Raw genomic sequence first — 69017 nt, 5'->3', positions numbered from 1 at the left:
CGTCTAAGAATCAAGAGATTACAAGAAAACTTCAGCGATTGTTAAAATGTATCTCCACCTCGACTGCTGCAAAAGGTTTGACGACACTAACTGGAGCGATTCTAATGCTCAAAAAAAGAAGCTTAATACATTGTTTAAAGACTTCCATGATTTTCAACCTAATATATTTATGTTTTATGGACTTAATTCAAATACTTCAGACTCTTGGGATTTTACAGTGAGCATTTTTGTGTTTTGATAATTAAAATGTTAGGGCTCTGTGGCTAGAAGACGTGTTCAGCAGACTTTGAAGGATATTACTTATATATGATTTGGCTTTAATAGTCTCACCTTTTTGAGTAATATTTTACTCACAAGTAGTTCAAATGGCTTCTAGGAACATTATTCAATATGATAACATCAGGAGAGGTAGCAAATCTGCCCTTTAGGTTAATGCAAGACAAGCCATAGTTACTGAAAGTATATTAGTGCTTTATGTTTTTTAAAAAATATATTGGTTCTGATTTATAAATCCACCTCTGAACCTCTGAAGCACATATGAAAGTGTTATGCACCTTGGTATTTCTGTTGCAGAGATTCAAAGGGATTACTGAAATGTTTCTCTACCGTTAATTTTCCCAGATTTAGATTTATGTTAGAGGATGTGCGAACTGGAAGCATAATCAAACCCTTAAAACATGTTACCTTTCCATTCTCCTTTTTTTTTTTTCCCCTGCATTTTTTCAATCAGAATTTTGGAATGTGCTTTTCGAATGGTTATTAACCTCTGAAAGAACCTCCAGTTTGAAGCTGATTTTGTTGATGGTTGTTACGGAGGTTTTCAAGGAAAGGATGTTAATTTACAGCTAATCTAAGAACATATTGCAATGCCGAGTAATGCTCAGCTTGGTTTTTCAGTGTAGGATTTGTTAGGAGTCTGAAGACAAAGGGCAGTGCCATAGCATGAGCAGAGGCACTAGGAGCACTGCAGTCCAGCCCTACCCTAACTTCATCAGAAAACGATGGCTTTTAGCAAACACCAAAGCCAAGTGACTTCTCTGGGCCACCCCATGTGCAGGACCTTCTCTGGACGACCACTCTGCACAAAATCCAGGAGAGGGAGCAGTGCCATCCTGTGCCATTTGCTTTGCCCAGTCTCAGCCCTGAGAAGCAAGCACTGCTTTCCTTCCAGGGCCTCCAAACACCCTAGTTCAGTTCTAAGTACTTCTTTGTCTCTTTAACCCATTCCACCTGACAAACATGCCTATGTCCTGGCTCATTCCCCTCAGCTCCACCTCTGCCTCGCAAACCAAACCTCTGGCAGGTGGCTGTGATTCAGCTTTGCCTGTGCTCTACCACACCAGAGCAGCAGCACTGACAGAGTCTTCCCCCATCCCAGACTGTCAAAATGCTCTTTTAAGTCTTCTAGGTTAGGTTGTAAAGAGCCTGGAGAGTGAGACTTTGGTGTTTTCAGAAATCTGTTCTGACCTGCAGATGGGCTGTCATTCAGTGCTGTTGCAGTGGTGCTGCTCATCTCCACACAAGGATAAAGGCAGGAATGTGTGGCTAAATAGAGGCTATTTTCCAACAGAATGGGATGCACATTGGAAGATATTATGCAAGGATGTAAGATGAGACAGAAGCCCGGGAATGTTCATAAACCATGGACCTGTCCCAAGCAACCTGATGTTGGGATAGACATGAGAACTCCCAGATGCTAACTCAGAGTCCACAGAAACAAGAGGGCACTCTGGGCTCATTTTGCCATCTCAGACCTTTCGGTCATTGAGGGGGAAGCTGATGGAACTCCAGTGATTCACACCAAAATGGGGTAAGTGATGCCTACTGCTAGATGCCTGGGCAGCTGGAGCACAATGTTTCTCCCTGCTGCAGAGGCAAGGGTACCATGGAGTCACAGCGAGCCTCTGCACAGCCTGGTTTGGGATTATCACCTATTTACACTCTCCTGGGATTGCCCGGATTGGGGATCTTTTGACTCCATCCCTCCACCCTCATTCTTCATGACTGCACTCTCACCATGGCTTCAGATAGACATTTTGTGGATCTGTCTGCCCTGCAGGTTATTAATTCATTAGGGGAGGCCAGGAGGCATTAATGACTGTTGGTGCTGAAGACCTGGCACCTCCACTGTAGATGTTTGGGGCAACCAAAAAACCCGCCTGGACGCCTTCCTGTGTAACCTCACCTAGGTGTTCCTGCTCTGGCAGGGGGATTGGACTAGATGATCTTTCGAGGTCCCTTCCAATTCCTAACATTCTGTGATTCTGTGATTCTGTGATTCTGTGAACTTCTTTGGATTAGCTCTTCTCTGGTGCCATGGACTGAAGACCCATTAGCAGCTGGAGGATGCTGGGGGGTTCCTGCAACACGTCATCTTCCCATCCCCTTTCATCTGCGAGGACATCAGGCTGCACCTCCTGTGACCCCTGTGCAACACAAAGTGCAGTGACAGGGGCGATCAGGATCCTTGCACCCAGAATGCACTTCTGACCCAAAAATTATGTTCAATATTGACAGACACATTAGTTGCCTAGTATGACCTGTGCCAAGGCTGAAAGTGTTGTCTGTGCTGGAGCCTGTATTTTAAAAGATCTATTAATAAGTGGAAAGATCAGTCCTCAGGTAAACAGTTTTAATGCTTGAATATTAGAGGTGGTTCTAAATCAGGTTTTCTCATGCTGTGGGAAATTCTAACATTTTAGAAAATCTTCTTTCCATGAAGAATTAACGTTGTCATTTTAAAATGCTGGTTTGTAACTTCATTTGTTTAGTTTTTTTCTTTTTTTTTCTAGTAGTCTTAGAGGTCACCAGCAATAGCTGACAGCAAGCACAGCCTGCAGTATACACACACCTATCGCTGGCAACACACCATGACTGACAACAGAGATAGCGATTCCTATTTTATGTTTTAAAATCATTAAGGTCATCAGAAACTTCATGGCACATGAAATATTTCACACTTTTGGCAGTACAAAGATTCTCTGCCGTGTTATAATGAAAGAATTTTCCATCAATTTAGTATTCATTCAGTACTATGTAGCAAATGTATTTAAGAGTTTGAAAATTGAAATGAAAATAGATTTCAATGATTTTTCATGATATAATGTGATAATGGGACAATAATATAAAATGAAAATGCATAAATTAACATGAGAAAATACATTTCAGAACAATTTTCTAAAACATTTCAAAATATATTGGTGTAGGAATTTCTGTAAGCAACTATCTATATTTCTGTCAAAACCCCAAACATTTCCATCAAGCCAGCTTTTTTTCCAACAAGAATCTCTTCTAAAAATGTCTTTCCTACTCTAGTAATTATTCTCACTGTGAAAAATCTAGGCCTTATATAAATACTTATATTTAATTAAATTAATTAATCTAATTATGAATTAGCTTGACCTTCCGGTGCTGAATCCTGTTATGCCTTTGTCTAATAAATTAAAGAACCTTCCCTCCTCCAAAAGTATCTCTCCTAACTGTTTATAGAGGGTGACCAAGCCACCTCCTAATTTTCTCTCTAACAAGCTGAATAGATTGAGCTTCTTAATTCTCACTGTAGGGCAGGTTTCCCAGCTCATAGGTTCTTCTTGAAGCTCTTGTCTGAACAGTTTCCAGTTCTTCAGTGTTATTTTCGGAAGTGCAGACACCAAAAGTGGACACAGTATGAATCTGCTATGGTCTCGGGATGCCAAGATCATCCTCATCTGCTAGGTAATATTTTTCTTGCCAATATATCAAAAAATTGCTTAACTCCGATAGAGCAGATTACACCAAAAATCCACGTTTATTTTTTATTATCTGTCACATCTCCTCCGTCCTCCTCAGAGCCACTGCTTCCTATGACAGCATCCCCCATCCTGTGACCTTCATTTTCTCTTCTGAGATATATGATCTTGCATTTGGCTATATTAAAATCACATATTGTTCAAATGAGCAGAGCCTGCCAAGTGATCCAGATTGCTCGGTGTAACTGACCTGCTCCCATCATTATTTATTACTCAAGTAGAAATCATTATCAGCATTGATTTTGTATTTTCTTCAGAGCCGCTACAAAGATATTACGCTGTGTGGACTGAGAGCCGATCTCTGGGAAACCCGCCTTCAAAGCTTCACCGCCGGCGGATGATTCCCTGCCGAATTTTTCAGAACCACTAATTAGTCAGCTTTTAATTCATTTAACGTGTGTAATTCTGATTTCACCCCAAGCTAATTTTTTTACCAGGAAGGTCAGGGGATGCCAAGCAAAGTGCTAACCCGACATTTAGATGCGCCGTGACAGAAGCTGCTTCCACGCCGCTTTATTTCTCCCTCTCCGGGAAAACAAGTTGTACTCAAAATAATGTTCTCCTTTTGGGGACCCGTGCCCCGGGATTATTGGGATTGTGGATTTGGGCACCTTCACCCCGCCGTGCGAAGCGGCACCGCAGCCGCCGGGAGCTGCTCCGGCTCCGCCGGGACTTCCCGGGGGTGCCCCCCCCGCGGGAAGGGGATGGCCCGGGGGCTGCCCGGCTCTGCGGGGGCTCCTGCCGGCGGCACCCCGCTACGGGAGAACCGGGGGTCCCCGTGCCAGGGACACGTCCGAGGCCGGAGCTGCCGCCTGTAATTAGCGGCATTAGCGGAAGGAAAGTTGCCTGCTCTGATCTCCCGTCCCGAGACACAAGGTCCCCGGGCGTCTCCGTCCCTTCCCTTTCCTCACTGCTCTATTGCACGCCAGGGCGGCCGCCCCTTTCTCCCCTCCCCGCCAGCCGGGGGAGGCTCCCGCTTGTCTTTACCAGCAAATGATTAATTGTTGCTCGGCGCTGGCCGCTAATGCTGCTAATCCGGGCGGCTGCGTGTTCGGCCGCTCGCCCGGTGCCAGGCCCGGCGGGCGGAGGGGGCGCAGGGCCGGGCGGGGGCCGGGCTGCGCCCCCGGCTGTAATTACTCCCCAGACAAATCTCTGCAAACAGAGGAGAGGGGAAATCTCTGCCCATATTGCAAGGGGCTGCGGCCCCCACCCGCGGGATAATTTTGAGACTCAAATCCCAGCAAAGACCTGCTACAAATTGCTGCAAATTAAGCTGATTTTGCCCCGAATGAGGGATTTTCTGCTGCAGATCAGCCCTTCCCGGAGCTGATGAGGTGGGGATTAGAGAAGGGACTGAAATCAAAGGGACAGGATGGTGCGGGAGGGGGGAGCCCTCGAGGGGAGCCCAGCAGTGAAAGTCCTGGAGCATTAACACTTATTGATTTCTACTTTGCTGACATTTTATTCTATTACCAAGTTTCCGATTAGCCTAAACTAGGATCCATGACAGCCAAGGCAGGGTGCGGAGCCCCGAGGGGCAACGGCTCATTGGGTTTGCGCCCGCCCAGCCCCGCAAGCATCGGCTCTGAGCAAATGCCACCTCCCAGGGGCTGCCCGGCCCTGGAAGGGCTGCGAGGCGAGCTGGGCTTGCGGCCCTGGGAGGGCTGCGAGCTCCTCTTGCTCACCACAGATGCTGGTCATTTTGGGAGGAGGAAGGGAGCTCTGTCCAAATTCTATATCCTTATAAAACCCAAAATCTTTAACACGACATGTGATGGGGAGAGGAAGTTCACCTCCTTTTCAACATCAGTCTGTCTGTCCATCTCTCCATCCCTTCCTCTCTCCCTCCCCCCTCCCTCTGGATCCTCATTTCCATCTGTTTAAACAGCAACAGAAATGTATGTTGCAGGTATTTCAAATTGCACCATTAAAGATTTTATGTTGTGGATGTTAAAATTAAAAAGATATATGTGCAAATAGTCACTATGAATTTAATCAACTTGATTTAATACTAATAGGAAACAGCAAATGGAATTTATGACTCAAAAAGAAGTGAATTTTTTAAAATAAATACAAGTACTTTGTGCAAAACAGAAAAAAAATCCCAATCTGAAGAGTTTATTAGAGTCTAATCCCCCAACAACAACCGAAACCGAGGCTGCCCACCCAATAATCCTGGCTGCCATTAAAATATTAAAGATAAATCTAATCGTCTCTTTATCCAAAATAAGCGACTTTTATGTGGAGAGAAAATGTCTAACCCTTTGGGAAGAGAATTACTCCTAATGCATCAAATGGAATTCAGTCAGGATGACAAAACTAGGTTTAAAAGCAAATGAGATGGTAATAGAGATAAAGGCCAGTATAACAAATTAAAAACACTCATTTACACGAATTAAAATCCCTCCTAAAAGGGTTCTGAGTAAGGAGGCCACTGGACGGTCTTGGTCCTTCTTGGTATGTAAGGGCTTATGCAGCTTCTCTTTACCCAGGGGAAGACAGGTTGTGGTGCTGAGTAGCTGTGGGGAAGAAGTTTTGCTCCTGACCCCAACTTCTCGACCTGATTTTTACCCGTGTCTTACCATGGCCCTTTACTGCATCTCCAAACCCATGTGCATCTGAGATTATACCAGCCCATGTCCTCCAAACAGTTGCCCTGGCCCCATCATTCCCACACCAGCTGATGTGCCTGGGATGTCTCTGTTCCACCCACAATCTCCAGTTGGGATGCTGGATTCCCCCATGCTCCAAGACTTGTAACATGTTGTATCAGCTCCCAGTGTCACCCTGAGCTCATCCTGGGCATAGGAAGGTGCCCAGCTTGGGACCTGAGCGATGTCTATCTATGGGAGCACTCTGTTGAGGAGGAGGCTCTCCAAGGAGCTCACCCAGCTGGCCTCCCTGGACAAAATCACCTCTGGGGCCTGGAAACCCAGCTTGCTGCATGCTGGAAGGAGGAGTTGCACCCAGCGTGGTTATGTTGAGCACAGAAACCCTGAGCAGAGGTCTGGGAGCTGCGAGTTCCCTCCCGTTTCCTGCCACCTGAGCAGCTCAAAAGGAGTGGAGCAAGTCAGAGAGGAGCCCTGTCCCCACTGCTGGGGCACACTACCTTCCCAAGCCCCTTGCCTGGACAGAACCGATGTCCTGGCAACAGTGTCCCTGCCCATGGCTTCACATCCCGCACATGGGAAGGCAGCTCCTAGACACGACCCTCTGGACCCCCATGGTGGGGACATGGGTGTGGGCAAGGGCAGCACCCCAGCTGCTGGTAGGTGTTGCCGTGGGGGCTTCCACAGCACCCTGTGTCCTCGCACGTGCTCCCTGTAGGTGAGGAAGGTTGCAGCTGGTCCTACCACCTTGTTAGATCATTTTGACATTGTCTGTGTGCCTCGGTTTTGGAAACCCCAATCTCTTTGTGAGTGCATTGGAGGAAAAATCTCACTGGGGTACTTCTTCCCAGTGCTACAGCCACAAGTTAAATTCGACATGGCATGGTCCCAGGTAAGGTGCCATTTGCAATGCATGTACAGCCAAGCACATTTGCCAAAGCTGGGACTCAGAATCGACTTCATGAAAGACATCTGTTAAATCCATAAGAACAAGCCTTTACATGCTCAGACTTCTCCTTCTGATATGAAGTGCAGACTTGTTTCCAAAGTGAGAAAGTGAGACAGTGAAATTTGAACTGTCCCCACTAGCAATATGTGACATGAATAGGAGCAGTTCTCTACAGTGCTGGAGCTTCAGGCTGTTTAGATTCCCTGGCACCATTTTATCTTCACTTTGTGATTTTAAGATTGATGCAATTTTATAGGCAAGATAATTTTTTCTTTAGTTAATGCTTAGGGTCTGGAAAACAAGGTTGCTTCCTCTGGGAAAAAATGCCACTCCTCTTCCCAAATGTGATTGTTAGACTTTACCCTTGGTAGGAGGCTTCTGTCTTCTGAATGGTAGTGAAATAAGTGATGTTCTTGGCATCTTGGCTCCTTATTCATCTAAACATTGCAATTACAGCTCATAAGGGTCTCGCCAGGCTCTCTAGTCCTTCTCCCAGCTGTAAGTGGGGTCCACTATACACAAGACAATCATCTGAGCTGTTTGTGTAAACTGGCCTTAAACCTACCCAAAGAAGTTTCTCCAAGATCATCATTATGTCCTAATGCCTGTCCTATAGCCCTCACTGTTAAGAGAGTTTATCTTACTGTCTTGCTACAGACTAAGCCACCTCCAATAATTGTCCACTATATCCGCTATCCTCAGTAGGTGTAGTGGACAATTTTGGAAGCTCACCACTGCTACATTTTTTGATGTATTTGAAGACTAATGGTATCTCACTTCAGTCATCTTTTTTCTAGGAAAAAAAAAAAAAATCTATGGTTTCTGGACATCTCATTATTCTCCGGTCCCTCACCAATTAGTCCAGATCTGTGATGAAGTTCAGTACCCAGAGCAGGTAGTGCAGGGTGCAACCCAGGCCGTGGACTGGCTAGAAAGTTGCTTTAGGTACTTGCCTTTGTCTTGTCTACTGTCCCCAGTATGGACACTCACCTATGGGCAGAAGCTGGGTCTAGTAATATTTTCCTATATATTTATTTTCCCTAAACACTCCATGCCATGGAATAAAAATAGCTCTCCGTGGATTTCTCCCCAAGCCATCTCCTCCACTTTTCTTTGAACAATGCAGACTATTTTGTCACCTGATAATGGATAGGACATCAAATTGATTCCCAAGTTTCCTCTTTCTCACAAGCCAAAAAAAGGGAAGACTTAATACAGTTGAAGAACGATACATCAGAGAAAATTCTTTGACATAGTGTATAAATTACCTGTGGTACGTATATGCCAAAACATTATTTAGAACTGAGCAGGACATCCTCACCCAAAAGTTAGTATCAGAATGGAATGGCTAATGAGGTGGCCAACAGTCACAGTGTATCAAGCAAATCTTTATATACATTCATGGAAGCTTTGTTTAGTATGTCTGCATCAAGCATCATTACTTCCCTATGCAACATTTCAGCTGACTTTAAAATTATCTCAGCTGAACAGATTTTAGTCCACTTGCTTGCACCCTGGTATAGGCCATGTTTGGTCACTTTGTTACTTTCTAATGAATCAACATCAGAAGAAGCACTCAAAGCTGGTTGAACAAAAATAAGCTTGGTTGCTCCAGGACAGTTAAAAGAATGTCTACACTATGGGTCTAGTTCTGAATGAAAAACACTTTTAATAAGATTATTTCAAAAGAATATAGAAACATTTATTAATTGCATATTATTCTCTTCTGTTTCAGGGGATGGGAAAGAGTGGCAAGAAACCTCTGGTGTTGCCCCATCCAGCACTGCCCACTCTCAGAGAGAGGAGGTGGGATCAGATGTGATGGGGCACTGACATGTAGTACCCACTCCAGATTGGCCCAAGTTTTAAGATTTTTCCCTTTGATTTACAGGTCACTGGGAGCAGCTGATATATTCAGCTAACAGAAAGCCTTGGTGTCCAGCCCTTACCCCTCTGCAGCCCCACGCAGAAAAGATATCATCTAACTCCTTGTCCTGAGCAGGGCAGAACTGCCCAGTGGCTCAAGCTGAAAGATGCCAGAGGAAACATGTCAGGAGTTGCTCTGTCCTCCCCACAGGAAAACCGCAGGATGGAGGAATGGCCTCTGCTGCAGTGTGGTTGAATCCTAGCTGCTGGATGCTCCATGTGGCACGGAGACAGTCGACCATGCGAGAGAAACAACAGGAAAAATATGGATATGTCTGTGTCAGGAGGGAAGATGAGGTATAGCGGAAAAAAAGCAAAATGCCAGAAGAAGTGCTATGCAAAGTGAAACCCTAGCTCTGTTAAGTGTCAGTGTCCAAGGCCCCACTGACTGCAGCAGGATGAGGATTTTCCCCAGGCGTTAAGAGGTGCAGCGTGAAACTACCAGGATAATTCAGAGCAGGCAGAAATGGAGAGGTCTGCTCTGGACTGCAGTAACCCAGTGAGCAGCTGCCAGCTGAGAGCATTTAGCAATGGGCATGACGGGTGCCATAATCTCCTCATCATCATGTACTTGGTATCTTCAGTGATTATTTAGAAATCAGTATACTGACATGTAAAGAAAAAGATGTGCTCGGCAGGGCACTGGAATAGACACCAGAAGCTTCTTATATGTGAAAGCTTTTTTTTTTTTTTTTTTTCAGAAAGAACATATCTAACAGACAACGTGAACTCCATGGAGCCTGAGATTTTAGGACCTGAAGGGAGCATTGCAACCTTCTAGCCTGAACTTCAACATAAAATAGGCTACAAAACTTCATAAAATAATTTCTGCATCAAGCCAATAGGTTCTGGGTGAGTTATAGATCATCTCTTAAGAAGATTTTCAGCCCTGGTTTGAAGACTTTATGTCACAGAGAGAACCTACAACATCTGTGCGTAGGTAGCTCTAGTCACTCTTTGTGTCTCAGCAGTTTTTATTAGTACAGCAAGTGTTTGTTTTGTCATATTAGCATTATCATGTCCTATATCCCTCTACAGTACAACATATGGTGGAAGGATAATGTGAAAATGTCCAGTGCCTGAGACTTCAGTAGGTCACCAGTGCTCTCCAAAGTTAAAAAACACAGCTAAAACGAATGCATACTGGGGAAGGATTTTTATTCAAAGTATTTTTCCTCATACAGGATTTGAAGGGAGATAGGCAGGAGCTGCATGGCCACTTCCACTGGGAAAACATGCAGAGGAGACCAAGACAAGTGAGGCTTTGCTGGAAGGACCCAAAAGCCATTGTGGAGGAAATGGAAGAGCATCAGGGAGATCAGATATGTGACCTATTGGCATGAATCCACTGAAGTTTGTCTACGCAAAGGGCAAGGCAGCTTTGAACTGAGTGCTGAAAGAAATCACACAAAACACACTTACATGATAGAAATTGAGAAGAAGTGACACTTCATTGCAAACTGAGGGGGTGATGACAAACATTGCTCCTACTGGAATTCAGGATGTCCATGGACACAGAAGGAGGATGGGAGAAAGTCGAGACTGGATGAAGAACCAAGTCAGCCCAAACTGTGTAACCTGGATGAAGGACAAATTTGCAAACAGAAATGGGAGAAGTGGAAAAGTTCAGCATCAAGGAAAATGCAGCAGAATGATGGAAGAAGGCAAAGTATGGGCTGGATCAGGAAAACGTGAGAGGGTCTGAGGTTGCTGAGGTTCCTCTCTCCAGAAGAGCATCTGAGCCATCTAGCTGAGGAAAGCTCAAGTAAAGCCAGAATTTATTCTGGTCAAGACAGGTTGAAAATGTTGCCAGAAGTTAGTCACAGAGGTATTGAAATATAAGGAGGTATTGAAATACAAGCAAGTGTTGAAATATAAGCTCAGTTTCCTAATAACAAAAGCTTGCAGGGAGGCAAAGAGGAATGAGAAGGCATACTAAAAAGAAAACAGCCAAGCACTGAGTTTTGCAATTCAGTGACTAGAGGCTCAAAAAGAACTTGGCAGAAGGGGACAGAGCAGTCCTCACAACTTTGGAGGCATGGTCAGGAGAATGGAGAGCCCTCCAGCATCTCCAGGAGAAACAGAGGTGAATATATGCAGGGTACCATTGGGCGATGTTCCACTGCAAAGCCAGCAAGACACTCCAGTGGGCAGGTGACAAAGTATTCGAAGCAAAGCAACGAAAACACAAAGAAACTCCAGGATGTATCAGCAAGATCCTGTGTCTATACCTCTGCAGCCTGGCAGTACTCAGAGCATTAGCTTTTATGAAGTACAGTGCTTGCTTCAAATCACCAGTCAAGGAGGCACAAAATGATAGAGGTGACACATGCTGTAGAACAGACCTCAGACTGATAAGCTCTAATGGACTTGCCAAATTGGACTCTGTGGCAGTACTGCTTGAGTTAGAAAATGTTATCATACTCAGATAACCCACACCCCTGTACCTGTCCTTGCATAGGGATGCAGAGCTCGGTCTGAAGTATAAAGGGGAGGAAGGGTGGTGCACAGAGATGAGAACATGAGCTCAAGTTGAGAAGCAGCCCTTGTGCATCTCTACACCCTGTGTGAGCCCTGGGCAGTTCTTTAGGCAAAGCCACAATGTGCACCTCCTCACACGGATGCTGGTACCAAACAGAGGCAGTTGGCAACATTTCAGAGGGCTTCAGACCTGGTGGTCTTGGTTCTGAAACAGGCTGCAGCTTGGGGCCGTGTAACCCAGATAATGCAGAGTTGAATCAGAGATGTGTGGGAAGGAACTGTTTCTGGATAAATTTGAATCAGTTCCTGGACAACTGGAGAAATAAATGAATAATCAGAATAAAGTTCTGAATAATTTATTTGTAACCTGATAGCTTGAATTTTTACCCTAACAGACCCAGTCATGCTGAGCCCGGGTTTGTGTAATGCTGGGAAGGAAATGGCGTACCACACCTGGGGAGCCCCGGCAGAGTGGGACTGAGGGCAAACCATGCATTAACTAACACAGACAAGACATAACCAAGGTTTAAGGTGGTAGGATGGCTTGTGGTGACCCTATCAGAGCCTGTGGCGCAGTCTCCCCAACTTCTAGGAGTGAATCTGGTTGCTCAAGGTCGGCTCACCAATACAGGCTGCTGTTAGGAAAGACCTAGAGGGAGATCCAGCAGGGGCTCCCCCTCCTTTGCTTGGCAGCCACTTTTAAGCTGAGGCTCATTCCTGGCTCCTGCCTGAGCTATGGGGCAGCCAGGCTTGTACCTGCCCACGCAGCCCCCTCGTCTGGACCCTCACCTGGGGACTTGACTTCCCAGCTTGAACTGGGATCTGTCTCATCCCCACTGACTTGTCTGATGATCTGGACTGGAGGCTGAGCCTGGCTGCTGCCCACAAACTGCTCTGCTTGCCTTGCTCAGGTGCGGGGGGATGGGGCCCTGGCTGGTGGCATCCTGCCCCAATGGCTGTGTTATCACACTTGGCTCCCAGCTCCCTGTACCTTAGGGAACAGCTGGTCCCTGCAGCACCCGTGCAGTCTTCATTGGCCTCTTGTGAACCATGTCCATCACTGTGGAGACATGAGCTGCTTTACAATTACAGCTGGGAATATTTGAAACACCAAGTTGGTACATGACTCCCTTGCAGCTCTCACAGGAGACGGCCTCAGCAATACTGCCATTGGGGCGGAGGTGTCCTCAGTTTGCTCAGGAAAGGCATGATATCCACCATGTGCAGCAGCTTCAATCTTTTGGCAGGCTAAGACTGGGTCTGCCAGAACACGTATGCAGAACATGGCCTGTGGGCAGTCTATAAAACCTGTGGCCATCCTGGACAGATCTCCCTGATTTCAGAGGCAGTTCCCAGCTCTTGCTGTGCCATCACACACCGGGCATCAGAGAACCTCCTCCAGATACCCAGAGTGCCTCCCCTTCACAGGAAGGCAGGAGCGGTTTGACCTGATAGACTACCCCAGAGGCCTGCAAAGCTGAGGAGAAAGAGGGAATGCTTCCCATCAAAGCTGGGGTGGAAGATGGGATTTTTTGCTGATCTGGAGCTGCAGTCCCAGCCCCAGCTTGGTGTCCCACTGATTAACTGGCCCCCATGAGCAGACTTTAGGACCCATGCTGTGGTGGAGCTGTTGCCTCAGGTCAAGTGAAACAGGGGATGACTTAGGCTTTCTCTTAGTTGAACGTCTTTGGTTGGCACAGAGCTGGCAGGGATGAGGTGTATAGTATCTTGCCCATGGGAGATGAAAGGCTTTCTCTGTTTCTGAAGAACCATGTGGCTCAGAAACTGTGCTCATGGGCAGGAGTGTCTAGAGAGTCTGAGCAACTTTAACCACCTCTGATGACGTGAAGCCATATGTTTTTTCCAAAATATAATGCTTCCAGCTCTACACTTTCAAGGCACACTGCTTGGATTTAGTCAAGGCTTCCTCCATGCACGCATATTTCCCTGCTGACCTGTATTTATCCCAGAATGAGCAAGAAAGCCGGTGAGGCCACTGTTTACCTACGTGGCTGTTTTGCGCATCTCTCCTCTGGGACCAGTGCCCTGTGCCGTGAACGGCCAGGCTGGAGCCAGGAAGCACGGATGCTTCCATCCTTCCCTACCCTCACGTCCCCCGGCACGGCAGGAGGCGAAGCGGCGCCCGGGCCTGCCCCGCCGGGGCGGCCCCTCTCGGTGCGGGGGCGGGCGGCGGCCCCAGCCCGCCGGCGGGCACCGGCCCCAGCCCACCGAGCAGCGGCCCCGCCACCGGCGGTGCCGGCTTTTTGGCATCCCTAATCGCGGCTGGCCCCTGTGATTGGCTGCGCGGCTCTGACCCCGCTCGGGCTCCCGGCTGGGCGGATAAAAGGGGCCTGAGCCGGGGGCTCCCAGGCATTCCCGGAGCGGGCACCAGGGACCGCCGGCCGCAGCATGACGGGCAAAGCGGGCGCGGCGCTGGCCCCCAGCCTGCCCGGTAAGCCCAAGTCCGACGGCGCGGCCGCCGCCCCCGCCGCCCCGCCGCCGCCGCCTCCGCCGCCCCCCGCCGCGGGGGCCAAGCCCAGCTCCGGGCCCACCCCTCCCCGCTGCACCGGCTTCGGCATCCAGGAGATCCTGGGCTTGAACAAGGAGCCGCCGTCGCACCCTCGGGCCGCCCTGGACTCGCTGCCCGCTGGGCACCTGCTGGCGGCCCGCTCCGTGCTCAGCCCCGCCGGGGTGGGCGGTGTGGGCATGGGGCTGCTGGGCGCCGGCGGCATCCCCGGCTTCTACACCCAGCCCACCTTCCTGGAGGTGCTCTCCGACCCCCAGAGCGTCCACCTGCAGCCCCTGGCCCGGGCCTCCGGGCAGTTGGACAGCAGCCAGACGGCCAGCTCAGGTAAGCACGTCCCCGGTCCCCGGGGACCCCGCCGCACCCCGCCAGCGCCGCCGCCCGCTCCCGGCAGCCGCCGGCACCCGGTACCCCAGCGGGAGGCCCCATGCCCGGCGGTGGGAAAGCGATTTCGTTTCGGTCCCGAGGAGAAAGAGTAGGGAGGGCGGGACCGTATTCCGCCCCCGTCCGGGGCTCGCGGCCGCGGTGTGATGGCGCGGTCGTGGGCGCCCGGTTCGGGGATGCCCGGAGGCCCGGTAAAACGGCCACCCTGCGGGCCGGGAGGCCGCAACTCGTTGCCGGTGAATTAGGGGCCGCTCGGCATCCCTTTCCTAGACGGCAACAGCCGCCCGCAACCCTGCTCGCAGGCCCCGCTCCCAGCCCGCCGTGGGTCCCCTCGGAGCAGCAGGCAGCAGCGCCCGGCCCCGGGCGCAACACCCAGCCTCCTCCCGGGAGCGGCCGGAGCCGCCCGAAGCGGTGGCCGACCCGGGTGGTGAATGCCGTCCCCGTCCGCAGCACGACTCGACCGGCAGCGCGGCGCCGGGGCCGGGAGGGTGGCGGGGAGCTGCGGGCAGGAACCGGGCCGGAGCGCGGGGCCAGCCCCGGCCGCAGCGGGGCACAGCGGCGCCCATCGAAATGCGGGTCCCGGTTCCGTCCCCCGGCTGCTCCCTCAGGGCAAAGGCAGCTCCGCTCTGGCCTTAACACCCCCCGGCAGGGATACTTCCGGGGAGCGGGGGCCGCGGACAGGCACCAGGTCTTCCCAGGATTTTTTTTTTTTTTCTGGCAGCTTCGTATACCTCAATTTTTCCCTCCCACTCTGGTGTTTCTGCGGCGAAGTCCAGGATTCCTGGCCTGGGGCAGGCGGCCGTGGGTGCCCGGCCGCGGCGAGGGGGCTGCAGCTTCCCCATTTTCCTACGATTTTGTTGAGCTTGCTGGGCTCTGCATTTTAGCAGCGGTACGACAGCAAACCCAGCAAACGATTCCGGGGGAGAGAGGGGAGAACGAGAGCCCTGTCTCGGCCCGGAGCCTTCTTTGGCGGGGGTCGATCGCCCCGAGCCGCCCGGACCGGGACCGGCACCGACGCCGGAACCGGGAGCAGCGCTGGGACCCGGGCTGGGGCCGCGCCGGGCTGGAAGGAGCGGCCAGCGGCGGGCCCCGTCCGCGGCGCGATCGCAACGAAAGCTTCGGCCGGAGCCGCCGGAGGGAACGGAGCCGCCGGTTCCGGCCCTGTCTGGGGGTGCCCGGCGGGGAGGGAGCCCCAGCCCACGGCCGCTGCCTGTCTCTCCGCAGATTCCGAGGATGTCTCCTCTAGCGACCGGAAAATGTCCAAATCCTCCCTAAACCAGAGCAAGAAACGAAAGAAGCGGCGGCACAGGTAAGCGAGCGGCTGCCACCCCACCGGCTCCCGCCGCCCCCCTCCTCAGGGCGCCGGGCACCGGCAGCGCCGAGCTCCGCCGCCCCGGCAGGCCCGATCCGCTCTCGCCCCGATCCGCCACGGAGCGAAATACCCTTCCCGGCTGCGGCCGCAGGAGAGCCCCGGCGCCTCTGCGGCTTCTCCCCCGGGCCCTTTTCTTTTTTCTTTCTCCCTGTCCAAAATAAATCGGAATTGGGGATGTGCCTTTAGGGAGCTGAGGGATCAGCCACAGGTGTCATTTTATTTAAATTTTCTGGCTGCGGTTCCGGGTATCTGGAACTGCAAATCCGAGCAGCCCGTGGGCATTTGGGCGAGATGCGGATCTCTGGTATTCGGGGAAAAAAAAAAAATCATCAATCTCTCTGAAATAATCAAACCCGTCCCTTGCACCGCATACGGCAATCTTAATATTGGTTGTCAGCAAGGGGGATTTTCTATCGATGATTTAAATATTTTATTACTTATAAATAAATGTTTTGACAATGGATTAAATAGTTGGGAATCAGAAACAGCCCGCAGAGAAGGTGAAGAAGGCTGGAGAATTGGTTAAGGAAACGAAGATCCACTTTGGGAGATCCGGAGGGGAATTGGTATCCCTTCGGGAATGGTCAGGGTAATAGACTTTGCCTGACTTCTCCCACAGTTAAAATGGAGTTGGATTGTCTGTGCCTTATAAACAGGAACGAAAAATCCCGTGCTGGGTTCTGGCATTGCTGTGTCCGAAGAGTCAGGACAAAGGAAGGCCAGACACCATCCACCGAGGGTGATTTAGGAATAATTAAATCAGTCCTGCCACGGTGCAGGAATGGTGGATTAGAAGATGCCCCAGTGAAAGCTTAGCAGGATGCGGGGTGGAAGGAGACCGACTATCCCAGGAGACGTCCCGCTATGTGTGCAACAGGAAGCTTGGTCTGGAGGGCTTATCCCAAACCCGGGGTCTCTCACCAGGCAAATGCTCCCAGTTTGGGTGCTTTGGAGTAAATGCAGGTTCGTTTTCTTTGTGGACCGGACAGGGCTGGGTGAAAACACAGCAGGGGTTGGTGTACAGATCACGGTCTGGATGGGAGAGAAGAAACGAAATTCAGATTTGTTTTATTTTCGGTTCTAGACAGAAACAGACCTGCAATATCTAGCTGTAGTTGTGTATTCTGTAATAAGTGGTTAAGACCTCTATTTGTACCACGAAAAGGCTGGGAGATGACAGGCCAGTAGCCTGTAAATATCTGTGGCATGGAAATACCAAAAGAGATAGTGGATTGTGTATTGCGAAAGGGACAGGGGCTACCCAGGGATGAGAGCTAAAAGGGGAAAACTTCAGCTGGATGTCAAGCAAAACCCTCCCGCCAGTGAGCCTTGCAGGGCTACTGTGCTCTTGTCAGACGAGGAATGCTTGAAATCTAAACTGCATCAAAATTGGAATAATTTTTCCTGTTGTTCCAGAGAGAGAAAACACACGAGTTAATGTACCTCTGCTGTCCCTAGAGTTCACAGTTTTGTCGGGGCTGAAGAAAAACTGTTTGAAGAGAATGGATTTAGGAGTTAATTTAAAGAAGGATCTGGTTGCAGGCAGGTCTCTTACATTTGCATGCAGCTTTTGTTAGTAATGTTATCGATCTGGTGGAATCCTTTCAATTCTGAATAGCAGAGGATATTTCTGAGATTTTCCGTTTATGCTCTCTGGAATTGCAAGGTGTTTCTGAAATTCGGATGTGTTTTAGAAAGAGACTTGAAGACTTCCCCCCGCCCCCGCCTTTTTTCTCTTTCAGTCCCCCTTCTAGGAGCTACATGCTTCTTAGTTTGACAATGTGTTTATGTGCTTACTATGAACAAAGGCTGCAATTCGTTCTTGTTGTTTTTGGTGATGGTGTTTTGTTTGTTTGTTTTGCTATTGGAGTGTTGTTAGTTTTTACCAAAAATTGCGTTTTGTGTACCAGGGTGGTTGGAGGGTGGGAGTTCTAACCCTCGGGGGAGTGGAAGTGATCCAAGAGCTCTCATCCAACCCCCGGAGAAGGGCTTTCATCTGTCTCGGCTTTCCAGCTGCTGATTTTTCAATCTGATTGTCCCGAGCTGAGAACTGGCTGTGCAGAGGTGGGTTGGGCTGCTGCCCGTCCAGGGCGGTCCAGGAGGATTTCCAGAGAATAATGGGGTAACGCAAACTGGCAGAGAGCAGCTAATGGGATATGGGCGTAGAAGCAACCGGGGTGAAGGCAGAGGAAGGGAGATGGCACCGGCTCTCATAGGGAAGGACTGATGAAAAGCAGGGAGGACCAGAGTGGATAAAACCTTTGGAGGATTCAGCCGAGGACTAGGGCTCCGGGGGAGGATTATTTGCTTGTGGAGATTGAAAGGGCTAAGAACCAGCAGCTAGGGAGGGGCTCAGCACCTCTCCAGTCGGGGTGCTGAGGGGATGCCGCTTTATCTCAGTGTGGCTATCGAAGGGTTAAGAAACCTCTGGATGCAAGAGGAGGAGTGGGATGGTTTTCAGCCAGGCCAGGGGTGGGTGCCTTGTCCTGGTCGCTGCTGGTTGCTGGTGCTCGCTGCTGGGGAGGGACGTCTCCAGAGGGAAGTCCCTGAAAGGGAAGGTGATTTGTAACTGTTTAAAGCTCTGTCTTCTGGCATTTTCTGGTTCTCCTTTCACCCTGGCACCTGACCTTTTGTGCACAGAAGGATAGGAGATGAGGAAAACACTATTTGTTAGCAGGTAACCCAGGTTTCTGTAGCTTCTGTGTCCATTTCTCTGACTCTTCGTCATCTTTGCTGCTTCTTCATGTGTTTTTTGATCAAAGAGTTTTACTCCCCTCAGGACAATCTTCACATCCTACCAACTGGAAGAGCTGGAAAAGGCCTTCAATGAGGCCCACTATCCTGATGTATATGCTAGAGAGATGTTGGCCATGAAAACAGAGTTGCCAGAAGACAGGATACAGGTAATCATATCTCTTGAACCCCCTTATCCTGCCCCTCTCAGCCATGTTCGTCCCTCCTTGAAGCAAAGGTAGCAGCATGGGAAGGCTGAGATTGCCCTGAATAAACCTCCCCAGGCCCCTGCTCTCGATGGGTAGGCAGCCAGATCAGCTGTTCTTAGCAGATTTGTATTTGGTGTTTGTGTGTCGACACGCTCTGTGTTGTACTGGTGATTTGCGGTGGAGGGGGAAGGGTGGTGTGTAACAGAGGGAATCCTAAATCATTGAAAGGGAACTGGTGTGCAAGGAAAGACCACAGTGTTTCGAGTTCTTGGTGCTATAGGCAAGAAGAGAGGCTCCCAGAGAGCAGGTCCAGGTGGGCAGGGAAAGGGGTCATTTCTGCTCCTCCGGGTGCAGGAGGGTGCACAGGGCTGTTGCAGGCAGCTCGTACCGCTGTGGGTAGGACCGCAGTGTGGGGATGATGGGTGAGTTGCAGGGAGGTGTTGGCACTGTGTCTGAACATTCACTGCATTTGCCCTTTCATCTGAAGCTTCCCTGAAAGTCTCTGGGGATAATTTTTTATTAATGATTTTTAATGTTTGGGGTTTAATGGCATGCCATTCCTGCCATGCCACTGTGAGGAGGAAGAACAAGGCTACATGGAGCATCACCGCTGTATAGTGGATCCTCCGGTGGTAAGGAGCAGCCTGAGCCACAGGTGTGCACGGCAGCCAGTGTGCAAGCAATCGCTACAGCCCAAAAAGCCTCAGGAGACTTACAACTGCTGTGTGCAGGGTGGGAGGCAAAATGTGCTTGGACAGACCAACCACGAAGTTCACAAGGGTGGACTCCAGCAGCTTCTGCTGCCTCCCTCCGCCTCATGCCCTGCTCCCAGGTTGCTGCACAAGGCATGGGGCTGTAATGGCCAAGCCTTGAACACATTTTTGCCAGGGCAGGTGACATTTCTTGGCTGTCTGGGCATTAAACTGGCCTGGTCCCCCGCACAGTGGCAGCGGTGGCCTCTGTGGCTGGTGCATAGCAGTTTCTACCAGAAGCACTGGTCTGAGTGCCATGTGGTGTTGGGAGGGTCCTGATGTCCTTGGTTCCTCTTTCGGCTGCTTCTCCTCATGCACATCCAACACCTGTCAACTTGTTCCTTCAGCGTGTACACTTTCTTGGCCAAAGAGATGGCCCAGTAGGCTGCTCCCTTGTGGGTTTGGAAGGTAGCTCACAGGGCGCTCAGCAAGATAACGCTGATGCTGGAAGGTGCTGAGGCATGACCCCGTGCAGGAACAGGGAGATCCTCCCAAACAAAAGTGCAGCTCTTTTTCCCTCAGTCTTGAGCCCCCCTCACTGCCCCCATTCTTGTGCTCAATCAAGAGTGACATTTTTATAAAAGCAAGTTGTGCTTCTTATCCTGTTGTGCTGGCAGGACTCCTGCTGACCTAACAGCTTGTAGATAACCTGTTTGCTGTCAGGATTTCAGAAATAATGGCCCATCATCTGAAATCCTACCTGACGCATTAGTATCTTGCTCTGAGCAACAGGCCCTGGTGCTTTGCCTATAGAGAGCGCGAGCTGGATGGAGGGTCACTTCTCCACATGTGACCCTGTAGGATATCAAGTCAAGAGGGGAGAGACCTGTCAGGAGTTTAGTGTTGCCTGCATCTACCATCTGATGCTGGGCTGGAAAGAAGGTCCTTTTAATTTTCATAAGGAGTCTTTTCAAGAAAGTGGTTCATCTGGTAGCATAGTGCAAAGGCACCATTTCTGCTGCAGCCAGAGCTGAGGACCCTCACTGTGGCTGATGCAGAGGGAGTTGTTATAGCAGACATTGCAGAGCTGAGCACTGCTTGTACTGCTTCAGCATCTGCAGCATCCTTCTAGTCCTCAGACTTGGTGTTTTATCTGATTTGTAAGTGCAATAGTGGGTTATTCATTTCAGCTCTCACTGTCTTGCTGCTGGCATGTCATTCTGCAGCTGGCTAATGAACAACTGCCAACTCCTTCCCGTACTGCAGAGTTTTTAAACCTAAGAGTGCTCCTTACTGTGATCCCTCTGCCCCAGAGATCTGGTCAGACTTGGACAGCAGAAGCACCACGTGGTGTGGCTGTTCTAAAGTGTTGCGAATGGCACACATATTCCAGGAGAAAGTGCTTGTGCGTGACACTTTTGCTCATCATGAAAGGGGAAATCATGAGAAACAGTAGAATTTCTGTGGCATGTGTTATATGAGAGCACGAGCACCATGCCAGGGTGAGCATCAGGGTCACGTAGGAGTCCTGAGCACCACTGATGAGGGACAAGTGTTAGTTCCCACTGATCTTTTCAGAGGGTCAGCACCCAACTGTCCCTTATCACATAATCTCTGATGTTTCCTTGTCCATGTTTTTTTTTTTTTTTTTTGTGCCACAAGCCATGACAAGATGATTCCCAGCCTTGGTCGCGCTTCTTGATATTTAACCTCATGTTCCTTTTCAACTTTAGCACCTTTTGTATGACCCTAATTCTTTCCCCCTTGTTATGATGTTCACACTCTTTAAATAAATCTAAGCTGTTCACCTGTTTTCTTCTCCTGGCTGTCACTTTTGGTTTTCATCACTGCTTAAGCAAGCTGTGAAGATCGTTTCTTAAATAATTCTTCATAAATGACACACTAGTCTCTTAATGTTGTAGTCGTTCTTCTGTGAAGCCCATCCTACCTGTCAGTCTGTCTGGAGATAAGGGACCACGTGGCTGCGGCTGTACGCCACGTGTGTTCTCACCAGTTTGGCTGGACTTTGAGTCCTTGTTGAAACAGCCTTTGATTAGCACTGGTCTAACAGCTTCCATATTTATTTCTTCCTATTTATCTAATTCAGTCACTTCAAGCTATGTTTAGACTGATTTTTTTTTTTAAATCCTTCAGTGTTCTGTGTTCCAAATAGCATTTTATTAACTTCAGCTAACAAGCATAATAACGGCCCTACCAGCTCAGACACAGGCGAGACGTGGAGGTTAGAGTGTGAGAGCAGGGCAGGTATCTGGTCATACTTACAGTCTCCCAGAATTTTGAACACATGTAGGTATCTCAACATCCCACAGCAGGGAGTTCCACAGCAGAACTGCAAAAGTGAAGTAAATCTTGCTTTGAATCTATTAGCATCATTTAGTGCCCCTTGGAAGAGACAGCTTACAGTGAATTTTTATTCCCTTCTTCATAATATTTATAATTTCATGTCATCTTTTTTTTTCTTTTTTTTTTTCACTTGCATGAGCTTCTAACTGCTTGAGGGAGATTATATTTTTGCATTTTCATTGCAGCTTGCAGTTCCTCCCATCTTTCAACATTGTTCTCTCCCTCTTGTAGGTCATTAATGAAAGTGTTTTCTAAGATTGTTGCGAATATCACATGCTGTGGGCTTTCACAGCATTTCATGTGGGTTCCCACTGGATCCACACCTAAGAGTGATATCTAGTCCTTATTTTCATTCATGGAATTATTTCTCAGGAGGTAGTAGTCAAAGAGAAAATAAATCACCTATGAAATTCAATATGAAAGTGAGATTCAGAGACTGCAATTGAGAGAATGATATATAGGAGCTGCTTGCATGTAAAACCTTCAGCAGAAACTACAAATAGCTATCAGAGGCCAAGGAAGGTATTGGTTTGAGAGAACACTGAATTCAGGAAAAATATTCAAATCCTCCATTTAAAGAGAAGATGAACGTGTATTTTTTTTCAAGGCAGCACTGTTTCACATTGCGTGTATCTTCCTCCTGTATTGAGCTGGCTGCTCCTAGAAGGAACATGAACATCCTCACATTAGGAAACATGGGAAAAGAATTTAATTTTCCCAGTGAGACACTTTGCACAATTCAGACCAGATGTCACCATGGCCATTTTGCCAGATGCTTGAAAAAGACTACATTGATCAAAGTATTTGAAAGAATATTCAGAAGAGTTGAAGTGCTGGTATTAAAATAAACCCAGACCATTCTGTAAAATCCAGATGTGGTAAGTAGACTCCTGCAGGGAAGTATATCCCTAATGGACAACCTGTAGTATTCAAAAGCTCGTAAATATTCTGACATGTGACTTAAATCAGTGTCTTTCTCATAGCAGTTACTCTTAAGTGTAATATATAGATTTTTAGGTAAGTTATCCTCATTGAATTTACTAATATGTGACAGTTCCAAACTTTAAACACCAGTATCTACAATATTAAAATTCAGTAACTGTTTGATTTGAGATTATTGAAGTGACTGTGTATTTGTCATTACAGTGTGTCTCTTATTGGTCAAACAAATTGAGTAATCAATTCAGTATTTCCAAAAAGTAAGATCCTGACTGCCATTGCAGGGACACTACATTCACCTTTTAAGGGAACTCATCAATTAAAAAAATATAATTAAAGTGCTAAAAATGGTCAGTCCTTGTTCTTAAACTATTGTATGGCAATTATGTGGATGAAGTATTTTGGGACAAATAAAATTGCTCACGTAAGTGAAAGGAACCCCGAAGAAATGCTAGTGCCATGTGTGAAGGGGAAGTGATTGTGTATCCAGCAAGCTTTGTTAGGCAGCTAAGAGGTCAGTTTTGGCTAAAACCAAACCAACTAAAACTCTAATTGAAATGTATTATTTTAGGTGTTATTAATTAAGACATTTCAGTATCACTGTGTGTAGCCCTTGAGGATTTGAATGGGGATGGAGGCGTCAGGAGGGGTGGTCACCTGGAGGGAAGCATTCATACCAAGAGTATTTTTCAGAACAAAAGACTTACCTTGCTTCAGTTTTGCAAAAGCGTTCTGTATTTAGAGGTGAATGTAATTTGGAAAAGCCTGAGACACCTGTATTGCACAGAGCAGGAGCTCAGGAGTGAACCCATCAGGTCCCCTCAAGAAACATGATAAAAGTGTGAAGGAAAAAATGGTTTTATACAGCTTTAGCAGCTCTGACTTCTCCCTCTTCTGCCAGCTATTCTTGCTTCCTGCAGAGCATTGAATTGTACGTGTGACCAGTGTAAGCGTGAAACGGAGGTGGTTGCCCCATGTGGTCACTGACCATTCCCAAATCTGTGCCTGGAATGGCCACCAAGAGATTTCTTAGTGCTGCAGAAAGCGGTGGTGTTATCGGCTTTCCTAAGCTTGTGCTTATCACTGTGACTCTCAATAAGTGAAGCCCTGACTATTCTTGCTAAAACTTTGGGTGACTCTTCCACTTAGAAGAGAGAAAGGCCAGCACAAGGCACCGTGCCATGGGTTTCTACCTCTATCTCTATATGGCACAGTCATGGAGATCAGGGAAATTACCAGAGCAATTAGGGTGGTTGGAGACAGATTACCGAGGTGATGGAGACGCTGAAAGTGTTGTTGCTGTGTGAGCCAACCATTCCAATATATTATTTCTTTTTTTAAGAACTCTGCAATCCCTGCAAGAAGTTAATCATGAAATAGAGCTGAGCAGCTAGTGCTGGCTGCCTTTGCCAATAATTCCTGAGCACTGGGGAAAGCCATGACACTGTGATACCAGATAAGTGTCATTAACTTCCTCTATGCTTTTAGAAATGTAGGAAGTGTACAAGTGAGAGTAATAAAACTAATTAAACTTACTGGCTTGGTAAGAATATTGTTATGAGTGTTTCTTGTGGTGTATGGTCCATCTCTGCCTCCCTGTCTTTAATTGATATGTGAGGAGTTCATCCACTTTGCTACCTCTTCAATAGCATGCTTATTTAGTTGATCTAAATTCACATTCATTTCCATTTTTTAATTAAGATTTGTATAATTTGGCCCTCTCCATAATGGAGTGTTTTCATTACCCTTTACTATGGCTCGTTTTCAGTCCATGTGCTAGAACTTTGTTTACAAGTTAATTACCACAGCTGCAAACAGAGTGTCTGGGTGATGGGTGAGCACAGCGGCCCAGGTGACCCTTCCCAAAGGGATCGATATCTGAAAAGCCTTACACTGCATGCCTTTGGCCAGGGGAAGAAAATGAGGTGGGAGACAGGAAGCAAAAAGGAGGCCCAGGAACATCTCTTCAGCTTACTGTGAGGTGGAGACCCTCCTGCTTGTCGCTAGACCATGCAGGTTACCTGCCCAGTTTGTGGGATTTACCTTGCTACGGCCAGGGCTGCAGGTGCAGATAAAATGTGGTTTTAGTGCAGAGATGAAAGTATAGAGGTAGGAATATTTTGTATGCCCAGGTACCACTTTATCTTTCTGTGTTCCGTCCCTAATTTCCTTCAGCCACAAAGCAACTTTCTAAGTGTGAGGGAAAAATCAAATAAAACCAACCTTGTCAGTCCTTGTTTTCTACTCTGTTCCTTGCAAGATATTTATGGCTGTCACAGTATAAGGGACAGTGTGATTTTGGTGTGCTCCTCCACACTACTGGAGGGAAGCGGGGCTTTGCAATGACAGCTCTGTCCTTGTTCTCCCCATGGTTTGGAGACACCATCACTGAGGGTCAGATACCATGAAGTGTTGGGGCACTGAAGCTCCCTGTGAGAGCAAAGTCAGGCAGGCAACAAAATATGCCATAGCCCATTTCTGCGAAGTGCCTCGGCAAAGACTTTCCCCATCATGGCCAGGACAATGAGAAATGGCTCTGCAGGCTTCATGCCAGGCTGTGACAACCCGGGCTCTCTTCCCTGCGCTTATACCCGTTTCCTTAACAACAGTCGGCTAAGGGTGACACTTCCCTGACTTAGCTTAGGTACTGTGGTTCCTCGATTACTTAAGCTTTTCTGGGAACACGAGTCTAAATCTCTGTGCTGGGAACACTTGCATTTACTCCTTTTCTCTCCTCTGATGCTGCTGCAGTTTTCCACAACTGATTTTTTAAAAAATTATTGGGTAGTACAGCAAGGTCAATAGTTAATTCCCCTCCAGCCTTAGGATACCTGGCAGAAGGACCAGCTGATGGTTGTGTGTTCAAGTTTTCCTTTAATGACCCTTTATTATGAAGTTTTTATCCTTTCCTGACTTCGAATGGAGATTTCTTTAACAGTTCAATAACACAGGCACTTTAGAGACATGGTTAATTTACTCTCCCCTTTATTTCTTAATGGATCTATTTTTCTCTATAGTGTTTATCTTTTAACCTGATAGATCTCAACAAATTATTCTGATTCTTCTCCGGCAGCACAAATCTCCTTTGCCTTTTAATTGTCCTTCTTTGTGGGTGTTCTGCTAACCAGGTTTTGCACAGGCCTGTGCAGAAATACAAAAAATTACTACCATCTTCCTCATGCACCAGGCTGTTGAGAAGTCTAGTCCTCACTAGACATACAGATGATGCTGATCTCCCCTTGCACGAGGCTGACAGGTCCTTCCATGGAGGAGAAAAGAGGAACTGAGATGGAGAACAAACTGTTGCTACAATATCCTACAGAAAAGGTGGCTTCTAGAGATGACCTTCATCATAGAAAGCATCTTAGCCTGGGTGAACTAAGTGTGGGGCATACCTAGGAATGCCCTGGTGAGCTGGATGTGCTGCCCTGGTGCAAGCAGCATCCATGGGTGGGCTGCACATCGCCAACTCTGCCGGTCACACCATCAGCTGTGCTGTGCACTAGGCCAACCTGACAATGTCAGCTGCAGGCATCAGTGGCATGGCAGTGGCAAGTGCCTGAAACGTGAATCTTTTGTGGCTGTAAGGCATCATGTGAAATCTCCTGGATTTCACCTCCTTCACATGAAGAAGGTGAAGGGCACACAGAGCCGTGGAACAGGTAGAGCCAGGAGCAGACACCTGGCAGGAGCAGAGCTCAGAAGGGCATCTGGCAGCCTGCATGGAGCCATAGATCCAGCTAAGCTGCTAGTCAGCTGTCATTGTGGTCTGACCATGACTAAATCAGTGTCTCAGGGACGCGTTTGCCGTGCAGATGTGCTGCGCAGGTTGAGTGTGTGCTGAACCACTGATCTCATTGTACCTACCATGCATTTTGTGTGCACACTTGTTTTTCTCTGGGTAAGACGGGAGCCCTGCAACGTGACGAAGTTCTCCACTTTTCAAAGGTTACCTGCCAATGAGTGAGAAAACATGTCACCACATGAGGAGGCAAGGCCAGGTGAAAACCCCAGACTTGCCAAGGGGACACAGTTTAAGACATGTTCCCTGGTTAAGAGGGATTTTACAGCTTTGGCTGCATAAGTCAAATAAATTGCAACAGGTAGTTCTTGGCCCACGTAGTGCTTTTAAGAGCAGGGTTCAGAGGCAGGCCTGGCCTGCAGGACCAGTAGCATGATAATAGCATGTACATTTCTGCTGGGTGCAGTATTGAGCCTGTATTCAGTGTGTGCCCTGTGCTAATTTAGCTTAGAGGAGACCCAAGCTTGGATGAGCCATCATGCCTTTGCTCAAGAGGGATGAGTACTGTCTCACAGCTCGTCTCAGTACGTCTGGTTGGACCTGTTGGCCAAATGCATTACCCAGAAGGGTTCTTGCCATGCTATGTGCAGGATTTGCTCTTTCTAATGGGAGCTCAGAAAGCTCTTTCCCAGTGTTTAGTAAGGTGAGGGTTGATGAATCCTGCAATCAGCCATGCAGCCCATGTACAACCTTTACTGCTCTCATTTAACTTCATACCCACTTTACACCAGCCATAGAAAGTGATGTCACCATAAACAGCGCCAATAATTTTGACATTACGTTGAAAAGACAGCAATAAACTGTTTCCAGGCTTACACAAGCAGTACAGTCTCCACCACAGCCCTGAGACAAGAAGTTTTCCTGGTGTGATTACTACAGTGGAGGGATTCAGGGAAGCCAGTCAGACCTTATACTCTTGTGGCAATTCATTATAAAGCCCCAGGGCCCGTGAGTGCAGATGGGAAGATGCTGCGAGGAAGGTATGGGGCTGTTCTTTGCAGTGCTCACATCCTCAGACTGAATCTGGCCAGAGCCACTAGCCCTGTCTGATATGAGGGTGAGGACATCGTTGTTTTTTCAGAGGAGGTTTTTGCTTTGACTACTCTCATTGTAGAGGTTTGGGTTGGAAAAGAAGATAGAAAGGGAGGTGTGAAGTTGTCAAGAGGAACTGGGTGCTGAGGTGGTAGCAGGGCATTGGGTGTGGAAGTGAACTAGAGGTGTTCTCTGGTTTGCAGCTGGACCCACCAAAGGGCTTCAAGTGGGCAAGTGACAGGTATGCTGCTGGGCATGATTTTAGGAGCATCTTCCTGCTGTGAGGGGGGATAGTGGGCCTGACCAGGATTTTCTAATCTGAGAGAGTATGCAGGCAGTGTGAAGAGCTTGCAATGAGAGACAGAGCTTCTCTGTGCCAGTACTTTGCTGCGAGGTGACAGGATCAGTCCAGAGCAGTGTGGTGGGGAGGGGATATCAGCAGCTACAGGGTGTTGGTGTACATGTCTGGGTGTTTCCCACAGCAGTAAATACCACAGAGAGAAGAGATTTGGTGAATGAATGTGAGAAGTTCAGCTTCTGCATGGTTCAGCCTGAGATGGCTGGATCCTTGGGAGAAGAGTGTGGTGCTGGATGGACATAAGTGTGTTGGGTCAGAAAGCCACTAGCACCATCACATCAGGTGGGACCATGACAACAGATTACAACCCAAGGCAATGTTACAGGAGAAGTCCAGAGAGCTCCCAGGCTACCTGTCCCATGATAGGGTTTCTCAGCTGTGTCCTCACTTCAAGAGCTCAGTATCAGAAATGGCTTCTTGGCAAGGATGGTACGGAGTTACAGTTCAGCTCCCAAAAGCCGAAGATTTGCTCCGGGGGAATTGTCAGAGAGCAAAGAAGACGGCGTGAAATGCCTGTTAGTCCATATGCAGGGGAGATGGTGCCAGCGTTGCTTCTGGGGGTACTTGGGATTTTGTCCCTTGCCTTAGTTGCTGGTTTGTCTACATCAGCGTGTGGCTGCACCCCACAGCCTGGCAAAGGCATGTGCGTCTGTGCCTGTGTGGACGTGCATTTGCCTGTGGCCATCTAGTGGACACCTCAGCATGCACTGCCGCGGGCTGGGACCAACTTGTGCTCAGCGACGCTTGTTACTTGAAAGATCCCTGTTGAAATGCTGTGTCGAAGGCAGCATGTGAGATTTGGTGAAGCAAAATTTCCCCATTATCTACCCTGGAATCTTCCCTTAAGGCAGGGGTGTCAAACTCATTTTCACCGGCGGCCACATCAGCCTCACAGTTGCCTTCAAGGGGCCAAATGTAATTTTAGAACTGTATAAATGCAGGAGTAATGGCCCCCGGTGAAAATGAGTTTGACATCACTGCTTTAAGAGATGAATGTTTGAGTGGGGAAAATAACATTTTTTTTTAATTAGAAAGACAACAAAGGCCAATGCCAATTCTTCTGTCTGTGTACTCCAGCTTGGAAAGTGGTAGCTAAGAAAATGAGTGTAATCAGTGAAAATTTTAGGTTGAAACAATACAGAAACAATACACAGTAACACCCAGTAACACCCTAGATGCCTTAAAATATCCCTTTGCTAATTCAGATTCCTGGCTCGTGGCCAACCTCAGGGAGATTTCTCTCAGACAATGTTTCAGGAGCTGATTAGGTAAACAAACTAACTAATATGATAAATGTGGATAACAAGGACACATTGAGTCTCGCATCCCTTTGCAATGAGAGATTCCTCCTACTACAATTTGCTCTTCTGCATCATCAATAATCTGAAGAAGTATCTGTCATCGTTTGTGATTCAGAGGAGGAAACTGGCAAGAATAACCTTGCCAGTCTTGACTCAGTAACGCTGCGAGCCTGCGGTTGAGCACAGGATGCCTCAACTTTGCTTTGGGCAATGGGCACTGAGGGTGACAATTAGATGACGACTAAGGTTAGAATCATCCCCATTTATAAAGCTTTGCAATGCTGCTGATTTGGGCAAGGGGACCTCAGAAGAACAGGTATGTGGCACAAGGATTCAGGAGATTACAGTGAAGGTGCTGGCATTTGCTGTTATCTTGGGTGATAGGTTGTGGCTGCCCTTGGAGGAGACAGTGACAGTGTGATGTGCCCAAGGGGGTTAGAGAGTGTGTGACACTCGGCTCTGACCAAATGATAGGGATTGAGTTGATGGGCAGATGCCTTCCGAGCGAGGTGTTACATTACCACCTTCTATTTGCCTGCTTCATATTGAGAGCAGGTTTTGCAAGGTGATGGGTTTTGGTTTTGCATCTTTTCTATGCCCAGAGGACCAAAGCCCATGGATATGGAAGAGCCTGCCGTTCCTGCAGGGTGTGCAGGCATACCCAGCCTGCAGCAATGTGCAGTGAGCATCATCTTAACCTGCTGCTGGTGCCTGTAGGGCGTCTGGCAGCTTTGTCAGAGGCTTGCTTGGCTGCTGGCCCTAGCTTGGCCATGGCAGTGATCACCCCAGATCCAGACCTTGGTGTGCCAAGAGCAGAACTTGTGAAGCCTCAGGAGCAGCCCAGGAGAGGCCTTTGGGCTGCTGAACAGCAGACATGCACACATGGGCTGAACTTAGATGTTAACACATCTCATGGACAGCAAGATAAGCCTGTCCTCTTCCCTCTGTTGTCCATTTTTTGAGGGTCCCTGGAGCAAGCTTCCCATGTTTTACAGAGGGTGCTTGTGTGATAACAAAAGGCTGTAAATCATCATAGGATGTAGCACATTGGTCCAAAAGACAGCTCTGTGCATCAGATTGTGATAGCTTTGCCCAAACATCTGATGTGCTTCAGTTTAAAATTAATCAGAGGGTTTCACCACTGTTCAGGGGGTGTGGAAGCAGAAGCACAATTCTTCACCATACCCTGGGCTGGACAACAGAGAACCAGATGAAAGCCAGGTTCATGGTACGCAGCCACATCAGTAAAGCATTTCACAAAGCTGAGTCAATCTACATGATGTGAAGGGGCAAGAGGAAATGTGGGCAAACCTGAACATTGCTTGAAGCAGGCTGAACTTTACAGAGCCAAGGGAAGTTGTAGAGTAGATATCTCCAAGCAAAGACAACAAGCAGCCAAAGAAGTAATGGAATACCAAAACCACGAGTAAATGTAAGTGTAAGCGTGAAACCCTCTTGGTGAAAAGTGAGATGCCAATAATAAATAACTGCATATTTAGAGGTTGTGGCTGATGTACCAATACAGCCACAAATACCTCAGAATTACTAAAACTGGTGTGTAATTCAGCTTGGAATCAAGTCACAGAAAATTTTGATAACACATCAAGAAATTTAAAGAAAGCAGTAAGATCTTCTTCCAGAAGAAAGTACCACTGCTGAAGCCATCTGAATGAGAGCCAAATCCTGAAAATAGGCCAGGGGGAATAATTCAGCTCATCTAAAATGGCATGGAGAATGCCAGCATCATGCTGGAGCTCCTCCTTCTGTGCTCCTTGGGACGGGCTTGTGGCAGAGGTGCTGGGCTGCAGTCTGATCCCAGCAATGTTCCGTATTGAGCACCACTGGTTTCACTCGACTTCATGCCTGAGATGAAGATATGGCTCCTGGTATTAAAACAAGATGGTCATTCTTCCTGATTTCTGTTCTGCTAGAAATTCTGGGATTTCAAACTTCCCTTTTGCCTAGTCAAAACCAATAGGAAATTCCCATCAAATGATAAAAATTGGTTTGGGGAATCTCAGGATGATCTTACTGAGGTGTTGATGTCATTTTGATTTTCCCATTTGGCTTTAAAGCATAGATTTTGCATGTCATAGGTGGCCAAGATTAAAATACAGAATTCAAAAGAAAGTCATAGATAATTTTGATTGCACATCCACTGGGCAGATGCAGTTTTTCCTGTGCAACTGAATCAGCACTTTTTGATTGAAAATTTTCCACCGGCCCTAGTCAAAATTGGACTGCCAGCTGGCAAAGCTTCTGCCGGCTTCAGCGCTTGCAAAGTCCTGCCGTGGGAAGGGGCTCTGGGGCAGCAGGTTCAGTGGCAGTGGGCAGTGCTGGGGCAGGCTGAGCCCTGGCTAGCGATCATGAGCCATGGGGAAAGATGTCTGGGGCATCAAGGCAGAAGGCAGAGGAAAGGGAGGGGTGGTAAAAGCATCAGTGAAGAAGCACTTGGATAAAAGAGGATTGAGGAGAGTTTAAAAAGTTGCCCACTTGGTACCTGATGGAAAAATCTCTTTCCTGGCTGAGATCCCAGGTGTGGCAACTGGTGAAAAAAAAAAATGTTGTGTAGAGCTGAGCCCTGCAAGCTGCTCTGGGTACGTGGAAAGGTGTCACTGCAGCCCCAAACCAAGGCAGATTTGCAGGTGCCAGCTCCTGGGTTGTGCAGGAATTTCTCTCTGAAACCAAGGGAAGTAGAGAGGAGCTCTGTGGCAAGGGATGTAACTGTCCTGGTTTATCCAGGGAAGAACAGGCAGCATCCCTCTCCTGGCCCAGGTGTGTGGAGCTGCCTCCTTGCAATATGGAGGTGGTGGGGTGGTCTGGTGGGTGAGAAGGAACCACAGGGGTTTGTGCTGAGGCTGGCAAGGGAGTGAGCCAGTCATTCCCCTCCAGCTCTGCTCTATGGCCTCTGGGAGTGGGAGAAGCGCATGGCCTGGGGCGAGACCTGCCAGCATCCTGCCGACTGCACACCCAACAAACCCCTGTGTCACCCAGGGGTTACACACTGGCAGTATGAAAGTGTAAATCTGACTGTTTATCATGCAGAGGAGGTGCCGTGTTATGAAGCAGTCTGGCTGTAAAATCCCCTCTGACAAGCACAGAGTGTCTTCTACTGGGAGAAGCTGGGATGACAGCTGCTGGGACCACCACCCCACTCACCCACAGAGTTTCCTGCGGGGCCAGGCCTGTTGGGCTCCCAGGAATGGCCAAGGCTGGCTGTCACCAGCGCTAGCAAGCTGTCGCCAGGGCTAGCAAGCCCCTCACCTACTCTGCAGCTCTGTCTTTGTACAGCTTCAGTGCTGGGCAGGTTCTGTTTGCACAGATAGAAGAGGCGAGCTTGCCTTGCCAGCCGAGAGCAGGACATCACCCCAAGGCATCAGTCTCATGGTCCCCGCAGCAGAGCTGGGGCTCTGCCCTGGTCCCCCAGTGCCTCCCAGTGCAGCCTGAGCTCCTCCACAGCGATGGGTGGTGGGGACAAGAGAGGGTTAAGCTGTCAGCTCTGTAATGTTAAACAGGTGTCAAAGGCACCTCCATATATCTGCAGATTGAAATCAAATTCTTTGCAGTATAAAAAGATAAATTACCCAGGCGATTCCCGCCTCATCCCACTCATCAGACCAGCGCCAGACGGCAAGCAATTTTTTTTTTTAATGTGCTAACGACCTAATCAAGCAACCAAGTCGGAGAAGATTGCGGAGTGACCCCGAGCATCCATCTGCCAGAGAGACCCCGCCATTCATTTCCATTCTGCTGTGTACTTTCCGGGAAAGGGAGGGGAAAAAATAGAAAAGAAAAAAAATCATAAACAAATTAACACCCAATTTTCTGTGAGTCTAATTAGTTAAATGAGGAGGTGTTTGGGGTGTCCGTGGGGAGGGAGGAGCTGCCTCTCCGAGAGGGGCCTGGTAGCTCCATGGCATTAATTAGCGCAGGTCAATGGTGTGGTTCCCTGGGGACCAGCTGCTTTAATTTCCCGTGATATTTCAGTGCCTGAGGCCCATCGATTCAAACAGAAATTAACTTATTTTTCAATCAGGCCTGGGCTGCCCCTGGGGCTGACTCTTCCTTTGCCTTCTTCTGAATAGACCTCAAGCAATTTTTCATCTAAAGCTGATGCTTCTGCTCGGCGGGAAGGGAGGGGAGCTGGGAAGGGAGGAGGGCAAGGGAGACAAGAGGAATGGAAATCGGAAAGAGAGCGCTAATAGATTTCTGCCAGCATCCCCCCCTCCACCACCATTGCCACCCGCCTCTCTGCTCGCTGCCCCCCAGGTCACAGCTCAGAGATTATTCTGCCAATTTTCTGAGAAGATGAGGGGCTTTTCAAACTGGGAATTCAGGGCACAGTGCACAGCTCAGCTTCCCCCTTCTCCCGCCTCTCCTGAGCATCCGCCCCCAGCCCAACCCTCCCTGCAGGCGCCGCTGCCTGCAGCCCTGTGCCGCAGCTCAGACACCCAGTAAATAATGAAAGAAAATCCCAGGCACTAGAGCCAAAAACTGCTAGAAAAAAGCGCTGCTGTGGTGAATAAATCACATCCTGCAGTGAGGGATGGGACCTGCACTTACACTTGGCCCTGCAAGGGAGGGATTGATACCCAGCGGCTGCTGCATGGGGGAAGAGGTTGTAGTGCTTTTGGGATGATCATTCACGTGCCTGCCTTCATCTCACTGCAAAAGCACACGTGTATTCCCATGTGGGAAGGGGAATGACACACCTTCTTCCCCTAAAAACCACATTTTCATCCTTGTTGTCCGCCCCAGGTTTGGTTCCAGAACCGCCGGGCCAAATGGCGGAAGAGGGAGAAGTGCTGGGGCAGGAGCAGCGTGATGGCTGAGTATGGGCTCTACGGTGCCATGGTGCGTCACTCCATCCCACTGCCCGAATCCATCCTCAAGTCTGCCAAGGATGGCATCATGGAGTCCTGCGCCCCTTGGCTCCTGGGTAAGAGAGCAGTCACCTTTGTGGGGGACAGCGAGTGGGTCGAGACGAAGTGGGGGGATGTGAGGAAGAAACCAGAGCTGTGTTGAAAACCCAGGTGGAGGACAGTGAGGTGAGGTCCTCCTGTCACCCTCCACCCCCCTGTTCCCTAACAGCCCTCATCAATAGGGTCTGACTGCTCATCCCAAACTCCTGATGGTTCTTGGACCCTGATCTGCAGGATCTGGCTGGGGCAGGAATTTGCCCCCGATGCTCAGGCTGGTGTTAACCTTGGCTCCTGTGGTGCGAGCATCCCTTGTGCCTAGCCCTGGAGCAGGGGCTCCAACCCTTGCCCAAGGCAGAAGGCCATCCCAATCTGACTCCCCCAGCCCCATGATGTTGTGTAGGATGTTGGGACCCCCAAACATGCTCTCCTTGCCCTAAGTCCCTGCTGCCTTCTACTGCTCTCAGCACATGGGGGAGCTGCATTTCTGTCTGGTTTTGCTTGGTTTTCTGTGCAGACACAGAGGTAGCAGCTACCTTACTATGCTCCTGCTCTTTGCTTCCTGCTTTCTGACTTTTCAGGCTGGTTCTGCCCCCAAACTAATGCCTGGCATCTCGACAACAGCCTGCCTATCCTTCTATCTGTGTGAAACTGAGAGAGGCAGACGGGTGGGTTGTGTGAGGAGCGGGCTGATACAGGAATAGGCAACGGGAGATCTCCCTCCCCAGCTTCAGTGAAGCTCAGGCAACTGTACTGCTGTCTGAGACCCTTGTCCTCATGTAGGCACAAGTTAGCTTTAGGTTCACAGAGAGAAATGAAAGGGAGAGTAATCACAGAGCTTTGGGGGCAGCCCTGAGGCCACGGGTGCTGGGGCCAGGCTGCTGGAGCTGGCGGCTGCCTTGCCTGGCCTGCCCTCGCATGGGGGCCAGAGCGAGCGGCTCGCCGTTACTGCTGTGTGAAGCAAGGGTTTCTGCTTTTCCTTAATTCTGGCCTCTCTTTATCTTTGCTGTTTTCAGTTCAAGATGGCTTTCCCATGCCCAGGCGCTTTTCTAAACCCGAATACCAACAATTCTTTTTAGGGATGCACAAAAAGTCTCTGGAGGCAGCAGCTGAGGCGGGGAGGAAGACGGATGTGGAGCGCCAGGCCCTGCCCAAGCTTGACAAGGGGGACAAGGAAGAGAGGGGCCCGGATTCCAAAACAACCATTTCCCAGGAGGAACTGAGAGAAAACAGCATTGCTGCCCTCAGGGCCAAAGCTCAGGAGCACAGCACCAAAGTCCTGGGGACCATCACTGGGGACACCCTGGCCCCGGGCAGGAAGACGGAGACAGGGGAGGGGGCAGCTGTGGCAGAGGATGAGAGACAGACGGAGAAGCTGAACTCATCGCAGAAGGAGGAGAAGCTGATCTAGGGGAGAGAGAGGCAGCAGAAGCCAGCCCCGACAGACACTGTGTCCTCCGGGGGCTGCATTCCCCCTCAGGCTGCCAGGCCCCCCCGGCTGCCCTTGCCCAGGGAGCGGGGCCCCAGTCTCTGCGTTTGGGGCTGCCTGGCAGGGGCGACCCCCACCCATGCCCCTGTCCCTCGCTCCTCCACCCTGCCGGGCTTTCCTCACCCCCCCACCCCTTCCTTTTGGGGAACTGGGAAGTGTCCCATCATAGTTGCCACGTGAGAGGACACTGAGGCTCTGGATCCCTCCAACCTCACAACCAGCTCTGGGGCTCTCTCCTCCTGCTCCAGCCCCAGACCCCATCTGCTATCTCGGAGCAAGCCTGTCCCCTGCTGCCATGCCCCTCCTCGGTGCACGTCTCTCCCCAGTGCTGCCCGGGCGTCCCGTCCCACCATGCCCCAGGCAGACCTGACACCTTCCCCCAGCCATCACCTCTGCCTCTGGCCCAGGCCACAGCGGGACAAGCCCATGGCAGTGTTTGCATGAAATGGCGACTCTCCATCCAGGGTGGTTTGCACCTTCCACCTGTCCCTCCCCACCCAGTGCTGGTGTCTGCTGGGAAGGGGCTGTAGCTTTAGAGCAGTTGAGTTTTGCCTCCATTTGGCAGGAAAGCAGGCTTAACCTGTGGGTGCGACAGCCTGGTCCCACTTGGCACCTCAAGGTGACCCCAGCCCATGCAGCTGGCCACCGCTGCCGGGTCTGACTCTTCCCCAAACGCCAAAGCCCTGCACCCTGTGGAGGCACCGAATGGTGAATTTATTTACTGAACACATTATTCCAGGTGAGACAACATCTGCCCAATGTATTTATTGAATTAAATTTGTCCAGCTCGCCTTCTGAGTGTTAAAGGGAATGACAGCCATGTACATCCACCCTGATACACCCCATGATGTGTACATATGTCTCCCAGCCAGCCCCACATGAGCACACACAGACCCACAAAGCCAAACCCACTCTGTGGTACCATCACCTTCCCATCCCAGTAAGGCACTCTTTTCCCCTGAAAGCCCTAGGACAGTGACTTCCAGGTGACCCTTTCTGTCCTGCTTTCAGTTGTGAGCACCCTTTCCCCAGAGCTACTGTTTTTCTTTTGTCAAAGGTTAAACCCCTCCATCCAGCCCTTGTTTGTCTTTGTCCCCCGGTCGTTTGACGTGTTAGATGATAGCCCATGTTGTGTAAATAATGTATATACAGTGAGAAAAGAATTCAGTATTGAGGTGTTTGAGATATGGAGCTGTAACAACTTCTAGTCATCCAGCATCTGTGATTTATGTGCCATTTTCTGTAAAGATATGAACAAGAATAAAACTAAATGGGAATACTGTGTAAGAGTCCAGTCAATGATGTTCAAGGAGGGTGAATTCAGCCAAAGGTGGGAGGGGCTTGGACATCAGGCTGTAGCTAGAGAGAGATGGGAGCTCCAAAGGGGCACAGGGAGGTCTGCACCTTCCTCCCCACCCAGGCATGGAGAAGACAGGGCTTGGGTGCCACTCTCCCTTTGCGGTGAAAGACAAAGCTGAAAGGGGTATGCTTGTACGCAGGGCAGAAGTTAGGCATCGTGGCATACAACTGATCAGGGAACAAGTCACTTCAGCATCCGGAGCAGCCCTAGTCACCCCGTATCACACGTTCCCTGACATCGGAGAGACAGTCGGACCTCTGGGCAGGCTCAGCCTCTGCCAGGAGCAGAGGTGGCAGCCAGACACCGCAAGCACAGGGGAGCTTGTTGCGAGGGAGTGGCACAAACAGGGGTTTCCAGCAAGGCAAGCTCCAGTTTGAGGGCAGCAGGAGCCCACACTGAGGTATCAGAGAAGAAACCAAGATTTGCCTGCCCTGCTAAGGGCAGCTGGGTATGGTCTGATGGAAACACCTGATGTCTTACAGGGGAAAAAGGCTGAGGCAGGGCAGACATGCAAAGGAAATGAGAGACTTTGCTTGTGGAATGATGCGACTGCTTGAGTTTGTCTTTGTGGAACAGCAGTAAGCCCACAGGACTGCATTTTCCTGGAGTGACAGAGGCCTCGTCAGTCCTCACATAGCTCTGGGAGCAGCTCTGATACAAAGTGGATGTGTGGTCTGGGATGAGTGTACCTGCTGTCAAATAGTGCCTGTCTCCCATACTGGTGTCCAGCCTGTTCACCCAAGATATCAGCCCTACAGACCACCAGAGGTGTCGTACTATGAAGAGCAAAAAGGAGATCTACTAACCTCTCATCTCTGCCATTGATCCCACTGGTGTGCCTGGCTGAGAACAGCCCTGCTTGCAGGGAAAGCTTTCTTCTGCTCTTCTCTTGTGCCCTCTAGGAAAGGAGGGGCACCTGGTCAATGAAATTAAGGAAACCTGCAAGCTCTGCCTTAAAAAAATACTACTTATAGAGGGCCTGAAGGAGAGGAAGGCAGACAGACATTTGGAGGCATGAAGGCAATTTAGCTTGGCTACAGCAGGTGGTGGGAGATCTGGGTGTGAGGAGATGTGCTGCAGTGTTTCATGCCAAACCAGCACCCCTATCTACCATGGCCTCATTGAGTGCTTCCAGTCCACACTGTGGTACAGCCCTGTCTGAAGTGTTTGGGAGGAGGCAGAGAGCCCAGCCCAGCATGCCAGGGGAGACAGCTCTGACAGCCACCCAGCAGTGAGGTGGGATGGGATACAACATCCCCCTCCTGCAGCAGACAGATGCAGGAGAAAAACCTTCCCTGGCCCACCAGAGACAGCACAGCTCAGTGCTCTGCAGGGAATGGGCTTTAATTCTGGGAAGGAGATGGTCCTGTCACCCAAGGCTAGCATGGAGGGGACCCTAACTTTTACAGGTGGGCTGCCCTGGGCTGCCCTCATGGCTGGCAGAGGATTAGGGGGTTGCAGCCAGGGGGCTGTGGGGAGCAAGGGGATGGGGGTGAGTAGAGAGAGTTGGGAGACAGGCAGGTGAGGGCAGAGCAGAGGGGTCCAGGGACTCAGCTCAGCCCCAAGAGAGTGGGAGCAGGCTGGTAGAGCCTGGCCCAGGCACCTCAGAACCCATGGGAAGCCCAGGCACCCGCTCAACCTGGCTCCCGTTCAAGAGCAGCCTCAGGACTCAGATTAGCATGAAGGTTATTTTCAGTTAAATATTTCTACAGTCCACCCTTTCGCCCTCCCTTAAAGGGATTGAATTTCTTTTTTCCCATAGTGCTCTGGGAGAGAGGAGGGGAGGAACGAGTCAGAGGAAAAGGGGTTCCCTGCGTGGGAGAACTGTTTTGTGTCCAGTCAGCCCAGGGCAACGTAGCCCCAGATCTCACAGGGGCCCATCTTGGCCAGGTCAGGTGTCCCAAGCGGCTGTGAGGGCTCCAGGCACCCATCTCCTTGGTAAGAGGCAGGTGCCCTGGTATGATGGCCAGGCTGCTGGCCAGGGCTCTGTGCCCTAAAGCTCTTCCTCAGGGTCCCAGATGCTCCCCTGGGTCAGTGGCTGCCCGAGGCTGGAGCCATGGGCCCCTCACCGCCTACATGCCCGAGGCCGTCGCCTTCCCCAGACCCAAGGACCACCAAGGCTTGTACAAGGTGTCGGTGGAGCAGGGGGACGCCTTCTGGGGAGCACTAGGGAGGAGCCGGCTCACCTGGATCACCCCCTTCCACTCTGTCCAGGACTGCGACCTGCGCCAGGGCAGGGTCTCCTGGTTCCTGGGCGGGCAGCTCAACGTGGCAGGTAAGGAGGGAGATGGACATGGGAGCCCTATAAGCGCCTGTGGGTGCCTCTCTGCAAAGAACTTTGGCCCTGGGAGCAGACTGGAGGAGCACAGAGTTAAAGAGTTGGAGTGAGGGGGATGCCCCAAAGGTCCAGTTGGTCCTGCAATGGCTGTAGTGTAGGGATGTGGCTGGTCCTAAGGGAGCAACTGGGTCTCGCTGCGGGGGCTGCAGCTGGATGGGGGTGTGCTGGGAGCCAGGCTGCTCTCCCTCAGCTCCCATGGCTCACACAGCAGCTCAGCAGTTCCATTCTGCAGGGCCACAGGCAATAGCACCGAACCCTGTGCATTCAGAAGGCAGTGCTGCACTAGGCTGTCCCTGCCCAGCGAAGGCAGTCTGTATCTGCAGAAAGCAAAATGCAGGAGCAGTGGGTGGTACTGGAGGTCCCCACAGCCATGGGAGGCTTTTCTTCTGTGGGCTGGGGCTACCAAGGGAAGACATAGGGGCTGGTGACACTGCGTCCTGCTTACCATGCTCTTGGTCCCAGTGTCCAAAATACAAGACAAGACCTCAGAAATCATGTCCTACACAGTCTATTTGGGTAGGAGACCAGTGGTTATTTGCCTTTGGGATTTGAGGTCTTACCGTTCCCCCTTCTGTGTGTGTTTCTTTCTCTCCTGTACAACTACAAATGGTGAGGAGAAAAAGGCATTTTGGTATGCAAACTGGGGCTGCTACACCATCCCATGACCTTGGTAGCAGGTTTGAGGAAAACAAAGAGTGGAACAAGGCTTCTGAGGAAACTGCAGCTGCCAGCAATGCAGGAAAGTTTTCTCAGAAGAATTACAGCCAAAGCCTCAGCCTACCATGTCCCTGGAAAGCCAGGGGCTGTGCACACCTGGCCCGTGGTCTCTTCCGTCTTGGACAAATGCACCCTCCAGCCTCCCTGTGCAGAGCTTTGCCTCTTGCTACATTTGTTATTTAGGAGCACGGCCACTGAAAATCTGCCCTAGTCCACTCCAGGGGCAGCTGCAAGGCAGTGCTGGGTGGAGTTGTGGCTGAGTTAATGTTTGCCAGGCCCTCTGAGGGCACTGGGGATGTGACCTCCAAAGCAACTTCGAGCAGTTTCTGCCCTGGACTGCATTAGTTTGCAATTAAGGGAGAAACCGATAGTGGGGATTGGTAGGTATTGGAGTGCTGAGGAGCGTAACGGGCTTGGGATGGTGGTTGTGGTCTGCTGGCTGGTATCCACAAAGGTTGTTCCAGTGGATGCACATGGCTGGTACTGAAGAGACTCACACACGGCCCTGACTCTGATCTGAAAATGGGGCTGCCAGTGCTGGCTTTATGGGAGGTAAGAGGTACTGAGGGTTGTTCTGGCAATGAGACCGGTTCATCTTTTCCAGTGAATTGTCTGGATCGACATGTCCATGTAGCCCCAGACAAAGTGGCCTTAATCTGGGAGAAGGATGAACCAGGGGAGGAGGTGCGGGTCACGTACAGGTCAGTACTTACCTCTGAGCATATGAGACATATCACAGCGTGCATGAGCGCTGCACAGGGCTGATCTGCTGATGTGCTTCATGTGAGGGGATGCAGCGTTTCTTCGTATAGATAGATCAACAGTATGGTGGCTGTTGGCTTGCCTGTGCTCATCTGAGACTTCAGCCTACACCCTGATTAACCCTTTGGGCCCAAGGGGTCCCTACCCAGCTGGCGAGGCAGAGGCAAGCCCCTTGTGGCAGCACTGCAATACTTGTAGGTAAGATCACAAGGGAAAGTCACACGTGTGCCTTCCTAGCAAGGCTCCTGGTGTCTAAACTTGGAGTTGAATGGTCTGCAAGAGAGGCCAGATTCACAGCCACATGGGTGTTGAGAAGTCCCATGCTCATCCGCACATCAGCAACACTGCTGGGTTTGGCTCTTTGTAGGGCCTGCCTGTCCAGCCCTGCTAGGTTAGTCTGGGGCCCCGCACCATCCAGCTCAGTTTGCCTGCTCTCCCATTCTCCACTACAAAATCCACTTACATCCCTCTGCACACAGAACAAGTCCCTCTGTCCTTGCTGGCTCCAGACTTCACATGACAAACGTGACCATCCACCCCTGCCAATCTCCCTGCATGGAGAGCCCTTCCATGAAATGAGTCACTGACAGCCAAGCTGTGGTTTCTGGGAGGGATGCTTCTCAGGAGAGGCATCGTTTTGCTCACTGCTTTCTTACAGCTGTTGTCCTCACTGGCGGGCACAAGCTCTGGAGAACTTGACCTTCTCAGCTTTAGCAAAGCACAGGGCCCTGTTTTCATGGGGGAAGTGATCAGACTCCCCCTGTGTAGCCTCTAGCCTTGCAGTGTACTGTGTCTCTTCAGTTGTATGGGCTGATAAGAATTGTCATTGGGAAAGTCAGTTGAGGTGTTCTGGGCTTGCTGAGCCAGATGAATTGCCAGTGGCCATTGCTGGCCCTATGGCTTGCGCCTCATGCTGGCCAGAGAGAGTGTCAGGCTCTGTACGGAGGCCATTCTGATTTATTTATTTTCCATAAATAACAGCCCATGTTAGTGACTGTCTTCTCCTTTCCTTCTCACTGACATTTTATAGCTCTCCCATGGACTCCCAGTGTGGGGGGTTAGGGATGTAAGCTGCATAGCTGAGGCCCTCCATCTTTATGCATGCCAGTCAGATCTGCAAGGAAGTCTCTAACTGTGCCATTGCTTCTTTGGGCAGGGAACTGCTGGAGCTGACGTGCCGCCTGGGGAACACCTTGAAACGTCAAGGGGTGAAACGTGGTGACAGGGTGACAATCTACATGCCCCCATGCCCGCTGGCGGTGGCTAGCATGCTGGCCTGTGCCCGCATCGGGGCTGTGCATACCGTGGTGTTCGCTGGGTTCAGCGCAGAGTCCCTCGCAGACAGGATCCGTGATGGTAAGAGCCAGTGGGTAACAGGGATGTGTGTTTCCCTTGGGAGACAGTGCTGAGCTTGTTGGTTTGGCAGCTGGGGGGCTCAGGGTTGCATTGATGGCAAAGCTTTCCTGAGTAAGACTCCCTGGGCTCAGCAAGGGTGTCCTGCCATGACATGTGGCCATAGAGCAGGGATTAGCACCCCAGGAAACCACACAGGCTCACTAAATATCTTCCAACCCATAGGATGGACTGGTTCCCTCCTTCATCCAAGGGACTGAAGGGGCCCAGGATACAGCATCTCCTCTGAGAGGATGCAACACAGGCAGGAATGAATGGCAAACAAAGATGCAAAGCTGCTGTTTCTGCCAAATGGAGAGCAAGAGTAACAGGGGCTGGGAGACAGTGGGAGAGGTGCAGGGTCATGGCAGAACCAAACTGCTGTGTGATGGATGAAGAGGGGCAGAGCTGCTTATGTGGTTCTTCTGCCTTTGCAGCCCAGTCGGAGACAGTGATCACAGTGAACCAGGCGCTGAGAGGTGGCAAGGTTATTCAGCTAAAGAAAACAGTGGACCAGGCTGTGAAGCAGTGCCCAGAAGTGAAACGAGTTCTGGTTTCCATGAGGACTGATAGCAAGGTTCCCATGTCAGCCCTGGACGTGCCGCTGGAGGAGGTGAGAGGTTGCCCAGCACTACTGCTGCTTCCCATGGGCAACGTGCCTGGTCTGGGAGCAGGGACAAGGCGTGGAGATAGGGTCCTGGCTGGCCATGACAGTTTTTCTGGTGTTGGCATGATGTAGGGACATTGTCCTGCAGCAGCAGCAGCTGGAGCTGCACACAAGTTCAGGAGAGTCTTGGGAGCCATCAGGAGAGGTAACTGGTGGCTCTTCCTGCAACACCAGCCCTATACTCTCAGGGGCAGGCAGTGCAAACCAGGGCTAGTAGCAGGGTGGGCCAGGGGCTAGAAACACCCCAGGCACGGGCTGACACATGAGTTCAGCCTTGTACGGCCACTGCACTGTCACACACGGCTCTGCCAGCGGACCTGGCACCCTCTGTGAGCGCCGCTGGCAGCTGGTGTCCAAGCAAGCAGGCAGAGAGGCTGCTCATGTGCTCCTTATCCGTGGCACACAGGATGGCCAGGCTGCCAGCATGGAGCCCCTGCTGTGTGTTTCTGTTAGCTCCCTGGGGCTGCAGAGATGTCTCCCTGCCTCTGCTCACCCCATCTGCAAGCAATCAGTGCTAGAAAGGCTTTCTGGAAGAATTCTGTGCTGGTCAGAGCAGTGGCAGAGTAAAAATAGCTGCCTCTTACTCAGCAGGTCTGCTCTGGCTGAGGACAGCGTTTGCCAGCTCAGCACAGCGAAAGAGAGGTCAGGATGGGGAGCAAGGGGGGTGCAGGCGGAGAGGTGGGGGGGACAGTATGGGGGGAGCAGGGTGGTGCAGGTGCTTGTAAGATGCTCAGGGGAGAGGTGCACATGCGGATGTAGGGACAACACAAGGAAGCCTGTGAGACAGAGGCAACGGCTGTGCTCTCTCCTGCAGGAGATGGTGAAGGAGGATGCACACTGTGAGCCTGCTGTCATGAACAGTGAAGACATGTTGTTCCTTCTCTACACATCAGGCAGCACTGGCAAACCCAAGGGCCTGGTTCACTCCCAAGCTGGTTACTTGCTGTTCGCTGCTCTCACGCACAAGGTAGTGGAACCCAGCCACAGAGTGCTTGTGAGCTGGCAGTTCATAGACGGTGCAGGGAATAGATGTGCTATCTTGTTGCACCATGAGATCATCTTTATCCAAAACAAAGTCTCTGGGAAGCCCTCCTAGAGCATCAGCCCAGTAGAGCACATCTGCCTACAGGTAGTGGGGAAAAGCAACACATGCTCAGAAGCAGGGCCTTCCAAAAACTTACTCCTTTGAGCTCCTCTGCTGGGATCCCTGCTGAGCTCAGGGTTTTCCTGAGGGTTTATGGTGCATTTGGAGCCTAGCAGTGCCTGTGGGTGGCTCATGGAGGCCTCTACCACACTGCCTTTGCCTACAACTCCTTGGCCTTCAATGTGGTCCTGTGGGTGTGGAGGGTCCATCCTCACCCTATAAGTTTTCCTGCTTTGATGCTACAGGATACTTGGATCAGCCTTGTCTAGACATCAGCAGAAGGAAGAAAGGGCTGTAGCTTTCTCCTTTGGGAAAGAGAAAATCTGGCTGTGTTTTTGTTTGTTTCTTTTTTTTTTTTTTTGGTCTCTCCTTCTTCCTCCTGCACCTTCATAAAGCACTGGATATTTTATTTTAATTTTTTTTCTGGTAATGTTTTAAAAAACTCTGCAGGAAGAAGGTGTCCCTGCAGGGGTGGTGGGAAGTTGGAAGGAGGTACTAACATTATGGCTAAGTGAGGCTACACTGCTCCTGGTTGTCCCCCTTGCCGGGAGGGCAGGCCCAGGCTGTCCCTATCCCCCTCATTGCCTCTCCTCTCTTGAGCAGTATGTGTTCGACTACCAGGACAGGGACATATTTGGCTGTGTGGCAGACATCGGCTGGATCACGGGGCACACCTATGTGGTCTATGGCCCCCTCTGCAATGGCGGCACTACGGTCCTTTTTGAGAGCACTCCCATCCATCCTAACCCTGGTGAGTGAGAAGGCGTCTAGAGGGAGCTGGGATACGCCACAGCCACCCTGCGAGACCCACAGCAGGCAGGCAGCTGGCGGCTTGATGTCAGGACACAGGCAGCAATGCTTCTGCCTCCGCAGGAACAGACTGTCGGCTGTGCCCAGCCAAGAGCTGCAAGGGGAAGGGACTTTTCCTCTGGTTAGGAAGCCACTGCTGCTTCTCCAGGGGTGAAGTTGTTTCTCTCTGTCCCTCCCTGCAGCAGGGAGAGTAGCAGAGCCAGGTAATGTGGAACAAAAAGGATTGCAGCTGCTCCTGGGCTGCTTTAGTCATTCCCAGAGTGGAGTTAACTTGGCTGAGGGTCTAGGCACTGCTGGAGAGCCCTTCCTCTCACCTCCTCTCCCTCTCTCTTGGTTGTGGGGGCCCTGTGCAGATGGTTACTGGCCCTGTTTCCATTCCAGGCCGCTACTGGGAAACAGTGGAGAGGTTAAAAATTAACCATTTCTATGGGGCGCCCACTGCCATCCGCCTGCTCCTGAGATACGGTGATGAATGGGTGAAGAAGTATGATCGCTCTTCTCTCAAAGTGCTTGGCTCAGGTAACTGCTGGTGGCATGGGTTGGAGCAGCACATCCTTGAGCATCAGGTTTTGCCTCTTCCCACAAATGCCAAGAGCAACAGCATATGAAAGTTGGCAGACTGTTCCTATTTGGGGGGTGACTCCATGAGCAGGCCTTGGGAAGCTGTGTCTTTGACCTATCTTTCAGCTCTGTCCCCTTGTCTTTCCCCTTGCAGTTGGGGAACCCATCAACAAGGAGGCATGGGAGTGGTACTTTCGTGTGGTCGGCGAGACACGGTGCCCAGTAGTGGACACATGGTGGCAAACTGGTGAGATGCGTATGACCCCTTGTTCCAGCTTCTGCTCTCCCAGGCTGCAGGACTGACTTGCTGCTTTGTTGGCCAAGCGGGAATGGTTGTTACTGACACTCTTGTATGAGCAATACTGTAAGGGGCCATAGGCACCAAAACACGAAAGAGATAAACGGCCTTTAAAACTATCCCAGAGAAACACAGGGGAGCTGGTGGTAGGGAGCTGATCTCTGCTGAACTAAATGAGCAGGATCATCCTTCTGCAAAGAGCCTTTCCCCACTCTCCGGCAAACCCAGCCTCACCCTGTGGTCCAGCAGCGTGCAGCAAGGGCCAGGGCAAAGGCTGTTGGCCAAGCAGTGCTACCTGGCTTTCCTCTTGCCCCTGACTTTGATGAGCATTACAGTTTCTTTTTCTTCAGAAACAGGAGGCATCTGTATCTCACCTCGTCCTTCTAATCCTGGAGCTGAAATCCTTCCAGGCATGGCTATGAGACCTTTTTTTGGGATCAGCCCCTCCCTCCTGGATGACAAGGTACATTTTTAACCTGCAGCCCCAGCACCGGCTCAGCTCGCTTTCCCCCAGGTGGTTGCGGACAGGTGTGGAAATCTGCAAACACCTTTCCTCCTCACCTCTGCTAGATGGCCACCCTCTTTACCAGAAAGGGACTACTAGTAAAGCTGTTCTTGCACCTAGTGCAGAAGTCGAGTTGTTTTCTACCTTGCTCTGTCCTGACAAGACGGGCAGTGCTTGGGTTCTCTACTGGCCTTTCTAGGGTGAGGTAGCTGGGCAGGGACAGCCAGCCTCCCTGGATGAGCCCTGTGTCCCATCATGGCAAGCAGCTGGTGGCAGACCTCCACTGGGAGAGACGGGGCCTGTCCCCTTGGAGCCAGGGGCATAGGACACCCCTCACTGACTTCCCTGGCGTTGCCATCACAGGGTTGTTACTGGACATAATGGTAAAAATAGGCAATGACTAAACAACCCAAGTACCCTCAGCCATGGTTACTAAAGGTAACTATTTTGCAGGGAAATGTCCTTCTGGAAAACAACATCTCTGGAGCTCTGTGCATCTCGCGAGCCTGGCCAGGTATGGCACGGACCATTTACAAAGACCACAGGAGATTTCTGGAAACCTACCTGACTCCTTATCCAGGTAAGGAAACATTGTGGCAGGTCACGGCAGAGGTGTTTGGTTTGGTATGCCTGGGTCTCCCTGCTGGCTTTCTGCACAGGGCGGGACTTGGGAGAGTCCTGTTGCTTCATTCTTCTACACTTCCCACAGTGTTCAGGCCCTTCATGTCCCCCTGCCTGAGACCTCATCACTGCCATGGGAATGGGCTTCTGTCACCCACTTTCCCCATTGGATCACACGTGGTTTTAGGGCAGTGGATTTTTCCTTCTGCCTCCAATCCCGTTGAGCACAGAGAGGCCTCTTGGTGCATCTCTTGCAAACCCTGTTGGCTCCTGTCACTCATCCAGAGGCACTGAGCAAGCCTAAGTGTGTGTCTGTATGTGAAGCAAAGGGGTCAAGCAGCAGGACCACAGGTAACCGCGTTGGGGCAAAGTGTTCCCAGCCCATGGTGATGAGGCATGATGGGCATTAGCACACTGCAGAATGAGGAAAGGAACCCAGTGATGGAGCAGGTACCAACAGAGGCAGAAGACTAACAAGGAAGGTAGGCACCTTCACCTGGAGCAGCTGAGAGGAAGGAGCAGAGCACGTGAGCCCTGGTATCAACAGAGAAGAGAAGGGATCAAAGTGAGAATGTGGCTGGTGAGCAGCTCACAAGCTCACTGCAACAACTGACCATGGCACGGTTCTGGCCCCTGCAGGGTTTTTCTTCACTGGGGATGGCGCGTATCGTACCAATGAGGGCTACTACCAGCTGACAGGACGGCTGGATGACATCATTAACATCAGCGGGCACCGGCTGGGCACTGCAGAGGTGGAGGATGTTGTGGTAAGAGGTGTGGGTGGGAGGTAAAGCCATTTGAGGGGGCAGTGAAGGTGCACTGGTGGTGCCCAGGGAAGCCTCTTGGAAATACCCAGAGAGAAACACGCTGCTGCTGTAGCTTCAGGGAGCACTGCTGGACACATGGCCTGCCTGCAGGAACAGCTTCCCACCCTCTCCCCTCCCTTTTCACTCTCTGCAGCAAGAGAGGTACAAAGCCTGATATGCTTGATGCTGTAAGCAGGTGAATCCCAAAGCATCCATGGGCCAGTAAAGGTTGTGGGACCTGGTGGAGCAACCTGGAGGCATACAACGGGGTCTAGAAGGTGCAAGCCTAAATCAGCCAGAGACAGGGGGAAAGACTTGTGTTTGCAGACCAACCTGCTAAGGCAAGAAGGAAAAAGGGCAGAGGCCACCTGAGGCCCTTCTTTATTGCTCCACATTACCGTGGGCTGCAGCAGCCAAGCCAGGGCAGGGCGGGTCCCAGGTGGCAGCCAGACTCCTGAAACTGCTGAGCCAAACTCCAGCCCTGTTCTGTTCCAGAATCACCATGTGGCAGTGGCAGAGTCTGCTGTCATCGGCTACCCACACGAGATCAAGGGAGAAGGTGAGACACTTGCTTTCCTGCACCCAAAATGCCTGTCCTGGGCTATTGCAACGCAGTGGGAAATAGGGCTGTCACACCAACCGCTGGTAGCAATGCTGTGCCAACACCCCCCAAGTGGAGATCTTGGCACAGCCATCACAAGCTACACTGCAACCAGTTGGGCTCTGCACGAGGTGCAAATGCTGTGGTCAAAAGCACTTACAGCTCAGGGTACTGAGTATCCCCCAAGGCCACCAGCAGAGAGGCAACTCTCCTGGCACTAGGTCCAGGCAGCCTCTCAGGAAGACACTGCACACACTGCCCAGTAACCCCATGGTCCTTCTGCCAGGAGCCTACGTGTTTGCTGTGCTGAAGAAGGACAGCAGCTACACACAGGAGACTCTTGCTGCCGAGCTACGGGAGCTGATCTCCAAGAAGATCGCAAAGTACGCGGCTCCAGAGTATGTTCAGGTAACACCTGCGGGCTGACCCAGCACCCACTCCGGCAGCCTGGTGAACCCCTTTCCCCCAGCCTTAGCTCTGCTCCACCCTGTTACAGGTCACCCACCGGCTGCCCAAGACACGCTCGGGGAAGATTATGCGTCGGGTGCTAAGGAAAATTGTGGAGGATAAGGCCAGTGAACTTGGGGACATAACCACCCTGGATGACCATGAAGCTGTGCAGCAGATCATAGAGGGACGCAAGCGTCTGGTGGAAGGGCAGAATAGCTGCTAGCTTGGCTCTGTCAGCAGCCACCTCCTGCTCCTTCACTGCAGAACTGGGGCCACATCCAGAAAAACTGGTGCTCAGTAAGTTCTCAGAGGCTGTTACCTCCACTGCAGTCTCAGAGTGACCTCTGCAGAACAGAGACCCTCAAAACCTCTGTCTTCACACCTCTGTGGGAGGCAGGGGAGAGAACATGATACATCATAGGCAGAACGGTAAGGGGAGAGCAACTCTGTTTCCTCCCTAGAGGAAGGACCCACAGAAAGCCTCAGTAGGTTCCTTGTGCCTTGCAGTAGCTGTGGCGATAGCAGCAGGGCAGGATACTACAGCCAGCCCTGGATAAGTATATTACTCCTACCCCACTCTGCTCTTCAGTAGACTAGTCCAAGAGCACCACCAATATTCAAGCATCTCCTCCAAAGCAAACCCCAGAAGGAAAAGATGCAGCAGCCTGGTTAACAAATACTGACTCTTCATAAACATTGTTGGAAAACAGGCCCCAGATTTTAATACAAAAATGTTCATTTGACCTGTAACCCTGTGTCATAAGGAGAGCAGAGACATGTCCTTCTCTATGCCAGCATTCTCCTTGGCCCCTGCTGGGGAGCACAACCTTCAACAGAGCCACTAGTACAGAAGCCTGTTCTGCAGAACTGTGTATCAAAGAGACGGAGGTCCCAGTGAGGCACAGAGGGCAGAACAGGAGGCTGCATCCCAGCCTCACACCACTGCACCCTACACAAGTAGAGGCTCCTCTGGCCATTGCTTCTGCAAGCTCCATGAGGCAGCATCTTCTCTTTGGGCAGCCTAGCAGCTCAGCGCCTTCTCCCATGACAGGCAGGGAGGTAGAAGGGGGCTGGGAGAAGGGTGGCATAGATGTGTCTGCTCCTGGCAGAACCTCACACCACAAGTTCAGACTTGGCCCTGCATCCACCAGCAAACTGCAGAACTGGTGTTGCACAGGATGAATCCCTTGTTGACAGCTGTTGGCTCAGCAGCCCCATGTCTGCTAGGCAGAGCTCTCCCACACATGTGCAGGATCTGCAGCTGGCCAGACAACAGCATGTTTTTCAGCATCCTTCTCCAGCTGGGAGCCGCTTCATCTTCTCACACCGGGTGAGCTCCCATCTTCCCTCTCCATGAAGTTTCAAAATCCAGCTGTGGAACTGCAATTCAATAAACACAACGACTGAGGGATGCCTCTATGAGGGCATATCTTCCCACCGTGAGGGTCTCCAGCCTCAGTCACTCCCCTCTGCTCACCAGGGACCCTCTCTACCTCCCCCTGCTCTTCCCACCACCAGGGAGGCATGGAGTGCTGTGTCCCCATCGCACCTTTTCCAGGCTGGCCCTGTGTCCCACGCTGATCAGTGTCATGCCCAGCTGAAGGCACACTTGGTACAGTTCATGCTCCACCTCTTCCGTCAGGGCACTGGTGGCTTCATCTAGCACTGAAAAAAAAGCCATAAGGCCCACAAATGCCCTTCCCTCCCGAGTGATCATCTCTCCCTGGGCAAAAGACCAGCAAGTGCTGAAAGCATTTCACATACTAACCAAAGCTCACCAAGAGCATCTGCAGAAGACAAATGAGGACAAGCCTAAGGACTCTGATTTTCCTCTGGCACAGCTAGTGTTGGCCAACTGGGAAAGTGCCCTTCCCCACAAGCCCTCAAATCCACCCAGACAGCACAGTTGACATCTTCCTCTCTCTCAACAGCTGCCAACCACTGCCTCATCCCCACTGCTGTGGAAGTCAAGATGAGACCCTCCCAAGGTGGGCCATGCCCTAGAGCACTGGGCTGAGCAGAAACCTGTGCACCACTCCCACCCAGACCCCACCTGGAGCAGCCAGGATGGCCCGGGGCACCTTCCTGTCAGTTCAGGGTACATCCTACAGATGTGGAGCAGATAAATTCATCTTACATAATCTCTACAGCTTTTAGCTTGCAATCCACAGGTTCCTTCTGCCCAGACAGCACCGAGCTGTGCCGCTTCAGGGGAAGAGAGGTACTACATGTGGCTGCTTGCTACTGACACTGGCTCTGTTCACCCACACTCACCCTGGCCCTCACAGTAAGTCCCCCAACAGCCCCCAGCAGTCACTAGCCATCTAGATGTGCAAAAGGAATTAGCCCCATCTGCAAATGGGCACTGCTTCTGGGATCTCCCAGGACCGTTTCTCCCATTGCTCCTTGTCTTTTGCTGCGTTACAGCTAAATTTCCCACATTGCTTCCACAGCCCTACAGGGGTTCATGAGCTTCAGCTATGGCAGCTGACACCCTGCTCCCTAGCACGCATACTTCTTTGTGGCAACTCATGAGCAAGCTGACAGGGGGCTCCTTAAGGTACCATCGGACCTGGACCGAGAACATAAATCACTAGTTCCCTAAGAAGGGAATGTCTTATATACAGCCTCTTGATTTACCACCCTCCACACAGATAATGAAATGTTTTCACCCCTGAATCCTCTGCGTGCTGCACTGCTAAAGTAATGGCCAAGATGAAGCATATTCCTAGCAAAGAAGGGATTTCATGAACTGTCTCTGTACCAGCTTCTCTACACCAACGGCACCACCTTTGTTTTTTCCTCTATTCTTTCACAGTCACTCACTCACCTGCATATTTTGGCTGGAGGTAGAAGAGCCGTGCAAATGAGAGCCTCTGCATCTCCCCTGGGGAGAGGATGTCACACCTGTAGCAGGGCCAAGATTTAAAATCTCCCTCAACAAAGACAGCTTGTCTGCTGATGAGCTTATGGTTGCTGATATTGGAGATCCCAGGAAGGAGCTGTTCCTGTGTCCCCCGTGCCCTCCTCCATGCTGGGACTGGCTTCACACCCCTACGCACAGTCAGCTGCCTGCAGAGCAGCAGGGCTGGTGATTGTTGGCATTGATGCTTGGGGCATGAAGGCTTTGCCCCTGTACACTGCCCACCTCCCCCAGGACACAGGTGGAAACAGATGTTTGTAAGTCCAGCAGCCATGTGCATCTGTTTGGAAGTGTTCCCCACCCAAAGGGATCACCCAAATTCAGGCAGACGATGTGCTCCCTTACCAGTTCCAGTCCACCGGCTCATCCAGTCCTCCAGTCCTTGCCAACAAATCAGTCTGCAGAGAGCACATGAGACTTGTGAGCACAGCCCCAGCCCTGTCAGTGACAGCCCTGAGCATAATTGCCCCCTTCCTGCTACTCTCTTTTTTCCTGCTTGAACTGAAGTTGCTCTGTATCCCTCCTCCTCTGCCTGTCCCACAGACCCTCCTGTCGCAGCTGCAGACAATGTCCCTATATGTGTGCAGCACACAGTTATGCTGTGCTGCCACAAAACCTCATTGCCTCTTCCTTCACTGGCAGCACCAGGCAAGACAGCAGCACCCCTACCGGGGACTCACCAGCCCAACCAGCTCCAGGAATCGCACAATTCTCTCATCATCTGCAGATCCTAGGGGAGAATGCAGTAAAGCATAAACAGAGTCAATGTGTGCTGAGGCCACAGCTGCAAGGAGTTGGTAGGGCAAGAGGGAAGGTTTGGAGGATCTCCTGAGGTCTAGTGTAGCTGACTCAACCACTTAACCATATGAGGTTCTGAGCTTTGGCACAGAGAGCTCCCAAAGACTGACCTTCCCTAAAAATGTTAACTGTGCCTGTGAGCAGCATGCCAGGAGGTAGCTTGGCTCCACAGACACACCTGAGACTTGGCTCAGCCCATGGTCACAGGTGGACACAGCCTGAACACAAAGATCCAGGCCTCAATTGCCAAGGCCCTGCCCACCAGCCACTGTCTGATGGCTGACTGCCCACTGCACACAGTGGGGTCATGGGAGCAGTTGCTCAGGTAACGGACAGCAAAAGGAGCCTAAGTGGGGTGGGAAAAACCTCAGGGTGAACCAGCTGTGGTCCAGAACATACTCTTGCGCTGATACAGCTGCTGTGGAAGCTGAGCAAAAGGCCTGTGCATCTGCCATGGACCTCTCTGAAGCTGCTGAAAGACCACAACAGTAGCTGATGGCTGCAGTTACTCTCTGCAAGACTGTGACTCTCAAGTGTTGGAAAGCAGCACGTAGCACTGTTTCACTCAGACAGAATCACAGAATGGTTGGGGTTGGAAGAGACCTCTGGAGATCATCTAGTCCAACTCACCAGCTAAAGCAGGTACACCTAGAGTAGATTGCACAGGAAACTTAAACCTGGACATCTGTGAGCTGCAGCAGAGCACATGCATGGTCTGGCTTGGGAAAAGGGCAAGGGAAAAGGTCCATGTAGTCTGACCTCAACAGCATGCAAGGCCCTGGGACATCATTTGAAAAAGAGGAACAGTGGAAGATGGAGGTAGATGGAAAATGAGACGAAGGCAAACATGGCTTGCCCAAAGGCAGCTTGTACTAGACAGACCAGGTGTACCCCTACAGCAAGTTTAGAGGGCAGCAAGGTGCCTTGACATATACCATGTCTAGTACAACACGCAGAGCACAGCCAGACTGTCCTCACAGCATCACGATAACATGTTCTCCCTGAAAGGGAGGGAACGCAGAGCTGACTTTAACCTATGGTAAGGTAAATATTCCAGGGAAAAGCAGTGAGCAGCTAAAGTGAAATGGATGAGTGCTCCTGATGGGGCACGGTAGGGGAGAAGCTGCACTGGGTACAGGACAGGGAGCTGACACCACAGGGTTGGCTAATTGCTCTGATAAATTTCCACTTACCTGAAGCTGGATAGATTTCCTTCAGGGGATAGATCACCTGTTTAACAGATCAAAACAAGCTGTGTCAGAGGGAGCTGGACACAGCCCATCAGAGATGCAACAGTGGTAGCATGAGTTCAGGCATGAGGGATCAGCCACAGGCATCCTCCCTTTTACAGGCCTTTCTGCAGCACACAGGTTTGCATGGCATGACCATGGTTGGGAGCAGAGCTGGAGCCGGAGCAGAACCAGCTCTGGGCTCACCTGCTCACGCAGGCTTCCATCCGTGAAGAAGGGCCGCTGCGGCAGGAACACCACACCCCGGGGACCAAAGCAGGTCAGCATCTTGATGCTCCCTGCACAGAGACACACTCACACCAAGCCGGCAGAGACAGCCAGCAACTCCTCACCACCCCCTGTGCAGTCCTGCCCCATGGAGTGGCCGACAAATCCCAGAACAGCTATATTTGCACCACAGGGCAAAGCAATGAGAGGCAAAACAGAATATGCAACACAGAGATGGGTGGCTCCAACGCATCAGCAACACATTCACCATCACAAGTTGGCACTGGCCTCACAACCCCACACTGCCACCTTCCAAACTCGAGGCAGTCCTGGTTGAGGAAGAGAAGGCTGAGGCGAGCAGCAGTTCTTACCCCGTGTGCTCTCCCAGAGTCCCCCCAGAGCCCTCAGGAGAGATGTCTTCCCTGTGCCAGTGTTCCCCACAATCATCACACTGTTTCCTTGTGAGATCCTGAGGCTCAGGTCCTTGATCAGCTGCTTGCCAGAGGATGGCACCGAAAGTGTCACTTGCTCCAAAAGGAAAGCTGTGTCCCTTGGCACTGGGTCCTCTCCAGAAAGGCTGCTGCACCACCACCAAGACAAAGGAGAAGAGATCTGGGGGTAAGTGATCATGCTGAGGTTGGTAAATATTAGGCACATTCCCTTGCACCTTCGACCTCCTGCGCCCCTGTGATAGCAGCCCCATCCCACGCACCCCCAGAATGACAGATCACGGTTAGCACTGCCTGCTCTAGCCAACGGCATGCAGCAGGCTGTGACACCAAGGGCCACCTCCATCCTGTGACAACCTGACACTGCAAGGCAGCAAATTACTGAGGGGAGACTCACTTGTCCAAATCCCAACTGGCTTTGGCTTCTGAGTAGTTATCATTTCTTTTTCTGCCAAGGTTCCGCAGGGTCTCCTGCAGTTCTCCAATCCTGGACAAACAAGAGGTTGCATGAATGCCAGGGACAACTCCAGCAGCCTCCTCACAATATCCAACCTTTTCCATGCTCTCTCACAAGCAGATGTTTCTCATTTATTTAGCACAGACCTGTGCAGAGTCTTGTCTCACACTTCCCTCTCCTGGAGAGAAGCTCACCTGTGTGTGTAGCCAGCTACGTCGGTCATGGTGCTGGAGAGATCTATGAGCTGGCTGAAGCAGCCAATGAGGTAGATGGAAACAAAGGCGTTCTGGGGAGAAATCACACATCAGAGCAAAGGTCAGCACTGCCTTGGGGCATGGCTCCTTCCTCCATGGCTGCAAGGAGGCAGCCAAGGAGTCCAAACATTTGGCCACACCAGCAGTCCCAGCAAGATGAAGGAGGGGTGGAGAGTTACCCAGGGCAGTGGGTGTGAAGATGATGATGATATTCAGATGGAGCTCAGTACAGCAGTTTTTGCCAGGTGGACACATCTCCTGCCACCCAGGGATGGTGTTTAGAGAGTGTCTGCTGGCCAGCTCAGGGCCCAGCACGCTCACCCCATCTAAGTCTCACAGATCCACGCCACCAGCCCCACAACAGCACCGTACGTGGCCGAGAGCAGAGTGTCTCAGCCCACAGTGCCCACTTTGCTATTTTTAGCTCTGCATACTCTGTCACAAGCCAGTTTTGAGTACCTGGGAATAAGTCAGGTCAGGAAGGCAAATTCAAGCCAGCTCAGCCTCGCAGGTGGCCAGGCTTACTGCGGGCAGCAGCCCAGGGCACGACACTGGACCAGAGCACTGTGTGGACTCAATCCCCACCCACGCTATTGAAAGCCAGAGACTTTTTTTTGTTTAAGGCACAGAGGTCTGGGCTAGGAAACTCAAAGAGGTATCCCTGACAGCTCTCACCCCCAGGTTAATCATATATCAGCTGGCTCCAATCTCCCATTTTCATGCCACCATGGGCAGGGACAGCCTAACCTGAAGGTCAGTCACTGAAGGTCATCCAGCCCCAATGCCACCAGCCCCACAGGAAACCTCCATCTTCAGTGCACACTCATAATGGGGTCTGGGAGGTCACCCTTAGCTCACCTTGCTGACCAGGGCGATGAGCTCTGTTGGACTCAGGTCACTGTAGACCCCAGAAAAGATGGGAATGGCAATAACCACATAGCTCAGGATGCTGCCCAGGTAGTCAAAGGTGTTGATCCCAACTGGGCAGAAGCACATTGAGAGAAGACAGTGAGTTGTGGTGGGAACCTCTGTCCCAGCCAGGCTCAAGTGCAGCCCATGAGTCCAGTCAGAAGAAGACCCATGGACTTGGCTCATTCCTTCACGATGCACCAGAGCAAAAGAACCCATTTCACATGACAGCACAAGCACCAGGGTGAAAACTCATTTGCACAGCCAAGAGCACTTTGGGGCAAGCCCCCAAGTAGAGAAACATCATCTGGACACACAGCTCAAGAGCCACCATGGGGCAAAAGCCACTTTGTTTCTACTCTTCAGGGGCCTGGCTGACCCCCAAAAAACAGGATAGAAGGCAAAAAGGAAGCTCAGAGGTGAGATGGTTGGCCATGAAGTGTGCCTTGGAACACAGGACAGGCAGAAAGACTTAGGATACCAAACTGTGACAGAAACACCTACGTTCAGGGCTCTTCCTCCCTTATGTTTCTCAGAAGCTCACTATGCTGATGAAATGAGGAAGAGTTGTCTTGACAGTGGTCATTTAACACCCAAACTTGGAGCTACTGACAATGGGAGAAGGAGATTTTCAAAGGACAACTATGCCCAAGGGACAGAGTCTATAGGAAAGAATCTCCATAGCTCCCAACCAGGGCCTTCTCCCTTCCCAGAGCCCAAGCCCTTCCCCCTCTTCCTGGCCATGAAATGCCTGTCCCACAAAGAGCAGAGATTCCTGCAGATTCCTCTTTTTGGGCTTACATAATCTGACTTAGCTTGGTCCTTCACAGCTTCACTCTCCACAAGGCTTTTTCCCATCCGGATTGCCATTTAGGACTGCAGGAGGCACCTTGTTCACCCTCGGGGCTTTCACGTACCAGGCAAGAGGTAGAAGAGGAACACCCAGTACTACTACTCTAGCAGTCGTGTTCCCAAGCCTGTGGGCCACCACAACGGAGCTACCACATGCCCCACTTCACCCCCCAAACTCTCCACTCACTGTATAGCCACAGCTCCTTGCATATTAGCTGTCTCTGGGTCTTCAGCAGGCTCTGCAGCCTTCGGTCTGCGCGCATGTGCTCCACTCGCCCAGCCCTGTAAAGTAAGATCACAACAGGCCACAGACTTCTCGTGAGCACTGCAAAAACGTCAAAGCATGGGCTCTAGGAATGAGTCTTGGCAAGGACCTGGCACTTCAGCCTCCAAGCAACAGCTCTTTGTTGAACAGGAACTGAACACCCAAGACCACCTTCCTGAAGAGCTTCAATGAAGAAACTCAAGGAAGAAAGCATCACTGCAAATCTCTCTCAGAGCCTGTGGGTGCTGCTGTTGCATACAGAAGGAGGTGAGGCAAGGCCAGACACTGTCGGCAAGGCCCTGGCCTGGAGCTGTGCACGCCCAAGGTCACACACGCTTCCCAAGCAGAGCCTGGTTGGAATGGAGGAAGCTGGAGCTAAAAAGGAGAGGGCAGAGGCAAGGCCAGGAGGTGACAGCAAGCCAACACTGGCTGCACAGCCAGCAGCCCCAGTCTACTCCTTCCCCTTCCCCAACCCGGAGAAGTGGGACGCAGACCAGCCCCAAGCTGTGCAGCCCCCAGTGCAGGTGACCCCAGCCCCCCCAGCCTCGCCTTTCCCAGGGGTATCCTGCAGGCATCAGGGGGTTGCCCACCATCGCAGCTAGCAGTGATGGCCAGGCTGGGCTGGTCGCAGGAGGCACATCTCAGCTCCAAACCAGGGCCCTCAGCAAGTGTGGCAGCTCCTTCTGCTCCTTCGCCAGAGCTGGGCTGCCCTCAGGTGGCAAAATGCAGAGAGAGCTCCAGGCTCCTGCCTGCGGCAGCAGCTGCTGCCCGTGCCACGCACTGCCGTCCCCGCAACGGGGAGTCACAGGGGCCCAAGCAAGCAGGGCCAGGAGCTGCACAACAAAAATACAAATTAAGATTTCTGAAGAGTCTCAGTTCTAAAGATTCTCAGTTCATAGAAAAATTAATTTTCTTTCTCAAAAATACATGGGGTTAGAATTAGATTTGGCATTACTGCCCTACAACCCATCTCAGGTGATTACTGAGCTATGATCTTCACTGCTGAGCATTTGGAAAGGACAAAGCCTTGGACACAAGGAGTTAAAGGTGAGGAAGGCTCCGGGGACCAGAGCTACTACTTCTTTTGCAGATGCAGAGATTGCTGTATTGGTTTCTGCTTTTTCTCCCATTCAGTTCACTTTTAAAAGCAAGGTTGCCAAAGGCTTAGAAACCAAGGAAGTAAAAAAGTGACAGTGCTCAGGTTTTGTTTCTTCTTTTACCAAAACCATGGTTAGGCAGGTGTAAGAGCACAAGCTCTCACAGTTTCTACAAGCTAGAGAAGTCCGGCAATCAAAATCAGCCACTCTACCATGTGGTCCTTCTCTTGCAGGATTCTAGGAATGCAACCTTTTAAAAATTTTATTTATTTTTAATTAAGATTCATACCGTGAAAATGGCTGGTTTTGTGCAATTCGGTTAAATTCTAATTTCCCACCAAGCAAAGCTTTTCCAGTATTGAACTCTACTGAAGTAAGATAATCTGTTTTCTGGTATAATAATTCACTTTCCATTTTCTACTCAGTAATAGAATAAAAAGCTTCAAAATTATAGGCAAAAGTACTGCAGCTTAAATAAGGGCTTATAATTAGAGTATCTTCTCCATTAAGAAAAATTATCAACCAATAAGAATCAACCAGTCCACAAAGAAATAACTCAAACTTGCCAATGGAAACCAAGATTGATTTCAGTTATTTAAATCAGAGTTTCATGCCTGTCAGTATAAATCTTTATGAAATTCGTGATTTTGAATCAAACCACTTTGGGGACAGAACCACAACACTTGAAATGCTCAGTCATTACAGCATGAAGGAGCCAAATACAGATGACAGGCAGGGAAGACCAGACAGGACAGCTGGTGCTTGCTTAAATTCCCGGAAGAATCATGATTTCACAACACGCAGGGCAAAGGCAGACATGTGACAAGAGAGGAAAAACTACCTCCTGCCACTGACCAGGCAACCCAACACAAGCTACAGTAAAATTGTGGCAGTTTTCCTGAGTTCTAGCCATTTCTGTGACACCACTTTAAAGGCTCCAAGCAGCAACTAAGCAAACTTCAGGGCATCACTAAGCGGAGAGGTGCTGTTGGGCTCCCAACTGTGTGTTCAGCTTTGCAGTACATGTCACTGGGCAAATTTGGAGAGTGGCAGAACAGTGTTGGGAGGGTCAGGGCACAGGCTGACCTAGAGGAGCAGCAGAGGCAAGGAGGCCAGGCAACAGCCAGCCTACACACAGCAGACACGCAGGTTAGCAGCAGCAGGATGGGGCCAGCAGCAACCTGCAACAAGTCCCCTGCAGGAACATCCTAACAAGATGCAAGGAGACCCCAAGCAATCTCCCACATAAAGACGGCAGCAAAAACTGAGCAATGGTCTCGAAGCCAGCACTGAATCTGTATCAGGCTCCTGGGGATGTTAGAAGGGAGGCAGACAAAAATTAGTCATCTCCAGCTGCTGTGAAGTATTTCTGCAGATGATGCACAGAATGCAAAGGAGAACAGAGTGTCAGGGCTGTATGACCCTGCAAAGACCCTGCACCTGCAGTGGGATGGAGTGGACAGAAAGCTCCAGCTGCACCAACAGGATTTGGACTCCTCTGAGATACATGAATACAAGAAGGATGCCCTGAGCTGGCAGGATCTCTGCAAGGACGTAAGAAATGAATGCTACTAACCTGTAGAAAGCAACTGTTTCTGCATTGACACGGATCTGCATGTGCTTGAACCTGGACAATGAAAAAAACATCATCAGGATCACGCACAAATCCCAAGTGAATTACGTAGCCAACATCCTTGCTAGAGGAAACCTGTCTTGCATCTGTCAGATCAATGATCTGAGGCATCTCTTGACAGAAATATTCAGTAGGGTAAAAAAGGCACTGGAGAACAAAGCTTAGCACAAGGTAACATCACTCTGGGCTGCCAGCTCAGTGGCACATTCATTTGGTATCCTGCATCTTCTCAGCCCTTGGGCCTCCTGTCTGCTGGCCCAACATGTCTACCATACAGAATCACCACAACCGACTGCTCTGGTCTGGGATTCCTGTGCCACACCAGCTTCTGCTGCTGTCCCTGGATGCCCAGAGCCCCAGGGAAAGAAGCTGCTGAGCACCTGCCATACACCCAGCCAACCCGGCAGGGGAAGGGAAGGAGATAAGTTACAGAGCATATGGAAAGACTGTGCTGTTTGGGGTATTTTCTGAAGGTGGTGGTGAAACAGACATCTGATTTCTGTCAGCAGATACAGTCCACTGAACTTGCACCCAAGGAAGCTCCATGTGCAGTTTTCTTCAGCACAGCCAATGCCCTGGCAGATGCACAAGCAACAGGCAGCAGCAATGAGGAGACTGAACCAAGGGCACCGCTTGCCATGACACAGGGCAGTGAAAAGGGTAGTGGTGGCTCAGTACAGGGACTCTGAGGCAGCATGGGGCAGGCAGGTTTCTCTGAGCCTGGGGAAAGTCATGGACAACAGAAGCAGCTGCATATATAGCACTGAACGGGGACAAAAACGCAGCTCCTGCAGGAACTGCCAAGAGGTAGTGAAAATGCTGCTCTGCTGGGACTCACCTGAAATCCCCCTCCAGCTTTTCCTGCTGCACAAGTTTAGACACAATTGGGCTCATCAGTACCTTGTTGACGATAGTCCCAATGATGAAATACCCAAAGATGCTCACTGGGCCTAGCCAGCCTGTGCTACAGAGGAAGAGAAAGAGAGGTCAGCTAATAATCCAAGCAAAAGGACATCCCAGCACTCTCAGGCTCAAGAAATCAGAGCCCTCAAGTGTCACCTCTTTTGGCTTTCACAGAGGTTTGTGGGCCAGCACTGCACACCCCAGCATCCCCAAGGCAGAAGTGCCTATGGAGTGCAGAGACCACTCACCCACATATACAAGCATCTGTCAGGGAAGCTGCAACATGGGTGCTAGGCTCCAAAAAAGAGCATAGTAAAGAGGTGTGAAAACAGGGCTAGGATGGGTCCTTACCTGCGGAAGCACTGGTAAGTGTAGTAGGCCAGTGTGAAGGGTGAGATGATGAGCTTGCTGGCCATGGAGCTGAGCTGCCTGCAGAATCTCTCCACATCCTGGCTGATGCGCTGGTCCCTGCTCAACACAAAGAACCATTGACACCATTAAAGCCCAAGAGTGAGAAACAGTCCGTGCAGGACGTAGCAACTCTCTAACATGGCAAAAGCCACACGTTAATTCATTGCCTGAACTTAGGGAAGGGGGCAGGTGAACAACCCTGCTGGGAGGGACCTGCAGTTGCGACTCTCATTCCCCCACAGGAGACAATTTCCATGACCCAGCAGGACCCACCCAAGGGCCTTCCTGGAACTGAGGAAGAACAGCTCCTGCTGTTAACTTCACCCTGTTCCTTATATTAACCCCTTGTTCCACTTTCAACAACATTGGCCCACTCTGTGCTAAAGGTCTCTGCATCCTTGTCCTTTACTCCTCTCCTGGAGCCATCCCTGTACTACCAAAAACTACTGACTCCCCCAAAACCTTCAGTGCTGGTGCTGTATCTCAGGCACCAGAGCTACCAGGACCAGCTAGAGCACAGGCCAGGCCTTTGCCAGCTGTTGGATATTTGCAAATACCTTCATCAAAACCACCCTTCCACAGCAGCTGGTCCCTTTGCTCTGCATGGAGTGCCCTCTGATCCTTTTGGTGTAAGGAAGAAAGCACTTCCACCCACCCATCCCACAAGAACAGGCAGCACCGCATCAAGCCTCCTCACCCCAGCAGCAGCAGGCATGTGAGTGACAGACCCTCAAGTCCCATCCATTGCACTGCCGAGCAGCAGATGAGACTGGGGATTTCAGCATATTTACTCCCTTGGCACCTCATCTGTCCAGAGCACCTGGATGAGAGCTTCAGTTTGATGCTCTAAGCATGGACAGAAAGGCCATGACTGTGACTGCTGGAGTCCAGAATGAAGAGCAAGGCTGGACTCCTGCATAGCCATCAGCACAGATACCACACAGACATTAGTCTCTTAAATCTTTTGCAGTCCTGGAACAGCAATATGTTTATTTTGAGGCAGCTCTCATCTTGACTGACCTTACAGTCATCACTTTCCCTCAGACTGTAATTGTTCGCATAAAGTTATAATTTAACTCGTACTGTAGACACATGGCAAGATATTGCTTTTTAAGAGCTATTAAGCAACACATAATGATAACACGTACACAACAACTCGAATGCCCTGCTAGGAGCCACAAGTGTTTGTATGCCACTCAGAACCCACTCTTCATTCCTTCTAGATGGATGACACCATGTTTGGTTTGCACTGCAAAATGGGACGTCACTTCGTCACTCTATTTCATTCTCTAAGTACCTGGTGCACAGAAGAAGTTCTCATCAAGGAATTGCAAGATAAAGACAATTTTTGTTGTGGCATCAAAAAAGACACTGATGTTTGAACAGAAGCAAGGTGGTAATGAAAAATACTTCGCAGAAACCTCACACATTCGGTCTAGGGTCAGGAGAGCTGGCTCTATTGCCACGGGCTGGACAGACTCAGCTATCCCATGCATTTCACTGCACAATGCGAACACATTCCCTGGTTAAAAATAAACCTGAGCAGGATTGTCATGTGGTGAGGGGCCCCTGTCCTTCCCTTCCCACTCCCAAGGGAAAAGAGCCATGCAGGAGTTCCTGGCCATGGCCAATGTGCCTGGGAAGCACTGCATGCCTTGGTGACAGACATGGCTTTTTAACCTTCCCTTGCAACTCCGTAACACTGCAAAATACCATCAGAAATTAACAAAGGCGGGAATAACTCCAACAGCTGCTGGAAATTGCAACAGCGTCATGAAGCTGTGATTTCATGTTTGGCAGCAGGGCTGTTTGACCCAACCTAAGCCCTTTCCTTGCTTGCTGCTGCCCGTGTACACGGCTGGTTGCTCTGACCCAGCACTGGGGCCACGGAGGCAGCCAGGGAACAGGACTGGCTAAAAAAAGGTACACACAAAAAACATCTGAGAGATCCAGCACAATTTCACTGTGTAGCCACACAGACCAGCTGCGCCACAAAGGCACAAGGACAGGCAACCAGGAGCACTGGGCAGCAGAAGCACAGCGGCTTATTCAGTTCCTTGAGGTCACCACTACGAGCAACAAGTTAGGAGTCCCCACAAGACAGCCACTGCACACAGAGACCCAGGGCTTGGACTCCTCCGATGCCACCGATGTGGGAGATGGCACCAATGCTGTGACTAGCCCAGGGGTGCCCCCTCCAGGAGAGGAGAATTTGGAGTCTCAAAACAACTGTATAAAGCCACACAATTTGGAAAAAAAGTTATCCCCTGGTTTCCAGTTGTTCAGCAAGAATTTGATAATAACTTATTTAAATTCTAGAGGGGGGAAAAAACCCTCTAGCTCTCACATGATATCTAATGTAGGATATTTAACTCTTCAAAGTGCGTAACTATGACAGCAGTGTCCTGCATGCAAGGACACGCTGAAGGTCAGGGTCAGCAGGCAGTTGTGAGGATGGGAGATGTTCAACCTTCGCTGCACAGCCTGGGTGGATCAGCAGCTCTGCAGTAAGCAGGACAGTGCATGAAGCAAAATTGAAGGGGATCTTGGGTGGGCTGGGCTAAGCAATGAGGGACTGAATGCTCCTCCTCTCTCACACTTCACCCCTGACATTTCCTTCCTGGAACAGGAAAGGGGAAATGCGGCCTTCATACAGTGCAAAACAAAGTCCATCCTGGACCTGGTTCCCACGGGTTATCAAAACCAAAAACCCAGCTAAACAAAACTGCATTCAGCTGGAGACACTGGTGGCTGAAGCTCAAACACAACACGGACCGTCCTAACATGCTGGCTACATGAAAGCAGGGAGTGGCAGTAGTCCCTGATTCAACCAGGCCCTTTGCAATCTCGCACTGAGTGTCAAGGGTTGAGTTTGCAGCAGACAGCATGCTTTATAGCAGCACGCGATCCCTGTTCTGTTGGGCCTCCATTTTCTTTGCAACAAAAACATCCTACCCCTAGAAACATCATGACCAGTAGTCACGGGAGCTCCCAGCAACAGCTACTACCTCCCACTCAGGGCAGATGAGGGTATTTGTGCCTAGATGGCAAAAGCTTCTAGGGCTCAAGCCCCTACCCAGAGACACAGAGAAGCCAGGAAAAGGTGCGGAGCAGTCCAGGAGAAGCTAAGCAAGGGGCTGAGAGAAGCCGCGGGCAGCCTACGGGTTATCGATGTCCTCGCGCAGCACGTGCAGGCTGTAGTAGACCTGGCCCTGGAAGTAGCAGCTGTGGAGATATTCGGTGAGGGATTTCCTCCAGCTCACGTACATCATGTTGCAGATAAACTGGTCAAAGCTTTTTAGCTGGAACGAGGACAAGGAGACAGACAGGAAGAGATGAGTGAGGAGAACAAGCATTTCATAAAATGAAATAAAAACTAACGGTTTGTACCAGTGATCTGTCCCACACATGGCTACCTAACGGGCAGACCTAGATCCTTCGTCACCAGGACCGTGGCAGGAGCCATGTGCAGCCTCCCCTTCCCCTCCCAAGACTCGGGAGTGTCTGTCCTGTCTTACCGTGGAGTTCACCACGATGAGAGTCAGGGCAAGGGCAGTCAGTGTTCTGAAGCCGGGGAAGTCCTTGTTCCCCAGGACCTCGTAGTACTGGCTGGGGATGAGGCCGACCTGGTAAATCACCAGCTGCTCTGGAGGACAGAGAAGGCACGGAGCTGACGGACCGCGGGGCGCGGCACAGGGGGAGCGGGGGGACGGGGCGCAGAGGCGGGTGCGGCCCCCGTGCCCCAGGCTCACCCAGCAAGGCCACGCAGAGCAGCGTCAGGAACATGAGGGCGGCCGGGGAGGGCCAGCCCGGGAACAGCACGGCCTGCAGCCGCAGGAAGCGCCGCACGAACAGCCCGTCCAGCCGGGCGCCGGGCCTGCAACAGATGAAGACGCGGGGACCGCCAGTGAGCCCGCCGGGACCGCGGCCGCGGAGGCAGCCCCGAGCTCAGCCCCCACACACCACCCCGCCCGCCCCGTCCTCACCGGCCGCGAGCCCCGGCGCTGCCTCCCGCCATCAGCGCCCGGCTGGACCCACCCGGCAAAGCCCCGCCCCCCGGGCGCTACGACATGAATATTCACCACCTCTCCTCGCCGGGCATGAGCCCCGCACCGCCCGCCCGGGCAGAGGCCGCCCAGCGCTTCCGGGGGCGGCATCACCACAAAGACCCCGCCCGCCAGCACCGCCCCGCCCGCGGGCCGCCGGGCCGGAGCGCCCCCTGGCGACGCGCTGCGCTGCCCGCCGGGCACGGCGCCCCCTGGCGGCAACGGGACGGGACGAGCGGGCGCCGCCGCCCGGGGCTCCGCGGTGTCCCCGCGTCACTCGTCGCCGCCCCAGCGCCTGCCTGCTTGCACAGCCGGCCCGCTGCTCCTCGGGCACCCCAGCGGCCGAGGGACAGTCCCCGCGGGCAGCCGGCATTGCCCACAGGGGACACGGGAAAGGAGACGCCGCGCTGCTTCCTGCGCGTTTGGGTTATTTTGGGGCAGGCGGGGACATTTCGGATGGCTTTGATAGGACACACAACTTGTGGTGGCCCGTGTCTGCGGGGGATTTCTCAAGTCGAGACCTCGGGATGAGGCAGCGATCCCCAGCGTGGCGGTGAGTGGGAGCGTGTGCTCCCGCTCTGCCGTGTGAAAGGGAGCGGGCAGGGGGCTGAGAGGGGCTTAAGAGAGCAGCGCTGGGCTGTGTCAGTGCAGCGACCCTCTCTGGCTTCTCAGCGATCCTAAGTTGAACACAGAAACTGACTGCTTTGTCTAGATTTGGGTAGTCACCCAAACTCTGGGTTATGAAACGTTTCAGCGTAAGTAAATTTCTGGAGAAGTCTGTTGACAGGAGACGAGGGATTCCACGAGCTGGAGTCCTTTCCCTCCTCGTGTGTCTTTCACACCCGCCATCCTGTTGACACCAGTTCTTCTGCAGAGCCTTTGGGCTTCTGCACATAGTCCATGTGTCCCTCTTCACATACACCAAGTAGCATAGATCTCCTGCCAGTTCCCTGCCTCTCAGCCCTCTTTTCTCTTCTCTCATCCTCATCTCCCTTGTCTTTGCTCTGCTGCTACCTCCTCAGGGATCTTGGCACTTCAAACCACAAAATCAGAGTATATGCGCTCAGAGATGAAAGGAGATGCATCAGTCTGTTTCCTCAGTAAATGGCACTGTCCCTAAGCTGTGTCCCTTTCTCCTTGCCCTCATCTCCCTTCTCTCAGCTCTTTTACTGCTGGAATTCACAATGCTATCAGTTCTACCTAAAGGTTAAGCTCCAGAGGGCAGAGATCAGCCTTCTGAAAACCTGACCTCAGCGATGACTAATTTTTATGTTAAAAGGATCGTGGTTTCTTTCTCAGCTGTTGCATCAGAGCTTGGTGACGGTTGCTCCGGTTGCTCCTTGGCAGTCACATCCTCTCGCAGTGCTGCATGGCAGCCATGGCAATTGTATGTGTCACCACGTCAGCGGTTACTGGCACTGAACTGAGCCCTCTGCTCCCTCGCCCACCTGATGGCGAGGGGATATTCCTCCCCTTCCTCCCCTGCTGATGACATGGCTTCCCAGCATGGAGGGAGCCAGGAGATCTGATACAGAGGTGAGATGGCCACAACCCTTCCTCCTACATCCTCCTCCCTGCCCTTTGTCCTGTCCTTGTCACCCCACGACCACCACCTGATAAATCACGTGCTATGAGCTCCCTTTAGTCAATCAGCTCCAGGATTTTTCCTGGGAACCCTCCTAAGGCAGCCAAGATCAAGAACAAAAGAGAAGTGCCTTCTCCATGCCTCTCCATCCCCCCTGCCGAGGCTGCCCCTGAGACACTCAGAGCTGCTCTCAGCACAGAAACATTTACATCTTTTACAGCACTCTGTCTCTACTTCTCACGTTTCTCCCCCAGCAAACACCACGGCCATTTCAGAGTGCGCCTGGGGGCAGGGCTTGGGAAAGGCCTGGGGAATCACAACTTGAGCCGGGTTCTATGGCTCTGTTGACACTGCAGGGCCATATCTCAGTTCCCTGACCAGCTACAGACCCAAGAGAAGCCCCTCGGCACTGCTAACCCGTCACTAAACACTGCCATGGATCCAGGGAAGGAAGAGCCAGGCAGAGCTTGCTAAGTCCTGGGCTCCTTGTGGCGGTGCAGGTTAATTCCTTGTGGTGTTTAACTCCAGCCCCATCTGCTCCTGCTTGCTAGGTGTGAAACATCCCATCCCCCAGCCTCCCCTGCCTGCTGTACGATGCATTTTCCCCCTGCACAGGACTGGTGGGGGAAGACCCCATCCAGATCCTCCAGCACTCCTGGCCTCCCAGCCCCAGCCTCCTGGCAGTCCCCACTGCCCCCTGTGCTGCCACTGCCCTCCAGTCCCTTTCTGCCTGCTGGCCTGTCACCGGGATGTAGGGAGCAGCCTGACAAACCCATCTGTGGGTGCCTTTGCGGGCCAAGTGGCCTTGGGTGTCTTCTGAAACAAGCAGCAGCAGCTGTGACCACTGAAAGAAACAACTGTGGCCTTGACTGCAGCTCGCTTTCTCTTGGGTTTCCCATCCCAGGTCTTAATGCTACTTGGTTTGTGTGGTGTTGCATAATAAAGAGTGCCAGAAGAATATCTCCTTCCCGGGCTTTCCAAAATTGAATCTGCCATTTCCTGCCCATGTTCCCAGCCTCCAGCCTCTTCATATGTGCCTGTCCTCACTGAAGCTTGCAGCTTCTTCAATTTGGGATCACCTCTACGCTTTAGCCCTCTCTCTGGTCATTAGTAAGGAAGGGGTAATGGAAACTCCCACCCTGAGTTTCACAGAGTTTCACCTCTGTCTGTATTAGGGTGTAAACTAAAGCAACTAATTTTCAGCTGGATCAGCAACTTGAACTGACTGACAAAGTCCCCCACACTCCTGTGCCACCCCAAAGAGGAGAGTAGGAATGGAGAACCGAGGGGGAGCAAACAGCAGAGGCCAGGCTCAACGTGGCTTAAACCTCCATGGAGCCGCACCACTGGCTCCTGCTGTGATATCTTAATGATTCTGCCTTTTCCTCTTCCACGCTCTGTGCCTTAATTAGCCTATCCCCCTCCTCTGGGCCAAACTGCTCTGCTTTCTTTTCAATCCTCCTTCCTCGTGCTTTGCCTCTAACAGTGTCTTTCTACTGTACACTTCAAAGGCTTTGCATGCTGCATCTCCCCCGTGCTGGCAGCAGCTGGTAACACCCCAAAGCAGGCCAGGCCTGCCATGAGCTCACAGTCATTGAGATGTCTTTGGTCCCTTTGGATCTGGGCAAGAAGCAGGCATGGGGGAGGAGAGGTGGAAGGATTTTCACCATTTCACCTCTGGGAAGTTATTAGTAACACAGGAAAAGCGAGGGGGAAAGCAGCCCCCTCCTCCACCCACCCTCCCCAGCAGAGAGCCTGCTGAGGGCAGAGTGCTTTTATGTGCAAGTGGGAGGGAAGGAGAGTGTTAGGGCTTCAGAGGGAAATGCTTTGATCTTGACTTTGAATCTCCTGCAGTTCCCGGCTCTCCCCCACCCCTCCCACCTACAGCTTGGACCCAAAGATGTGGCCAAGACCCTGGGTCCTCCCCCAGCGCTGTGGTACTGCACTTGGTGCTCCATGCTTAATTCTGGGAGCCTTGGGGAGCCTTGGGGAGCAAGGGCACAGCACCGGCACCAAGTTCAAACCTTCCTTCCCATCTTTCAGAGAGCGAAGGAAGAGGGAGCCCAGCTGCACAG

General features: G+C 51.2%; 3 protein-coding genes across 8 annotated transcripts; 2 read left to right on the top strand and 1 right to left on the bottom strand.

The window, feature by feature from the left end:
• Positions 1 to 14162: 14162 nt before the first annotated feature.
• Positions 14163 to 35793, top strand: VSX2 (visual system homeobox 2). The gene is made up of 6 exons (XM_065636996.1): positions 14163 to 14234; positions 14289 to 14604; positions 15886 to 15970; positions 18813 to 18936; positions 34222 to 34402; positions 35462 to 35793. Exons 1-6 carry the CDS (start codon positions 14163 to 14165, stop codon positions 35791 to 35793), a joined length of 1110 nt encoding a protein of 369 aa, XP_065493068.1.
• A 3230-nt stretch (positions 35794 to 39023) lies between these two features.
• Positions 39024 to 49650, top strand: LOC135989901 (acetyl-coenzyme A synthetase 2-like, mitochondrial). Its single transcript, XM_065636988.1, has 14 exons — positions 39024 to 39506; positions 40891 to 40987; positions 42205 to 42404; positions 42878 to 43053; positions 43922 to 44074; positions 44855 to 45002; positions 45443 to 45580; positions 45777 to 45869; positions 46271 to 46383; positions 46879 to 47005; positions 47686 to 47813; positions 48348 to 48411; positions 48740 to 48861; positions 48950 to 49650. The coding sequence occupies exons 1-14, from the start codon at positions 39191 to 39193 to the stop codon at positions 49124 to 49126; spliced, it is 2052 nt and encodes a 683-aa protein (XP_065493060.1). The 5' UTR covers positions 39024 to 39190; the 3' UTR covers positions 49127 to 49650.
• ABCD4 (ATP binding cassette subfamily D member 4) lies at positions 49608 to 65466 on the bottom strand. 6 transcript variants are annotated; one of them, XM_065636991.1, is made up of 19 exons: positions 65397 to 65466; positions 65064 to 65188; positions 64830 to 64957; positions 64474 to 64613; positions 61252 to 61368; positions 60836 to 60961; positions 59941 to 59991; positions 57190 to 57284; positions 56100 to 56221; positions 55182 to 55273; positions 54928 to 55017; positions 54453 to 54661; positions 54061 to 54152; positions 53818 to 53854; positions 52507 to 52556; positions 52172 to 52224; positions 51734 to 51810; positions 50453 to 50568; positions 49608 to 50283 (listed from the first exon to the last, which is right to left on the bottom strand). In XM_065636991.1, the coding sequence occupies exons 1-19, from the start codon at positions 65411 to 65413 to the stop codon at positions 50188 to 50190; spliced, it is 1833 nt and encodes a 610-aa protein (XP_065493063.1). In that variant the 5' UTR covers positions 65414 to 65466; the 3' UTR covers positions 49608 to 50187. The 6 variants fall into 6 exon arrangements, with proteins under 6 accessions (XP_065493063.1, XP_065493061.1, XP_065493062.1 ...); XM_065636989.1 differs by lacking the exon at positions 65397 to 65466 and adding an exon at positions 65298 to 65367; XM_065636990.1 differs by lacking the exon at positions 65397 to 65466 and adding an exon at positions 65298 to 65367 and having other exon boundaries at positions 54453 to 54658.
• Positions 65467 to 69017: the final 3551 nt, after the last annotated feature.

Source organism: Caloenas nicobarica, chromosome 5 (genome assembly GCF_036013445.1).
Source record: "Caloenas nicobarica isolate bCalNic1 chromosome 5, bCalNic1.hap1, whole genome shotgun sequence".
In the NCBI taxonomy this organism is placed as follows: domain Eukaryota; kingdom Metazoa; phylum Chordata; class Aves; order Columbiformes; family Columbidae; genus Caloenas; species Caloenas nicobarica.
This window is presented reverse-complemented; position numbering and strand designations above follow the sequence as displayed.

Excerpts from the sequence above, each read along its gene's own strand:
- ABCD4 (XM_065636989.1), bottom strand. The coding sequence starts at position 65,329 with ATGGCGGGAGGCAGCGCCGGGGCTCGCGGCCG. Across the intron at positions 56,222-57,189 it reads CAAGGAGCTGTGGCTATACA|TTGGGATCAACACCTTTGAC; the intron begins GTGAGTGGAGAG and ends GCTTCTGCCCAG. Across the intron at positions 54,662-54,927 it reads GCCAGTTGGGATTTGGACAA|CAGCCTTTCTGGAGAGGACC; the intron begins GTGAGTCTCCCC and ends GTGGTGGTGCAG.
- VSX2 (XM_065636996.1), top strand. The coding sequence starts at position 14,163 with ATGACGGGCAAAGCGGGCGCGGCGCTGGCCCCCAGCCTGCCCGGTAAG. Across the intron at positions 14,605-15,885 it reads CAGCCAGACGGCCAGCTCAG|ATTCCGAGGATGTCTCCTCT; the intron begins GTAAGCACGTCC and ends GTCTCTCCGCAG. Across the intron at positions 18,937-34,221 it reads TGCCAGAAGACAGGATACAG|GTTTGGTTCCAGAACCGCCG; the intron begins GTAATCATATCT and ends TGTCCGCCCCAG.
- LOC135989901 (XM_065636988.1), top strand. The coding sequence starts at position 39,191 with ATGATGGCCAGGCTGCTGGCCAGGGCTCTGTGCCCTAAAGCTCTTCCT. Across the intron at positions 39,507-40,890 it reads CGGGCAGCTCAACGTGGCAG|TGAATTGTCTGGATCGACAT; the intron begins GTAAGGAGGGAG and ends CATCTTTTCCAG. Across the intron at positions 45,870-46,270 it reads GGACACATGGTGGCAAACTG|AAACAGGAGGCATCTGTATC; the intron begins GTGAGATGCGTA and ends CTTTTTCTTCAG.